At 40.8% G+C, this 55401-nt stretch overlaps 1 protein-coding gene across 1 annotated transcript; it reads left to right on the forward strand.

The window, feature by feature from the left end:
• Nucleotides 1-4997: 4997 nt before the first annotated feature.
• On the forward strand, nucleotides 4998-46205 carry LOC134854180 (ganglioside GM2 activator-like). Its single transcript, XM_063870329.1, has 6 exons — nucleotides 4998-5225; nucleotides 6099-6114; nucleotides 29354-29479; nucleotides 30059-30227; nucleotides 45312-45454; nucleotides 45844-46205. Exons 1-6 carry the CDS (start codon nucleotides 5158-5160, stop codon nucleotides 46045-46047), a joined length of 726 nt encoding a protein of 241 aa, XP_063726399.1. The 5' UTR covers nucleotides 4998-5157; the 3' UTR covers nucleotides 46048-46205.
• Nucleotides 46206-55401: the final 9196 nt, after the last annotated feature.

The raw sequence follows: 55401 nt of genomic DNA on the forward strand, positions 1-55401 counted from the left end.
GTGGGTTTTTTTCTTCAGACAATCTTTGACTTTTTAACTAGCCATTTTTGACGGAACTTTTTATCCCATTCAAAAGCTATTGTTGTCTTGAGCTTAAATCTGATGATTTTTTCCAATGTTTTGAGAGATTTGCATTCCAAGAACACCAAGGTGAATATATTTAGCTGCGGTGTAGTAACTTTTTTTTGGAAACAATCTTTGGAAACTACTGCACAGAATGTTGAAGAAAATATTTATGAATCAAGTTAACTTTCTCACTCTTTTCCGGCGAAAATATCAGTTTGGCTGCAGTTCATTGCTCTAAACTCAAATTCATTTTTCAAGCTAATTTTTAGTCAATTGATTCTTAACAATTTAAGCCAAAATGTCCTTTTTAATCCGACTTTCGATACGAAAGTAACGGAATATTTGTGCTCGGGGTGGGTTTTTTTTTTCTTCAGACAAATTTCGACTTTTCAACTAGCCATTTTTATATCATTCGATAGCTATTGTTGTCCTGAGCTTAAACTTGAAATTTATGGGGCTTTATGGATTGCCATTTTGGACAAGTTTGATCAATTAACGAGCGATATATTTTGCGCTATTAACGCGTAAGCGGAGATTTAATCTGCTTTAGAAATCGTTCTAAATTGATTTAAGTAAGCCGAAATGCCATAAGTGATTTGTTAATACAAAACATTATCAAACAGTGAGTAGAAACAAGCTGAGTCAAACTCAAGGAAAGCGCTGCACCTATTTTTAAGGAAAAAACAAGCCTCATTTTTTCGTAACAAAATAACGAAATCATAGAAAATTTTGATGCATTAAAATTTTTATTTTTTTTGTCATTCAAACTAAAAAAAATACAATAACTCCTATTTTATCTTTTCGAACAAAATTAAAAAATCACCTGCTTGATAATAAAAAAACTAACACTTTATAGTTGCACACTTTATCAGACAAACCTATTTCTCTTCGGCCGAGATGGTTAAAATTTATCGTTGTTTGTTCAAAAAACAGAAACATCGAATTTTGATTAGGTGGAGTTGATCGAAACAACTTTTTGTTGCGGCTCGGCTCATGCAGAATATAGTTTCCTTGAAACAACACCGATCTAGTTTAGTCACCTACAACTTCATTTGAGAATTGCCTAACACTATATTTCGACCAATGATTTCTATTTTGCCTGAATTAGTTCATGATCGAGGATTGAAACGAAATCTGGAAAAAAATCACACAAACATAATATTTTCGAAAACTACCGTTTTTTATAATGGCATATACCGCTGATATGAAGAAGTTTTTTTTTCGTTTCCAAATCGCTCACATAATAACTCCGAAATAAATAGAAGCTGCTTTAATTCAGTAAATTATATGCCATTGTCAAAAATGGCTGTTGTTAACTTTCAATGTTCTAAAAGCTAATACATTTTAAATCCTGGAATGCCGACTTTTGAAGCGGAATTTGGTAAAATAGCAGTGTTCAAATGGCAAAATTTCGTTCCCAAATTCTGATCATAAAAAATAAGCTGCCATAATTGTTTTTTTTCTCCTTCAGAATTCTTGATGAGGTATGAATATACAATGATATATGAGAGCGTTTGCAACTGGAACCTACGAGACGAAAAACAGTTATGGATCGACAGAAGAAAATAGGATTACGAGTAGTAAAACGATATCACACTTTTAAAGTCGGGCCGAAATCAGTGCAAGCGCACGATATTAACAATAAAACTATTCTTCGGAAAAAGGATGCGAATAAATAGATGAAAGCACAAGCATTTTGGCATAATTTCTACTATTTCAAATCGCAGTCTTGTTCAATAAAATTAAGAAAAAAACATAGTCTAATATATGAAAACTAGGGTTATTTGCATATATCAGATAAATCTTTGAAAAAACGAGTCGAAATAAAAATTAACCTCATCTCAAGTTTGATATCAAAACATAATCAAACACAGAGTAGGAAAAGACTAAACTAAGTCGAATTCAAGCAAAGGGCTTCACCTGATTTCAGGCAAAAAAAAACTAGAAGCCTCATTTTTTCTTAACAAAATAACGAAATCATAGAAAACTTTAATGCATTAAAACATTTTGATATTTTTTGAGACAATCGAACTAAAAAAAAACATTAACACCTGTGTTATTTCTTCAAAAAAATTAAAAACCCACCTGCGTGATGATAAAAAAACTAACAAAGTTAAATTTGCATAATTTGTCAAGTTCTGATTCAAATTTTTCATCAAAATGTCATTTTGTTGAGTTCAACGCCAATAAACCTATTTTTTTGCCGAGATAGCCGAAAAGTATTGTTTTTATGATCAGACAACAGAAACATCGGTTCTTTCATTAGGTGGAGTTGGTCGAAACTGCTTTTGTTTTGCGTCAATTTTTTCAAAGTATAGCTTCGTTGAGTCGAGCTCAACCATCGTGCTCACGCACCTACAACTTTATCTGAAATTTTTCAAAAGTTTCTTGGACTGTTCCGAGATTATCAGAACATAATCATTAACAGACAGTTTTGGCATCAAAATTAAAGTCATTAAATTTCACAGCCATTGCACAGTGCAAAAAGCAAAAAGCAAAAAATGCAATATAAATGGTAGAAGCAGAATATGAAAAAGTTGTGCGAACAATAAGGGAAGCCGGATGGTGTGCAAATAGCGTAGAACTTTCTGAATACGTTCGTAGTCGGAGTGTTGTTTGCCACTTGCCCACTATATGATTACCTTCATCAACTATTTCCATATTTTTATTCAGTTATTTACCCTAAGCTGATTTAGTCGAAATGAGAACATTTGGTGAAACTTCAATGTGCAGACATTGTCGCCAGAAATTTTTTTTGTTGATTTGCTCACTGTTTTTGCGCTGCTTTTTGTTTTAAAACAATTTTTTTTCAATCGCGATCAAATTTTAAACAAAAAAGTTTTCTCAGTCAAATTTGGAGTGCCTTCAATACATTTGAACACGTTTGAGGTTAGCTGTTCAAAAAGATTGATTTTTTATTCGGGACATCCCAAGTAGAGTTATCAAAATTTATATCCTGAATTAATATCCTGGTAATTCTAAGTAGAGTTGTCAAAACAAAAACAACAACGAGTTTCTATGAAGTCGAGCTTAGATTCCTAAACTTCGCAGCCAGTGCACAGAGAAAACAACAGAAGCAAAATATAAGAATAATTACACAAATGATAAAGGTAACCGATAAGATAAATGATGTGCAAAAAGCACAGATTTTTCTGAATACGATCATTGTATACTTTTTGTTCCGACTTTCGTAGCGAAATTAACGTGGTATTTGTGCTCCGGGTGGGTTTTTTCTTCAGACAAGTTTTGACTTTTTAACTAGCCTTTTTTGACGGAACTTTTTATCCCATTCAAAAGCTATTGTTGTCTTGAGTTTAAATCTGAAAAGCTATTTCACCTGTTATCTTTTTTTTGTAAATTTATGGGGCCTTATGGATTGCCATTTCGGCCAAGTTTTAACAATTAACGAGCGATATATTGATATACTTCGCGCTATTAACGCGTAAGCGGAGATTTAATCTGCCTTAGAAATCTTTCTAAATTGATTTAAGTAAGCCGATATGCCTAATTTGTTTGTTAATACGAGCAAAAGTAATCACTTTGTTCTTATTATGGCTTGTGGGGGGATGTTTTAGAAGAAAAAAAAAACATTTTTTAAAATTATTATTTATTTTCCTACATTGAATTTTTTCATGTTTTTACTGCTCCATCGACCCTAAAAGGCAGTCGGAACACTCAGGGCTTCACCCTGTACGAGCAATCTTGTTTCCCTTTTGCACACAACTGGCCATTTTCATCAGTCGTGTTTTTTTCCTACCTTAAGCGCAAAAAAAATTTTTGGTCGAACTGAGTCAAACTTTTTTTTTAACTCCCGAATAAAAAGACTGATCAGATCATTTGTTCTCGGGTTGGTATATCTCCCTGTTTTTCAATTTTTAGCTTTTAACTAGTTTTCGGGAAAGGTTTTTTCTACCAGTCGAAACGTATTGCTGCCTGGAGCTTCAATTTGAAAAGATATTTACTTCTGATCAATTTTTGTGAAATTATTGGGCCTTAAAGCTTGCCAATTTGGCAGTTTTGGCATAATTAACAAGCGAGTTACTTCATGCGTAAGCTGGGATTTAATCCATTTTAGTAATTGTTCAAAATGAATTGAGGCATGCTATTTGGTCCTGTTAATACTTTGCTTTAATGTATCACTTTGTAGTTTGAGAGGCACGTTGGATAAGGATATCCATTTTTTTGTTCTGAAAATTCCACAAATTTTCTCAGGGCAAACAATACTTCATAGGCTCTAAAAAGCAGTCGGAACGTTCAAGGCTTAAGCCTGATACAAGCAGTTTTGTTTGTTAATGATCTGAAATGGTCGAAAATAATGTCCCTAGTCGATTACGGTCGAATTTTTTTTTCGCTAAAACTTAGTCGAAACTTAGATTAGTTGGGTTGAGTCCGTAGCATAAATTGCAAACCTCGACCCGGGTAGTGAATTAATCCCGTGCAACTTAACAATTCCTAGTGGGCCGCAATTTTATGGTCTTTTTGAGGGGTTTTGGTAGGTTCGGACACCCAAAAGGGAGGATCCTATTTCTTTTGTGGAAACCTGCCTTCAAAAAATTCAAGCGTAGGAGGTCAAGTTTTACAAAAGAACGCGACGATTGAGTCCTCAAGTTCAATAAAAATCTACTGGTGGCGCACGTATTTAACACTAAAAAAAGTCAGAGTTTTCAGCATTGAGGTTGAAAACAGATTCATCCATTCATTGGCAACTACTATTTTTGACAAACTATGATTTATACCGTCCAATTCTGACTTTGATAACCGCATGTTATGAAACAAAATTGATCGTGTGAATATGGTACCAATAATTATAAAACAAATCTTTGATATTCATTATCTGGTACAAATCTCGAAGCACCCACCATAGAGTAATCTTTGCGACTGCGTCAGAAATTGTCAACAAAATGATTTATTATCAGTCACGATTTGCCCCATGTTGAATGTTATCGCTCATTACTTTTATAAATAATTCAAAACTCAGCAGTACTTTATAGTTTGATATAATTCATCATAAAACACTGGAGAAATATTGCCTGTAATTTAATATTAAATCAGCTTGATAATAAACTATTAAATCAGCTTGATAACTTAAAAATGGAGACTAAAAATTTGCTTATTTCGCTATGTCTTACCCTGATAATGCTTACTTTATTCGCACAAAGGTTGAAAGCTTTCGTCAAAATACCAATTCAGCAAAGCTCGCTTTGAGATGTTCAACTAAGTTTGCGACAATGTAGACACAAAATCGATCGTCATTTCATTGAGCGGATATCATCCAGTTTTTTGTCTATTTTTTGAAGTTTTGGGAGAATACGAACTTTAGCTAATTTCAGCACAAAGTTGCAACGAGACTGCTCGTATCAGGGCGAAGCCTTGAGTTTCCGACTGCCTTTTTAAATCTATTGTTCACTACATAGATATGATGATTTTTTCAATAGAAAAAGTTCAAAAGTTTTTTGTGCTTTTTAAAACTCATCCCCTATCTGCCATATAAACTACAAGGTGACAGTTTTTGATGAACCAATTTTATTTTTATTGATAGCGCAAAAAATATAATCTTGGAGCTTGAAAAATTAAACCTTTTTAAAAATTCTGTTGTGTATTTTGAAAGGAAAACCCTTGCATATGCCTTGCAAGATTTTGTAAAAGCATTGTTGAAGATGTCTAACATATTCTATTTGAGCAAATATTTTTAACTTTCATTCTCTAAACTGCAACAATGTTCATTGGTGATAAAAAAATGGACAGTCCAAAGGTTTTGGCTTCCAAAATATCTAACAACTGGAACTGGTTTGCAATTTTTGCAAGAACCTTTCAAGTTTATGAAGCCTGAACATTCAATCAGAAAAAAAACATGAAACTAGCACGATTCATGCAAATTTTGTAAGATTGCTGTAAGACTGCCTTCCTTAACCCTACAAAAGATACTTTCTTACACAAAAGGGCATTTTTCAAGTTGACTTGCGGCGAATCTTAATCCCAGAAAAACACTACAAAATTAGAAACCAAAGCTTTCAACCTTTTTTTTTCCACAGTGAACTGATTAGCAAAGTTAGTCAATTTCATTTCATTACTTGATGAAAGTTTTCAAATAAATGTTAATACATTAATATAAGCAAATTATCAAATTGCTTTTATCGATTGATCCCGACAAACAAATTCTCATGAACTATTTTGATGACGAAGGTCCAGACGTAGCTGGAAACTCAATTTTTGAATTAAAATTTGTAAAAAAAATGTAAAAAAGTATGTCGATATATGACATTCATGCTCTGCTGAGCTTAACAGATTTTAGTAAATATTTCAAAAGATTTACAAATACCAACGTTGGAAAGTTTAGTTCATAAGCAAGCTGAATAGACAAAAAAACTTTAAAATATTAGAAACTGAAGCGTCTCGTTTTAGAGTGGTATCACATTGAAACCGTTTCAGCCGTGATTCGAATACCGATAAAAAGAAAAAGTTGTTTAAAGGTCGAGAAAAAGTGGCCGGCTAAGTAATTAATCTTTTAAAAACAAGAGAGAGTATAGAAGAAAAATGAGTGAAATAGTTGGGTTGTTAACGTGGTTTTAGCAATTATCGACACCTTTTAGCAGATTTTTATCCGATTGAACCCCTTATGAACAATTACAAAAAAGTTTAAAAAAAGGAAAAACAATTTCAAATTAGTTATGGATAAAATATTTTAAAAAAAGTTAAAAAAAAAACATTTCAATTTACTTACGGATAAAATATCTGTGCCATTCTGCCAGTTTGGCACAGCGCAACCTTCCGGCGACACGAAAGAAAACGAATAAAGGCCTTAGTAAAGAAAAATTACTGCGAAGGAGGGTCTAGATATTCCGAAAATTTGAATTTTTAACATTTCGATTGACGGGCTAATATTTCTGAGAAATACAAAAAGACGGCCATTATGACTGAAAAGGACGAAAAAACAGAACAACAACAAATATAGTGAGAAACGGTCGTGCGGGAACACGAAGAAAACGGAGTCTCTTATCGTGGCAATCGAGGGTTAGGTGGGAAGTCATGAGCCCGCTTGTCCCAAGGTCCCGGGACCAAAAACAGTTAAAGAGAAAGCGTAAAACCAAAAAAAAATAGTGCATAACCAAGAAAAAGCCAAAAATAAATTTATTTGAAAACAAAAAAAAGTACAAAAAACAGCAAAAAATCCAAAAAAGACCAAAAACAGTACAAAACATAAAGTGACAGTTTATATGTTATTTCCGGACGAGATGTGATCTGACCTTCCTATTTTTTGTTGTTTCAGATTGATTTATATCATTTCTGACAGAAAGATTGTGTGTTTTGGTGAAGGGTTGGATACCCTCCCTTGAGTTGTTTAATTTGAGTATTTAAGCACGTTAATGGTGATTTTGCCGGTGGCCGGAGGGTAGAGTGGCAAGCTGACCGACGTGTTCCACACTCAACAAGGACATCAGGGACAACATCCACAACGACTGTTGGGTATCGTTGAAACAATTTTGGTATCGTTCGGGTACTATTTCATCAAAACTTAAGTGGTGGGGGGCACGATTGGCGCGGTCCGATTGTACTCTTCATCGATTACAAATTTCCGAGTTAAGGGTCTTAATTCGGGTATTTTGGTGCAAAGGAGGGTATAGTACTATTCATTAACGACTACTAATAGGTTATTATCCTTATTATATATTACTTATCTCCTAATTAGACCCAAGAAACAACCAAATTTAATCGAAAATTATCGATTTTCGACCAAACTGTAGACCCCCAAATTTTTGGATATCCGAGGTTTTCCGAACAGCAAAAACTTTTATATAGGGAGTAGCTACATAGTTCGATCCCCCTAACTAAAGAAATCGCGTGAGAAAAGACTCAGTAGAAGTTGGAAAAAACCAAAATCTTTCGATCAAAATTTCAATAATTTTCTGAATTTTGTCAATCTGTTTTTGGGATCGAGTTTTTGAGTTTTTAGAGTTAGAGCAATAAATTTTTTTGTATTAGGAGCGTGCTAGCATAACGTGCTCGGCTGCCAGAAAAATTCTTGAGTAACCCTCCGATTAGCTCCGTGGATAGATCTAACGACTTAAGGATTGGAAAAGGAAAGAATCGGAGGGTCCAAATTTGATAGTTATTGGCCAAATTTTTGTCTCCAAACCAATTTTGGTCCGGTTTGTTGCATTATTCCAGTGCCGTACAGGGCTACTACGCTCGTTTCAATTATTTTTAGGCACTTTCAATAGGAATTGCGGAAAAAGTTTCTCAGAACCTATATAGGTGGTGAAAAAAGCCCATTTGGACAAACACGTTTTTGGCAATTTCTCAAAGACTAGCCAATCAATCGGGATAATTTTGGTACCATAAGTCGACGTTTTGGACCACTTTTTCGGACCGCAACCGTTTTTGGGTTGATAATCTCGGAAAAGAAAAATTACAGGTAACCCTCCGAGCGGCAGAAAATTTTATCAAAACACCTTTTTATCCTACTGGGAAAGTTGAACGTGTCAGCCAACCTAGTTTTAAGTCAGGTGGACTGCTTTTGGAGACTTTATCGCGGTAACATAACCCTTTTTCTTGATTTTTGGGGAACCCTCCGAAGTAACCCTCCGGAGTCAGCTAAACCCCTTAGCAACCCTCCTTAGTGGAAAACTTCCACGAGATCATCCAAAGAAGTTAAAACAGCCCCCCATAGAGAATTTAGCTTGTTTTGACGCTTGCTGAAGTTAATTGAAGGCCCTTCTAAGTGAGGTTCAGAAATTAGAAAATTTTGGAAGAACCCTCCGAGGTAACTCTCCGGAGCATATTAAGCCTCTTGTTGACCCTACTTAGTGATTTAAGGGGGACCCTCCGAAGTCTCTTGGGTGACTAAGGTACCCTCCGAAGTAACCCTCCGGAGTAGGCTAAGTGTCCTAACAACCCTCCGAAGTAACCCTGCGGAGTGACTTAAATCTTCTAACAACCTTCCTTGTTAGAAACTTGAGGAAACCTGTGGCAATTTGGGAAACGGAAAATATCCATTTAATTAAGATCATATTAGGATATTAGGCGTGCTTATTAGGATCATAGGAGCCCATTTTGACCCGGAAATTTGTGATCAACTTTGGATTCTAGGTTGGGTGTATCAGAAGTACCCGAACAAAAATTTTTTTTTGGTTGTGATTTTGGTTGTGTGGTTGCCTTGAGCTACTTAATAGGAAAATTCGGGCAATCCGGGAACAAATAAAAGAAGACCTCGGTGAGTGTATTAGGCAAATACACACTCACTTGAGAAGAAAAGTTGTTCCCTGCTCTCGTGCACTTGGAGCGTTCCGGGTGTGGGGGAGCTTTTTCATAGACTTTAGAAGTTTTCGATCAGAGGTTGCCTTGAGCTACTTAATAGGACAGCTCGGGCAATCGCAGGACACCTAAAAGAAGACCTCGGTGGGTGTATTAGGCAAATACACACTCACTTGAGAAGACTGTGTAATGGGCTTCGTTCTTTCGGATCGTTCCGATTGAGGGAAGTCTTTTTCTTTAAGACTAAGTTTTATTGATCTGTTTCTGAATCATCACTGCTTTTACCAAGGATTGTTTGATTTTAACAAAGCAGTGACTTGATAAATTGTGTGGCAATAAATTGATACTGACGAAAGATCACTGTCACCTGTAGGATATTCTTATCTGATTATCGATTGTGTTTTGTGTGTTGATTATATCTTGTGAAAATTTTGTGAGACTGTTATACTATACAACAGGGTTGAGTTAGCATTATATCAGTACTGAGCAGGCCCTGTGTGTAAATTTAGCTGAATCGCTAAGATTGTCATTGAGAAATCTAATAGACATTCTTGATACCTATGAGATCGAAGAGGCAGCGTTAAGTAATTTAACTTGAACTTGTTGCGGCACGTGTGCATCGCCATTAAATAATAAGAATATTGTTATTTGTCACAAAGTATTCAACGCAGGGACTCGTTAGGATCGACTACCAAGATTCCCAGGCTGAGCAAGGGCATTCGAGGTCGAGCCGCGAGAGGAAGTGTTATTCAAGGGAATGTCCAAATCGGAGACCAAGAGTCATAGGTGGAGGAGAGAAAATTCACATTCAGCTAATACCCACTCATCCCTGGCCAAGCAGAGCAACAACGCGATGATGTCGAGTATAAGCCCGAGTGAAGAACAACAGGGTTCGAAGGCCAAGAAGAGCTGGAAGTCTTTGTATGATGAGCGCATGGCGTCACTACGAACTGAAGGTTTATCTTCCAGTTATGACTACCCGGAGATAACCCATCCGAATGTGAACTTCACACCGTGCCCAATGAACGACATGAGCAGGAAGGCGTCGACCGCCTCGCCGACCAGGCCCATGTCAGATGGTATAACAATGGGAGCGTCATCAACGTTCGACAGATTGATGACGTCGATGAGCAAGCAAAAAGGCGGTGCGTCATCAAGCACCAGGCTGCAGCCGCAGTTGACCTCATCTTCTTTGGGACTAACCCCGTCGTTTGGGGCCACTGGCGATATAAGCGACATGTTCGCTGGCGTAATGAATGGTCTGGATGAACTGAGACGGGACATGACTAAGAGAATAGATCAAGTTGATGAGAGAGCTCACCAAGGTCGAGAGAATCTGAGAGATAAACTAACGCACGTGAAGTCGCAGGCGAGGGTTGATCAGGCTCAATTGATTCGCAAAACCGATCAATGCCTGGCGGAGAGCCTGGCACAGGCAAACAAGGAGTCACACGAAAGAGAGGCTAGGATGACGAGGGAGATCGAGCGATTGTTGAACGATCATGACAGTACCTACGCCCACACGATGACTAGCCTGGAAAAAAAGGTTAGATGCCAAATCTGACTTAATGATGCGGAAGCTTGACGCGATCTTGAACAGGGGCAATTGGGAGGAGCGTTCCAACCCAAGGGAGCGCTCACGCCATGCGAATGATGGAGATGGTACGGGCAGCTATGCCAGAGCCCAGCAAAGCTCGAGAACGAACTACGAACCTAGGAATAGGGAGCGGCCAAGGGCAGCCCCGTCGAGGCCTGGCTGGACAAATCCAGTCCCGCCGGAGGCAGATGTTACTCCGGAGACAAGGTTGCCAACTGTGCCACAAGTCAGTTTAGTGCGAGATCTGACTACAGTCTCACAGGACACGACGATGTATGCTTCGATGTTTGAGCCTCTGAACAGATCTCTAGAAACATTCATCACCAAACTCTCGAAGTCAACCGAGAGAGGAGAGAAGTCAGGAAGGACACTGAAAAAGCTGAAGTCATACAAAGACGAGTCAGACGGCTGCATTGATACTTGGATAGAGGTGATGAAGTTACACTTTGAGGAAGAGAGTCTCTCCAAGAAACAAGAGTGCAGCGCGCTAACGAGCAACCTGGAGGGTACTGCACTAAACTGTGTAATGGCGAAAAGAACCAATGAGAGAGACAGCGCTCGCAAGATATTCGACATCCTGCTGAATCGTTTCGGCTCTGGTGTACAAGGGCACCAGGCTATGGTGAAGTTCGAAAAGAGGCGTCAAAGAGATGACGAATCCATAGACAAATTTTTGGACGACCTTGAATTGCTTAAGAGGAGAAGCAATCCCGATGAGAGAAAATCCGAGCGCAACTTGGCGATTGCTTCGAAGTTCATGGACGGAGTAAAGAGTGAGGAGTTGAAGACGATGTTGGCCACACACTTCACCCTGCTGTCACTTGACCAGGTACCCACGCTCGATGATTTGCGTATGAAGTCACGCGAGTATTTACTCATAAAACCGAGGGCGCAAAACCGTTACAGCAATTATGGTAACTATAGTGGGACAAACACTGGTGCGAACTCCAGTTGGTACAAACCTCGCGATGACATGGATAAGAGGAGGTCGTGTGCGAATTGTGGTTCGATGGACCATCACGTTTCTGCGTGTTCTGCATACAAACAGAACATGAAGGCAATAGGCTATTTTCTCGACGACGTAGACGCGACCGACGAGGATCATGAAGAAAACGTCAGAGGGCTCATCAGAGGGCTCATCGTCAGTGGTTAGTGTCATGCCAGTCAAAACTTGGACCGACATGGGTTTCGAGAGGTCGGATCTCATACCGACAAACATCAGGTTGGCAGATGCCAATCAGGGATCGATCTATGTGACTGGACGAACCCCGATCATTTCACTGCAGCTCGGAGGAAGACATCTTTGGATGAGCTTCCTAGTAGTGGAGAATTTGGACGAATCCGATCAGTTCATCTTAGGAAGGGACTTCGTACGCAACTTTGATGTCACGATCAATCTCAATGACGGGTTGATTAGGATCAAGGATCCTGAGAGAAAGTATGAAAAGAAACCCCTTAATAAGATCCTAATTAACCAGGCCAAGGTGCCGATTTTTCTGGATCGAAAAGTTAGATTAAAACCAAACCAAGCCGTAGTAGCGACGTTTAGGATGAGGAACTTGAATGAGCTCAGCAATGACAGACAGGTGTGTCTGGTACCAAATCCAAACTGTAAAAGCTCAGCTATTTTCGGAAGAAGCTTCTCACTGTGTGAGAGCGGACTGTGTGTGAGTGTGTTGTTGAACACAGAAGCAACAACAGTGACAATACAGAGGGGAAAGAAACTTGGCTAGGCTTTGCCTCTGAACACAGACTTTCAGAGTGTGGAGAACTTGAAAAGGTTTGATGTAACTAAATGTCTATTGCATGCGAACCAAGAATGTACAATGAAGAGAGTAAATGAATTGAAATCTTCTAGGAAATTGTTTTCAATGAAGTCGGAAACAGATGATGGGCTGTCTAGTAGTTCCAACTTTCCGGAGAGGCCGACAGAGACAGAGTTAGCAGCGAATAAACCGGTCCTACCTGAGATAGAACATTTGAAGGGTAAATATCAGACATGGAACTAGATTCGCTCAGAACGGTGCTAAGTCGGAACGCAGACGTTTTTTCGAAACATAAGGCCGACATAGGTTGCTGTAATTTTGTAGAACACGAGATTGAGATAGAAGAGGGCTCGGTACCTCATAGGGAAGGGGCGAGAAGGATGACCCCTCACAAGTCAAAAGCGTGTAGGAAGGAAATCGAGATGTTAATGGAGTATGACGTGATCGAGCCGTCGAAGTCCCCGTGGGCTTGTGGCGTGGTCATGGCGAAAAAGAAAGGGGGACAACTCAGATTTTGTTGTGATTTCCGTTATCTGAACGCAGTGACTATAAAGGAAGCATACCCGATTCCCCGCATCGATGAGAGCCTATCCAAGCTGGGAGACGCGAAGTTCTTCTCGACGTTGGATTTGGGCTCTGCGTTCTGGCAGGTGCCACTCCGAAAGCAAGATCGAGAAAAAACAGGCTTCGCGTGCGAGCTGGGATTGTTCCAGTGGAAGAGGATGCCGTTAGGATTGTGCAACGCGACGGCCTTATTCCAGCGACTGATGGCCCAGGCACTCACGAGCGTCACTAAGAAATACGGGAATCTCATCATGTGTTATGTCGATGATGTCGTGATTGCAACACCAACTTTAAAAGACCATATAGAGAGGTTGGAGGGGGTGTTTTCTTGCATGAAGCAGGCGGGTCTGAAATGTAAACCCTCTAAGTGTGAAATCCTCAGAGATTCCATAAAGTATCTGGGCCGCCTGATAGATAAACATGGAGTGAGACCAGATCCTGAAGCGGTTGAAGCGGTGCTGACCTGGAAGGCACCTAAAACAGATACACAGCTGATGAGTTTTTTGGGATTCGCTAATTATTATCGACAGTTCATCAAGGGGTATGCTGACAAAATATACCCCATGCAGCGGTTGATGAGAACGTGAACTTTGCGAGGCACAGGTCCTCGGCATGCCAACAGAGAAGGGGATGTTCGTGCTGGAGACGGATGCATCAGTGGTTGCGATATCGGGCATACTTCACCAGGAGCAGGAGTGGAACGGGAGAACGGTTCTTCGTCCGATAGCCTACGGGAGTAAAGTCCTGAGTGATACTGAGATGAAGTACGGCGCACCAAAAGCGGAGATGTTCGCGGTGATCACTTTCGTGGAAAAATACAGGGCCTACTTGGGGAGTGCTCCCTTCAAGTTGCGTGTGGACAATCGTGCCCTTGCCTGGCTGAAAACCTATTCGATGGATCAAAGGTATATTGGTCGTTGGATCGTGCGCCTGGATGGATAACACATGATCATAGAGCATCGTACCCGTGACAAGCACCAGAACGCAGACAGCCTCAGTAAAAAGACAGAATTCTATGAGCGCCTCGAGGAGAAGCAGGCTAATCAATCGGAGATCAAAGACGGGTTTTCATTTCTGGACAAGGAAACCTACGACAAACTGCCAATTACTAGGTGGTTAGATAAGTCAGGGCATCCTATACCCGGACACCCTGACCTTCCAGTGGAGACGGCCGCGGAGATAAAGGTTTTAGCCAGAGACGAGCCCGTTCCATTGGATCTGCTAGTACGATCCAATTTGGTACAGCAAGAACTTACCAGGCTGGGTATAAACAGCATGGCTCTATTGAACAGGACGGTGAACGTGGCGCCGGACGTCATGGGAAAGCTCCGTGACTTGTTGGACATGGAAGTGGATAGGCATGATCGTGAGTGGATGGAGACCATGCAGCGGTTGACTGTCAATGAGAGAACAGAGAAGAGGCCAGTGTCCATTCGCAGCCGAGGTGTTGAACGGGATTGCAGGTCGATAGTCAACCAGCTGGTGAGCTCGATGCCGAAGGAGGTCTTGTTGAGAACTTCGTTCACTGAATATGGGACACTGAATCAGACCCAAGCCACAGAGGAAGTCAGGATCAAGTCGAAATCCAGCTTCGCGAGAAGAGTGCATTTCACGGATGCAAGAGAAGAATACGAGACGAGCCCAGATTGTTCGTCCGGGGACGAGACAATGTCCGGGGAGTCTGATACCTTCGAGCCCGTCAAGGACGACTTGTCTGAGGAGTCAGACACTTTTGAGCTCGTGCAGGATGACTCGTCCGGGGAGATGTTGACGAGATCACCTAGGGGCAGAATTTTGTCCGGGGAGTCAGATTCAAAGCAACCAATGGACAGAGTTTTGTCCGGGGAGTCGAGAAACATCACAGACAACATGGAATATGATGTTGGGAAATCAGTCGGCTCAAGTGTTGACTCGAGGCCCCAGTCCTGGGACAACACATCTGAAACAACTTCCAATTCCGATATAACAGAGATCGCAATCCACTCCTTGTTAGTAGACTGGAAGCAGCGCGGGCTGGAACGAGAAACGCATCAGGATCCAGACAGGGACAGATACACCTCAGATGAAGAGGGCACTGTGGTAGATAATGCCGCAGACGAGCTCGAGCTAATAGCAGTTTCGAAACGCCCAACCAGATTGCTGCCACTTGGTACGGTCGTCTGTACCAATCTGGAACCATCTGTGCAGGAAGCAACGCCTTTGAAAAAGATATGGTGTGTCAAGTTGATGGACGATGCTCATGCTCCGGAAATAATGAGTGGGCAAATGAACGTGGTAAAGACTTATTTGAAAGCCAGGTACAGGCTGTCGGATCTCCTAAGGGCTCAACGAAATGATAGAATGACGAGCAGTCTGAAGAGATGGATCGAGAATGGAGCACCTGACAAGGGAGACTTGGAAGAAGACAGCTACAAGATCTTGAAGCAATTCTACTTGAAGAGAAACGACTTGTTGTACCTGAACAAGGACGGAATCGTAGCCTGTAAACGTAAAGAGGAGGACAAGGTCCTTTATAAGTACAATTCAATAGTGCTACCACAGTTGTACCAGACCGAATTGCTCTTTCGATCACATGATCAGATGGGCCATCAAGGCGTGGACAAAGTGTACAACAGGATACAGAAACGATTCGAATGGCCGGGATTGAAGAAGGCCTGTGAGAAGTGGATCGCCGCATGCCTGTCATGTCAGCAGGCGAAGGATCCCAGGAAACTAAGGCTCCCCCTACAGTCAATAGAGTCGTCGGGATTCAACGAAGTGGTGCAAATTGATCATCAGAAAATCTGCATGACAGCAACGGGCTATAACCAGGTGCGGGTAATGATCGAACATTTTACGAAGTATGCGGAGGCAGCACCCTGCATGACAGCATCGGCGAAAGAAACATGCGATCATTTGACATATGTGTGGATAGCGAGGCATGGCTGCCCCATCACATTCCAATCGGACAATAGCAAAGCATTCGTGGGTGATCTCACGAAGGAGTTAATGAAAAGGTCGCAGGTAGCGCAGGCCCACTCGACCACTTATCACCCGCAAACGAATGGCCTAGTCGAGAGGCAAAATCGCACACTGGTAACCATGCTGAGAGTCTATTGCTCACGCTACATGGATGACTGGGAAAGTACTTGCCGCAAGTGATGGGTGCTTACAACAGCACGGAGCATTCCACCACGGAAATAAGTCCGCACATGATGCTAACGGGTCACAAAAAAGCGCTTCCTTTCACGTTTTTCTACCCTGAATATGAGGGGAAGAGAACAGCACCGCAAACTTACGTGCGGGATGTTATTAGAAGACAGCAGGACCTCAATGACTTATGCAGGAGGAACACGCAACAGGCGCAAATTAGACAAAAAAGGAGGTTTGATAAAAGGACAGCCGATGAAAAAGCCTACTCAGTTGGCGACTACGTCTGGGTGTTCCAGGAAGTGGTTCCACCAAAAGGAACCAAGAAATTATTAAAGAAATGGCGCGGTCCATTTCAGATAACAGAGGTGCACCAAGGAGGTCGCTTTTATCGATTGAGCACTGGAAGAGCAGCTCATTACGAAAATATCAAACCACACAATGCCTCGTCAGAGGACTGGTGCATCCCAGCGGACATGCAAGAAGGAGACTATTTGATAGTAGATCCTGCTTGTGAGGTGAATGAAAGGATACTCGCGACAAAAACGATGGGATCGAGGTGGTGGACGACTGCGACCTACCACTGGATCTGGAGTTGACCGAGCGAGTAGAGGTGGACAATGAAACTCTACCTTATGCCGAGGAAGACCTGGGATTGCCCGGAACAAATCGAAATTGACAAAGGAATACAGCCTGATTTCCCTCTCACCATGGAAACACGCCAAAGCAAGAGAGGAAAAAACAAAAAGAAATACAATCCGTACGGCGAGGATTTCGTCGTAGACAGGATAGTTGTAAGTGATATGATGAACTCGCTGGTAGGACTGGACGAAGTGGCGGTGCTAGAAGAAATCGACTTGGTAAATGACATGGATAAGGATTGGATCGACGATCGATCAGAACCGGAAGTGGAGTTCAGCGGAACAGACTCATGAGCAAGAACTAACGAACTTGCGGGTGCTCGAATGGCTCCGTGATCTGCCGACAGATCCAAAAGAGAAAATCCTGACGATTCAGGACGTCGATAAAGACGTCATCAAATACGTCAGTCATGACAATACCGAGTCCAACTGGGTCGCCCCAGATGGTCCTCTATGTGTTCCACAATCCAACCTCGATCTCCTAGATTTTGGGCGATCGACGGGGACGTCGATGGATATTTTTGTCCGGGGAGTGGGGGTAGGACTCACCCACACCGAAAATCTGATAATAAAAAGAATGGAATCGGCAAGAGAAACCGGAGAACTAGAGACAGAGGGCGAGAATGCTAAAAAAACCACCTTTTGGACGAATTTTTGAGTCGTATTTCGACCTACCGAACCATTATTCAAACAATATCGTCATAACGGACAGCAATTTCATACTCACGGAACGCACGTGCGCTATAGCGATAACCGCGGACGTAAGCTTCAAAACAGCACTAGCGGCTGATTTCAAAAGAAAGTATAAGAACATCAAATTTTTATGGAAACAGAGGCCTGGTGTAGGAGGGATGATAGCGCTGCTCCCTGTTGCATCACAGATACCAGGGAAATGTTTGTGTTTCCTGGTTACCAAGGCCACTGATAGGCAACACGTAGATCCAGAGAGCTTGGTATTGGCCTTGACTCGACTCAGGAATTTTTTGGTTGAAAGGGGAGTGACCTCTCTCTCGTTACCAGTATATGATCCTAATAGGGGAAAGCTACATCCGAGAGAGTTGTACTGCCTTGTACACTTGATATTTTCAGAAACTGACATAAAGGTTTACTTACACAAGAAATACTATCTGAGCATATGCTAGGAATTGCGTTTGGCGATAAGTGGTTTTAATAAGTTCACTTGATAAGAGTTAGTGTCAAGTTTTAGATTGGGATTAGGTTTTAGGTACAATATTAGGGATTATGTTATTGTTATGATATGTTTTATGTTTTGTGTCATAAAAGACCTAGAATACTCCAGGTCATCAAGGTGACAGCGCTCATTTGTGCTACCCTGACACAGATACAGGTGGACGATCCACCTTGGTGCTAAATTTTTAAAAACAGAATTGAGAAGAGAATTTCAATGAAGAGTTTTAAAGAGTTGAATGATGTTTTATCCAAAAATAATGGTTTTAAGTCGCGACTTGTTTTTTAGATCTTGATTGATCAGAAATTGTTTATTGAATTCATTGAATCAAACAAACCAGGAAGAAACTACACGACAACAAGAATCAACACGATAAGAAATGGGTGACACAAACGAACTAATGGAATTCCTCTCAGCGAGTCTAGGAGCGACTCTAGACGAGATCTATCAGCGGCTGCCCGATTGTGACTTTACACGAGAAGACCCGGGGCTGGCGATGTTTGTGGTCGCGCTCCTCAATGCATTAGGACGAGAGGGTCGAGGGAATCGCCCTACAGAGGTCGTGTTGATGTTGGCCTTCGGTGAGTCCGGGACCGCCGAGAGAGGTCGAAACCGACTGATGAGATGGCGGCGTGGAGAAATGTCTGGCCAAGACCTGGCTCGTGAGCCAGGACTCGGTGAACAGTGGGACCACCGGCTAGGTGAGATGCCCTTGCCGGTCCAACCTGCGCAGCCACTTATCGGAGCGAAAAGACAACGTGATGGGCCAGGCCCGTCACATTCTGTCGACTCTCCAACAGCTGCTCCTCCTCCGAAGCTAGTGAGGGTGAGCGAAATAGAAATCCAGACGTCGGAGACGATTGAGACGTTGGAGAAGAAAGAGAGAGATCAGAGCGAGCTGTGTGCCAAACTCCAGGAGTATAGGGCGATAGCTCGAGAAAGAGACGAATGGAGAAAGAAATACGAAGATCTGCAGGTGGCCTACAAGGAGGATGAAATAAAGCACCTGAAGGAGCTGTATATGGCAAAGATGAGCCAAGTGTCACAGGAATTTCTGGCGACAATGAAATCCTCGGAGGGATCCAGCGACACACGCCCCAAGACAAGAGTCAGAAGGTTCCTCAGCAGGCACAACAGTCTGCTTCCAGTCAGAGGAACTAGATACCAGACCCTTCTGACACCTATCTCGCTCCTCAGTTCCAAGAATCATTCAACCAAGTGGCCAGAGCAACAATGGATGAGATCAACAGAACCACTGGGCGGACATTGGGTAGGATCGTTCCTTCCCAACGTCGTGATCATTCATCCAATAGCTCGGAGCGAGCACCCCGCACGGTAGCGTCCTCGGGGACTGCGCATGGCGGAACCTTTCAAGAGTCCCGCGTGGTAGACATTAGGAAGAATCTGATGGCACGTCACCAGTTCACGCAAGTGGCCGCGGAGCATCCTCGAGCCTGCCTGAATGACTTGAGCTGGAACCCCGCTACGAGCGACCAGGTAATTCCCCCAGGGTGTCGCCACTTGATCAAAAGGAGACAGTTTGGTGAGGGATCTGAATGAAATCTTCGTCTATGGTCAGACTACCACTCTGTCCTTTGGAGGAGCCTCAGTGGCTCAGGTCATCAAAATGATGGAATTCCGGAGCGAAGATCACCTGGATACGCTGGTAATAATGCTGGGAACCAACGACGTCTCGAGAGCCCCAGTGACTCCGGAGAGCAAGTGGGAGCCCCTATTGGTATGCCTCCTGAATGAACTAAAGGAGAAGTACAGGCCCAGGCTTGTGGTGCTGTGCACGGTACCACAAAACCCGCTGGTGAGCACCACAGTGGCAGATTTCATGAATGGCAACGTGACACGGTGGAACGAAATGATCCGCAGTCTGGTGAGAATCAACCCTGGCGAGCTGCGACTTCTGGATCTCGAAAACATGCTGCGCATGATTGATCACATCGCGCTTACCAGAGATGGAATACATTTCAACACCCAACGAGGGAGACACTGGGTCAATGAGGTATTTCAGACGCAGTTGAGGGAAGTGGAGCAGGATTCGAGGGCGACCAGTTCTCTGGCTTGGACCAGCTCGACCGGAGGAAATAGTATAAGGGCAAGCGTGCCCGAATCCCTCGTCAACCGCCTAGGGACCTTGGCAATGGAGACGGCTGCAGCCGCACCCGTCGCTCCGAGCTCAAACGTAAGAGAGAGGCTAGGAACTGCTCCTCCTCCCAGAACACAACCGCTTGAAAGCCGACTCGGGAGATCAGTTGATCAGAACAGTAACAACTCCCAGACCGTGTCTAGGAGGAACGACCCGCCTGCCACGGCAAACCCTGCTTCAGCAGCCGGACCTTCTACGAGGGCCGTGCCAGCGGAGGGAGTTGAACCAGGCAGCGTGCTGCTTTGGAACCAATCAGACCCGAGTCATTGGGGACAGTACAAGACGGACATGTCAACGAAGTTGAACATGAATACCTTGACGTGTCGGGAGGACGCAATGAGAATGATCGGCGGAGGAAGTCCCACAGTGTCGCGACTATATCGGATACCGGGCGTGGATTGGCTGCTAGCAGAGCAGGAGCAGTTCAGCTCCACGACTACGCTCCGTCACACAGACTTGAATGGATTGCCTCAGGACAATACCTTTGGACCTTTGAATACCCGGTCTCTTACGGACGTCAGCCAGAGAGCCCGGGAACTGACGCCACCTGCTCGTAAGGGCAAGTTTCAGGCAGATAGCAAGCCTAATAACAAGCATCACAAGATGTACAGGCAGTTTGCTAAACCACCCGGTCAGACGCCTGGCGAATATTCAAGGGACTACCCCCGAACGACCACGGTGGATGGAGATGACAGGAGATATGGGAAACTGAAGGCCCCGGTTGGTGACGGCCTGTTTGCCGCTTATGATCCCTTGGATATGAAAGCTGCCAAGTACCTGATTGTGGCCAGTTCGGATTATCTCTACACGCCCCGCTCTCTCTTTTGGCCCGACGTGATTTTCTTGACGGCGCCTAAATTGGACTAGGGACAGGCAATAGGCATGATGATAAGTGTACGAAGGGTGGTCAGCATGGAGCCGCAGGTGATAGTGGTTGCAGGCTCAAATGATCATCTGCAAAGCAGGGGCTTGTTGACACGTCTGACGGATGGGTCAATCCCGAGCAACGAGGTCATAGGGGAGGCGATAATGACATTGCTCTCGGCGATGGCTGAGGTAGAAACAGCAGCAAAACAACGTTTCACCCAAAATGTAGTGAAGGTGGTCTTTGTGTTGTCACCAGGGTACGCTGCATTGCCAGAACCCCTTCAGTTTGTGTACACGATGGTCACAACGATAGCAGAGGGACGGTTCAATGTGATAATTCCTGCCCCGAACAGAGTGGTAGACCCCGACAATTACTACCCATCCCGATCTGAGCTTCCTGCCGTTTGGGCTGACATTTCCAATGCCATACAGGGACTCAAAGATTGTAGCACAACTCGGTTGGTGCTAGATGAGGTTCTGGGGTTGAAGCTGTCCAACTTCGCGAGATTGCTGAAGTTAAGACCAGGGGTAGATGACGATAATCTGTTAGTACAACAGGTGGCTGATGATCTCTGGTTCAGACAGATGGATCACGCAGAGAATGAGCAGGGAAGGACAGTCAGGAAAAACATGACATCAGCGGAAGAAGATCTCATGGCAATGGCTTTGCGCACGAAGCCGCACAACAACTTATGGTTGTACTTGTCACCAAGACTGTGCACCTTGGGAGAAGACGCGTTCGAGCATGCGCCGGCAGTGACTAAAGAGATACACGTGTATCTGAAGAACTTGTTTGATGCCCGGGAGTTAGCCGGGGGTATGATGCTGAAATTGATGCAGGATGTAAACACGATGTCGTTAGACAAGTTCCAAGCTGACGTACTGGCCACGAGGGCACAATATGGACGATCGGATGCCATCTTGGGTGGAATGGGAGTGGGATGGACGCCATCCTTCCTGTCGACGTGCTACCAGAGGGCATCTCGGAACCTGATCGCGAGCTTTGTCAAGGATATCAGGAAGCTGTCGATTGGCCTGATATTAGCCCTGTACGTGACATTTGGTCATGAGAATTTCGTGAAGGGACCGGCGAACCTCTTCACCCAAGCGTTGGCAGATTTGAGATTGGATGGACTCCTGACTCTGATTGCCATGACCTACGGTCGACTGGGTGATTTGCTTGTGCTGTTGCGTTACCCTGAACAGCTCCAGGGAACAAGTCGTGAGTTCAACGCGCAGTTGGAAACCGCCTCGCTCAGGAAAATGAAAGACAGGAGGACTCTCCTGCTCCAATATCTCTTGCAACAGAACAGAAGTGTCACGGGAGAAGATAAGGTAGCGATGGATGCGGGTGAGTGTAAGCAGTATTGTGGCATGCCCTTGCTGTCATGATGCGGATCGATCCGTTGGCTCTGATTCACGGAATGGGGAATTCGTCACGGTGGTGCAGGAATTCTGTGTTGTATGTCAACCTGGTCTCAGTCGTGGATTGTTCCGTGCTGAATTGGGTAGAGCAGAGGGAACTGAGAAGGCTGGCCAGCGACGATAGGCTGTTCGGAAGAATAGCGGAGCCAGGGTGGATGTTGATGGATTTCAACAACCACTTCAAGTTAATGGGCCGTGAAGACCTTTCCCACATTCAGTTTAACCCGAAGCTTTGGAATCTGAGACCAGTAGTGAAAGATTCAGGAGCGGCAAGGAGAGTCCCACTCTTGCCAGAAGCCTACGCACACGCGAAAGAGAACCAGCAAGCGTGGCTTTCCGGGTCCAGGCCGCTGCCGGACCAATGCCCTCGATACCCACCGATAATGAGAATGTTGTTGGGAGTCACGTCTCCCGTCGTTGCCCCTCGCATCGGAGCAGCTCGTGAGGCAGAGAAGAAAATGCTGAAGTGGAGTGAAGGGATGGAGCCGCGCTTCATCAGCTGGAATGTTGCAGCCGCGCACACGTTCGACTTCTCATTTCCTGATGCTTGGAGTAGGAAAAAGATCAAGGCACTACCTTCCAGGAGACCAGAGATCTCGGCTGAAATGTGGAACGAGGTGTATACTCCCACAGATGACTTATCAAGACTGAAGTGATCAGGAGAAGTGAAAGTAGTGATGCTGGAAGTGGCAAAGGAGAGCAGAGGAGGCTCATACATAACGATAGAGGACCTGGCACCACATGGCGAGGAGTCCGTAGAATTCCTGGTGAACGATGAATTGTTTTATCACGCAGGAGACATGACCGTACCGGCGCGGCCGGACTCGGGCATAGACACACGACAAGGCCCGTCAGGACCCAAGCCAAAACCTGATGCAAATGACGATGAACTGATGGATCAGTACAATAACGACATCGAGGGAAAGACGGAAAAACCGGGTGAGACGGATCTAGGAGCGTTGGAGAGAGACTTGCTAGAATACCGGTTCAGTGAAGACGACGATAGGGAAGTCGATGGGAGTCTGTTGCTGATGACGCCATCATCTTTCATGTCCCCTACAAAGGAGGCGTTAGCCGACTTATCCCCGATGGACCCAATAAGTCAGGCGAGAGAGTGCAGAAGCAGGGATCCGCAAAGATTGCTCCATGAGTCACCAAGGAGGAGAAAAAATGAAGAGTCAATGAGGGTATCCTTCCTGAGTACGCTACCGGAAGAGGTATGGGAGAGATATCAAAGTGAACTAGAAGGCAAGACAGGGGCAACCTGGAGCCGAGTGAACTTCATGGAAAGGTCATGGGACGTGATACGACGATATGGGACGCAGTCCATAATGAAGGTGGGATTGAACCAACCCATCATGCGTGAGGTCCTGGAGAAAATAATGAACTCCATGGAGTCTGATGTTCTGACCGAGTCAGTTACAGAGGACAGTGCCGATGATCAGCAGGTCACAAAGCAATTACCCGTTAGACCAGCCAGAAAGGGGCTGAAGCGGCTGAAAGAGAAGACAGGAAGTCGAGCCGTGAACCAGAGAGTGGTGAAGTCAAAAGCCAGTGCAGTGGTGGCCTCTTTGACAAGCGCAGGTCGTTCAGGCGAGAGCGGGCAAGGAGATGGTGCGACGCTGACCGGGGGGAGAAAAAGAGAACCTGATACCCCCTATGCTCTTGGCAGGTCTGACCACGACAGCCATGTAATCAAAGAAGACAGCACGAACCCTGGCAGACACTAAGCTAGAGATGGAGATCATCAGTCAGTGTGGATCTGGAGGAATTGAAGATTACAGGCCCTCGTGAACCAACATGGCCAAGTTGAAACTGGAGGGACAACTCGACGTGGTCGAGTACAGTCGAGTCACTGAGCCGGAATCGGTCCACATGGGAGATCCAGCAGGGGGTTATGTGGAGATGTTGAAAGCGAGAAACTCCGCGAGAGGGCACCTGATGACTTGGAGCGAGAAGCGAGCCATGCAGGAATATCTGAAAGAGCTTACGGAGAATTCAAACTTAAATCGAAAAGAATACGGCACGGTAATGTCCTCTGAAGCGAACGAAATCGGATTAGAAAAGCTACTAGAAATTTCTTGGAGGGCGGCCCTCCAGAGATACTTCGACGAGACGATGCATGCACCTGCGACGGTGGCAGCGTACCTGGCTCATCCGTGCACGAGAACTGACCTGCAAGTACGGTTGGCTTGGTGCTTGATGGGCATCAAGAAGGCGGAATATGAGGCCAGTAATGATTCGAAATCACGGGAACAGGAGCTGGAGTTGATGGGAGCTCTGCGAGCGTTGATTTCAAAAGACGATTCTGCGATAGCATGGGCTAAGCGTAAGGATGCCCTTTGCTTTGTCAGGTTCGTGGTGGATCGTATCCCCACTCCTGTTTTGGGAGAATGCATAAAGATCATTCGGCAAAAGGGAGTAGATTGCGAAAGAAACCTCCTTAGGGCACTCCTGGAACTGTATCAGGATATGCCGTTGATTGTACCAAATAGGGAGTCGAATGACATGGAAAGCTATCGCAAGTTGGAAGAAGTGAGAAGATATTCCAACAAAGAATTGAAAGTGAGCCGGGAGTTGATTGAAGCAGTCAGGGGACAAAAAGACTTTGCAACACTAGGGAAACTGAAATCGTTCCAATACGTGTCTGGCATACCGGGGATGGCGTATAATCCCTTCGTGAATGAAGAAGCCAGGGAAGCGTACTTCGACTATGAGCAAGTCATAGTGCTCAATTTCTGGGTCGAACGGATTAAAGAAACTGGAATGCTGATGGTGGAACAACCCAAGCTGGGAATTATCTTAGAAGAGCGAGTGGTCGAACCCTCGGTTCCCGAGCTGAAGGGGCAAGTGAGTTTTGATTGTGGTTCTTGGGACGGTCCCTTGAAAACCAGCCTAGTAACCATGTGGGAACTCATGAAGCCTTCTTGGTGTCCTCATCCTAACGCCGGTTTAATCTGGGACATGACGGCGGATATCACGTTAGACCTGGACAATGACGCGAGTCTACATGATCTGGCCATGATACACCATCTGCTGGCCATGAGGTTGACGAAGCGGAAGAGCAACCCATCCACGGAGCTAGCCGAGGAAAGCCCATCGAGCAATTGGTTGAAGCAAGGCACATGTTTGGCTCAACATAGTGGGATGGAAGGACAAGTTTGCAACTTAGGACACTGCCTGATTACGCTGAGTGAGCAGCATCGACAACTGGCACGATTGTACGGAAGATTGAGCATGTCGGATAAGAGTGGCATGGAGTTGGTCGCGGACTGTCATGGGGTGACGGATGTAAACTTGACCACAGCCTTGGGATTTTGTAGCATGACGAGTTCGATAGAATCGCTTGAGTGCCTGGAGCGTGCCCATGAGCTAGTGACGTCCCTCAGCGTGGAAGTATTCCCTGGAGCATTGCAGACAGAGCAGAAGATCGGAGGCTGGCGAGAAGCTCTGGAAAACGAAATGAATCTGAAGGATAGTGAAGCCTATCATAAACCTACTGGTTCAAAATATCTGGTGGGTTCAAGCTCCGTGCCATATTGCAATAGTAGGTAACCTACGCCAATGGTGGTGATGGATCCGAGGACGCAGCAGGTGTTGATTGGCCAACTTTTCTCTGTGCCAAAGTGAGTGAGGTTGGCCCGAATGTCGGAGAGGTCATATGATTTGTTGGCGAAGATCTTCCGGGCAGTCCCGAAGAGATCTGAAGACGAGTTGCAAGACGTAGTGGGTGAAGAGTTCCTGAGATTGAACGAAGGTAATGTGAGCGAGTTCCAAAAGCAGAAAGCGAGTGGAGCGTCACCCACTGAATTCCCCACCATAGAAGAGAAAGACGATTTACACAGAATTATGATGGAGGTGGAACCGTTGCTGGGAGCTTCAGGGTATCGGACCCGAAGGAACATAGTGAGAACCCATGGGGAGTATCCTTGCCACTGCTTGGCGCAGACGTTGTGGTACCCCAAACGCGGGAATCTGATGCTAGTATGGGACGTGGAGGAGTTGTACTTTACGGGGTTGCCCGATCAGAATCAACAGGTGTCAATCGTGGTGGTTAGTGCCATGCTGGCAGTGAGATGGTTGGAGGCTAACGCGGACACGAGTGAACAGGAGACGGCCGTGCCGACTCCTGAGCAGCTGAGCAACGTGAAGATGAGCCGTTAATTGGATCTTTTCAGAACCACCTGCAAGTTTCTGAGAATACCCAAAGCCATTGAAAGAATATGGTCAAGGCAAAGGTTGATGCCTTGGTTCCGTGCAGTGATGACGTCATGGATGTATGAATGCGCGAAGCGTCACATGTCGAGGAACACGGAAGCATATCAATCTTTCCAGCTAGATATAGGACCGGGAGCCTATAAGAGAGCATTCCTAACGCACAGAAACGCGGTCACCACGGCGGTGAAGCGAGTAGCTGGAGCGCCTTGTGTAACTGAAGATGAGAAGAAAGAGGTCTTAAGAGCTGACCTAGAAAGAAAGGTGAGCCTATGTCTTCACAACATCTTTTGCAGGAACCGGGAGCAAAAGGTGAATGTGGACCTGCTACCTTGTTGCAAACCGAGGCTGTTGGAACAGGAGAGTTGGGGCACGGCCCGCAACTCCATGGACATACTGGTGAAAGTCCTAGAAGACAGCGAAGCTGAGGATCAGGATGGAGAAGCAATGGAATGAAGATGATGGAACGAAGAGGACAAGTGAAGACGTGAGCAAGAAAAGAAGAGAAGGAGAAAAAACTTGATTGTCTTTGTGTGTTAAAACTTGAACCAATCAACCAAGTTTGATTATTGAACTTGTTAAACTTTTTAATTTGATCTAGTTTGGTCAGACCAGACTTTGAAAATTGTTACAATTGTTAAAATTGTTGAAAGAAAATTTTAGTTATACTTTTTATGTATATATATAGCACATAGGTGAGTATATTTACCTATTTAAACACGACTGAAGTTTTTAACCTGTGTAAGACACCATTTCACTGTGTGGCGGCATGGTAAGTTTGGGTAAACTCGCTCGAGAAGGGTGAGTAACTCAATAACTTTCCTAGCCACATGGTTTCTTAGTTTTAATATTGAAAGGACTGCATAAATAACTGATTATACTTGGTGAGTGACGTTAAGTTAATTTTAACGGGTGCGTGGCCGTGCCACGTCCCAACTTTTTAATCACAAAGAGCGAAAAGAAGTTTTATGGCAAGTGAAGTAAGTAGTCAAAAAAGAAATTTTATCTAGGACACTCCTCATGGAAATGTTGAAAGGCAGTGAGATGTAGTACGATGCCATTTGTGAACACGTAGTGAGTTGAATTGGAGTAGATAAATTTCATTTTCTTATGCGATTTGTAAGATTGATTACAGAGAACTGGAACACTACTTGACGATAACCCGGTGTTATGCGATCAATAGGGACATTGATGGTGACTTGTTCGGGGAGTTTGTGCCATTCTGCCAAATTGGCACAGCGCAATCTTCCGGCGACACGAAAGAAAAAGAATAAAGGCCTTAGTAAAGAAAATTTACTGCGAAGGAGGGTCTAGATATTCCAAAAATTTGAATTTTTAAAATTTCGATTGACGGGCCAATATTTCTGAGAAATACAAAAAGACGGCCATTTTGACTGAAAAGGACGAAAAAACAGAACAACAACAAATATAGTGAGAAACAGTCGTGCGGGACACGAAGAAAACGGAGTCTCTTATCGTGGCAATAACACACGATAAGAACCTTAGCAGTGGATATTAGTGGAGAAGGAAGCTTCAGTGGGGAAGGAATATTCCACGGAACCCTCCCGTGCCACAAATTCGGAGAGATAACAGCGTTATCTCAGGAAGATTACGGGAGCGGAGGCTTGGTCCCCCAGAGACTGTTGTATGTGAAGGGACTATATAGAACTGACTTTGTAGCTACTTGGATGTCGTAGAACTTTGAATTAACACCGGTATAATTTGATATTTTAGAATATGAGTAGCTAGAAAGAGGAAAGGGTCAATCCATCTCCAATGGATTTAATATAGAACTGTCACACAAAAACATATTAGAACAGGTTGTTCGAGCCGTGTTTTTGATAGCAATCACGTAGTCTGAGGATCCCAGAATCAGCTATGTGGTTGTATTCGCATGTAAACGAAAGCTGATCAAAAGTCGTTTGACTGATGGCCTAAAAATAGTAACTTTTTACTTAGCCCTAAACAGACCAGAAAATCAACTGGCAAGGTCGAGACGGTGAAAAACGAGTAGGATTAAGGTAACTGACGCCTGCCAGTCGTTAATAGGTACTTTTTTTACGCTCCGTCGCTGTGTAGTATTTGGGCGAATGTTACAATCCGAATACTTGAATTGCGCTCTTAAATGTTTACTTTTTTCGAACAATTGTTTCTTTGAATTTATTTTATTTAATCTCAAATTTAATCCATAAAAATAGCAAGTGATTTTTTTCAACTCTTAAATGTTTACTTTTTTCGAACAATTGTTTCTTTGAAATTATTTTATTTAATCTCAAATTTAACCCATAAAAATTGCAAGTGATTTTTTTCTAACTATGTTTCACACAAAATTTTTCTAAAAAAAGGATTTTTCTAAATATTGATCTGTTTAAGAATTGACCTGCAATCCTTTCGGCACAAAGTTATGTCGGCTTGTTGTCTAGGCTCGAGAAGACTTTAGAAGCTAGAAAAATATAAATTTCTGATTGTTTTGATGTCTTTCAGCTGAAGTATAGTAATCATCTGGATGTACCAAAAATTGACCTCTCCAAATTCGCGAAGGGAGTGGACTCCATCAAAACCGACATGAAGCAGAAACTGGCGACGACGTTGAATAAAGCGTCCGACAAGGCACACTTTCTCCCTTTGCCCTCTCTAACCAACCCCCTCGGCGCCTCTCCCCTTTCACCCAATTTGAGTTCAGTTTTTTGACCGCATGAGGATTGTTCTGGACCAATTATGGGTACCCTCCACCCTCAAATTGATTAGAGGAGAGAAAATTTTCTGGGCTGTTTTAATATTCGTCTCCCTCTATTTGTTTGAACAAAAATATTTCCGTGGTTTAATTGGCTGAAAGTTTTGTGAAATAATAGAAATATAACGTGTTATTTTACCGATTTGTTATTTTTCGTAGGGATATTTTTGAAACCATTTTTTGCTGGTACTAAACTTCGAGGTTTTTCAATAGCTGACACAGATAATCACTGCAACCTAGCTGCTCAAACTAACTTTTAGACTGATAAACTTTCAAACTTTTGAACAACTATAAATTTTTCAACTGAAATGGAGCTTTGATAATGAAACGCTTCCGTGATATTTTGTAATATTTTTGCGAGAGGAGCATGGAGCTTATCAGTTTCAACGTATACTGAAGCATAAGGGGGATGAAGATGGAGGGGGCGGGGGTAAGAATAGTTTTATTGCGAGTAGATGTACAAAGTGGACTCGCTGATGCATTCGGCCAGTGACTGTGGACCTTCTTCGGAACTTGTTCACATCGACGAACTGTCTTTCTCTCCTGACAGCATCTCGGTGCCTGGAAATCTGACTGTGAATGCCAAGGTCACCTTGGACAAAGACCTACAGGCTCCAATTTCGGGTAAATTTTTGACGTCTTTTTTGACATTTTTTGACATATATATGTTTTTATCTGCCTGTCGAAAAACTAGGCTATAGGTGTGCTGCTAATGTTTTATTTGTCTCCAGACATGTTTTTTGACACAGAAATTACTTTAACTATGTCGACAATTTTTAAACCTGAGCTCAAAAATTACGAAAGAAGCACGTGGCTGTGCAAGTAGAACAACCACGAAAATTAATGAAAAAAAAAACGTTTTCCACCATTTTTGGCAGTAAACTTTCTGTAAACTCTGTGCCGTGTTTTGTTAGCCAAAAGAAGGTGAAGCTAATTGTTCAGACTTTCGTAACCAAAGTAACGGAATAATTGCGCTCGGGGTGGTAATTTTGAATTCTTAACTATTCATTTTAGTCGAAATATTTTTATCTAATTCAAAAGATATTGTTGTCCTAAGCTTAAATTTATAAAAAAATATTTCCCCGGTGATCAATTTGCGCAAAGTTATGGGGGTCTAAAGATTGCCATACTGGCTAATTTGGAACAATTAACGCGCGATATTCTGGCCTTTTTTATAACTTATAAAAACAGGAAACAGAATCGGTTTAATTCAAGAGAATCAATAAACGGCGAATTTTAGTAATTTTTTTATTGCACGGAATTAGCAACAACATTACACGTATCAAGTTAAAAAGTGGGCTTGTTCATGCCCTGATTTGTGTGATTTATGTGTTTTTTCACAATGAGTTCATACTTAATTCACGCAGTTTAATTAACAGAAACTCAATTGCAAACAAATTTTGAACCGATTAAAATATTAGCATTTTATGTTCTGTCAGGTTCGGCTCAAATAGGATTCTCAAATGAAACGACTTAGGTGAGAATCGAACCCACGCCGAACTCCCCGGAACGCACTATGTATACGCTGAGCTATATAGCTGATATTGATAAGCAACTATACTGGCTTTATACTATACTTTCATACTTTAATGCTATGTAGCATTAACATCCTTCACGCCCGAAGGAGCGAGAACCGGAACGAGCTTAACGAGCGGACGAGTGTAGTTTCCGGAAACGGTCCTTAGGTTTGCGGAACGGGCGGTGTTGTCTTTGCCGTAGTTTAACGACGTTATGCGTGCTAGTGGGTAGTGGCCCCTAGGGCTAGTGGATTCAACTAACCACACCATATCTCCCGCTTTCAAAGAGTATTCGGGAGGAGCATGCCACTTAACTCTTTTATTGAGTGTAGGGACGTACTCACTTAACCATCGCTGCCAAATTGCGTTTGCGTACGACTGCGCACGGGCATAGCGCTTAGAGTGAGAACAGTTTTCACTCGACCTTAGAGACGGAAACGTTAGATTGTGCTGACCTAAGAGGAAATGCTTCGGCGTCAAAGCCTCAAGACTATCGGGGTCGTCAGAAACGGGAGTGAGTGGACGGGCGTTTAGTGAACCTTCAACTAGGCACATGGTTGTGTTCAAAATCTCGTCAATCAACTTTCTTAACCCTAAGATTGCATAAAACACACGCTTAAAACTGCGCACCATTCGCTCCCATGCTCCACCTTGATTTGGTGCACTTGGCGGATTATACTTCCACTTAATGCCTTTGTGTACGAGCGACAGTGGAGCTTCTGCGTTCCAATTTTTGATGCACAGAAGAAGCTCTTTTTCGGCTCCTACAAAGTTTGTTCCGTTGTCCGACCAAATTATTGAGGGTGTTCCTCGCCTAGAAATAAAGCGCTCGATAGCCATCACACATGAACTTGTGTCCATGGATGGAACCAACTCAATGTGAATTGCGCGAGTCGTTAAGCAAGTAAATAGAAAACCCCAGCGTTTCTCGGAAGATCGACGAATGGTTACATGAAATGGTCCAAAATAATCGACGCCGCAGTTCGAGAACGGTGGCTGGCGGTAACCTAGACGCTCCGCGGGAAGGTCAGACATCATTGGAGTAACGGTTTTCGCTTTTCGCTTTCTACAGCACACGCAATGTGTTTCAATAGCTCTTAGTGCAGATCTTAAGCGTAGTACAACAAATTGCTGATGAATGACGGAACGAAGGTAGTCGACTGACTGATGTTCATGCTTAATGTGACAAAAACGGAGAAACAATCGGATTAGGCGATGGCGGCTATCCAAAATTATTGGATGGCGAGTTTCGAATGCGGTTGCAGAGAGACGTTGGATACGGCCGGTAGATCTAATTAAACCGTTCGGCCCGATAAAAGGCGAATACGATGATATACGGCTCGACGTTTTCACATATTTTCCAGCTGCTAATTGTTTACTTTCAGCTGGGAATGACTCTAACTGCGAAAGTTGCAAAAGTTTTTCCTCTGAAATAACAAGTTCTGCTGGATCAATTATGGCCTTATCTGGGGATCTGAAATGTCTATGCTTAGGTGAGAGTCTCAACATATATGCGACCAGTCGCTTTATCTTGGAGTACGAGCTATACTCTTCCCAAGGGAAGGCAAAGTCAGTCGAAACTGCAGTGCACGGAAAATTGGAAGAGACCTCTAAACCCTCGTTTAGATTGTAGACCGGACCATCCAGGCGAATTTTGTCAGTAACTTCCCTATTTGGATTGAAAGGCCAATCAGAAGTTTTCAAAAAGGAAGGGCCGTTTACCCAACTGCTTTGCTTGAGGGAGTCAGCAGTAATACCTCTAGTTCCGGTGTCAGCGGGGTTGTCTCCACTCAAAACATGGAACCATTGGTCAATTGATGTTGACTCCAGAATCTCGGCTACTCGATTGGCTACAAACACGGGCTGTTTGCTTGTCGAGTTCAACCACTAAAGGACTGTTGTGCTGTCAGTCCACATGAACACTTTGGAAATACTCAGTGTCAGAGCTTTCTCGATATCATCCTTCAGGCGACTGGCAAGAAGCGCAGCCTGAAGTTCCAACTTCGGAATTGAAAGCATCTTCATCGGGGCTACTCTTGCTTTACCGAAAACAAACGCTAGTTGACATTTGGAACAGGCGTTTTTCTGAGCTCGAAGGAATGCTAGAGAACAGAAAACGTCCAATGAGCTATCACCGAACATGTGCAGCTCAACCTCATCTACTGAGAAGTCAAAATAGCAACTAGGTATTTTGAGCTACCCTAAAACTGGCAAGCCAGAGTGCCATTCAGTGAATCTGCGGCACAACTCAATTGGCAGTGGGTCGTCCCACTGTTGGCCACTCAATCTCCAGATATCTTTCAGTAACAAACGTGCGCGTACGGTATACGGGGCAACAAGACCTATGGGGTCGAACATGGAGGAAACAAAACTAAGGACCGATCGCTGCCTAACAGAGTCTTTGAGTTCGCGGTTGACTCCTCTGCTCACAACCAACGTATCGGTGACGTGGTCCCATTTGAGACCGAGAACATGCGATGCGGTTTCCGGATTAATTGCAGCGGTAAAAATTTCCTTATTGTTGTTAGCGCTGGTCTTAGGGGGATTTAGTTTCGAAGATAAATTGGGAACGTTGCTAATAAATTTTGTAAGATTAAACCCACCCAACTTAAGCAGTTCAACTAAACTGCGACTTAACCTTAAAGCAGTTTCTGGGTTTTTCACAGACCCAAGGTAGTCATCCATGTAAAAGTTGTTAAGCACGGCGTAAGCGGCATCGGGGTAACGATCTTGGTTATCGACGGCTGTTCGGCGAAGAGCATAGTTAGCACATGTCGGAGAATCTTTCGCTCCAAATATATGCCTTGTATATTGAAATACACTCACATCTGATGTGGGGTCCTCCCGCCACAAAAAACGCAAGGAACGTTGATCACTTTCTAGTAAGCCGACCTGCATAAACATGCCTTCGATATCTGCGGAAATTGCGTATTTGTGCTCTCGGAAGCGCATTAAAACGAATAAAAGGTTCTGAAGCAGATCGGGGCCGACGAGAAGGGAGTTATTCAGTGAACTGCCGTGAAACCTAGAAGCACCGTTTAAAACGCGCCGAACTTTGCCGGGTTTGTTCGGATTTAAAACTGGGTGGTGCGGTACGTACCATTCTCGGTCTGAACGGTTTTTTGAGTCTTGAGGGCTAACCGGGACCACGTAACCCTTCTCGACATCACTTCGGATATCTGATGCGTATTGAGTTTTCAGGTTTAAATCTTTCTCTAGACGCTTTTCAAGAGACTTAAACTGGACCAACGAAGCGTAAAAGTTATCGGGAAGATGAATGTTGTCATCAGCCCAGAGCATTCCGACAATATAACGACTGCCATCATGAATCGTGGTTGAGTCAAGAATTTTTTGTGCACGTTTATCAGCTGAGGAACGGGGATCAGCTTGTTTAAACGTGCCATACGACTCTAGCTCGTACCATTTCTTCTTTTGGTCAGCAAGTGCTACGTCCTCAACATTGCACTTGAAAGTGGTGGCTCGAACACCAATTGGTGATGGAAGTGGGCCACTGAGAACCCAGCCAATGGGCATACGGACAGCGACAGGAGTGTTTTGATTTCGTCCTTGGAAGTATTCGAGAGGCTTGATTGCATGAAAGACACCCTGCCCTAATATCATCTCAACGTCGGAATAGTTGTAGACAATAGGTTTAATTGGCTGCAGATGTGGAAACCTGTCTTGAAGAATGGTAACTTTAATGATTTCGGAACCAACGCTCAAACTGTCTTTCACAAACGGCGTAACCCTAAACGGGTATTCATGGTAGTCGAATTTGGCAAAAATATTCACTTCGACTTGTTGCGTGGGAACGGATTCCGTCGAATTGAAGACATTTACCAGAATATCCAGCTGTTGGCCAGTTAAATTTAAACGCTGTGCTAGGCCCGCCGAGACCCATGAGTGGGTACAACAGGAATCGCACATTACAAGAGCAGTGGTCACATCTGTGTGTGAACTTATTTCCAATTGAAGCACATGAAGGAGTCCCGTAAGTTTCTTGTAAGACGACGAACCGGCTACGTTTGATGACGAAGTTTGCGGCTTATTCCGTTTCGGCGGGGCGGTACTGTTTGAATTCGAATGGCTTGCATTTTTGCTATTGTTTAACTCTTTGTTTGCAGACCTTACGCTGAAAACTTTCTCAGCACCATGTAACAAGGCATTATGGGTGCTTTCATAACCAGGCTTAGTGCATTTGCGGGCTTTATGGCATTTTCGGAACATGTGGTCAGGTTGAAAGCAAGCAAAACACAACCTATTTTGTGCGGAGAATTGAGCTCGTTGAGTTGGGGTCTTTTCCTTAAACACAGAACAACTCCAGAGTGGGTGTTTACCATTGCACTGGAGGCACGGAGCATAAATTGGTTTTTCAACTTTTAAAGCAGCGGCAAAAACTTTTGTAGGTGGTTTATGGAAACCAGTCTTTGGAGTCTCCTCAGGTCGTGACTTATTCTGACTCACACGCATAAGTTCATGTGCCTCAGCCTTGTCGCGGAGCCAATCATTAAAGTCTAAAACGGTTGGCTGTCTCCAACATTTCTTTACAGAGTGGAGAGACCATGATTCTTTCATATTTGGAGGCAATTTTGAAATAACTTGATTCAAAACGGATGTACTCTTCAAGTCATACTCATATCCTAACGATTTTAAAACTGCGACAAGACTGGATATACAGGAAGCGAAACTGATAATGCTTTCTGAATTGTGCATTTTGAGAGGTGGAAAATTCGAAAGTTTTTCAAGATGAGCTGCCACAATTGTCTGTGGTTGTCCAATTTTCCTCTCTAGAGTTTTCAAAGCGTCCTTGTAGAATACTCCACTGTAAGCGAATTCGGCAATTGCATTCTTCGCTTTGCCTGAAACGAGAGTTTTGAGATATGTCAGTTTGACATCATCACTTAAAACTTTTGCATCGATTGCACTTTTGAACTGACCAAACCATTCAGGCCACTGCAACGGATTCCCGTCGAAAGAAGACAATTTCCATTCAGGCAAGGGACTTTTCTGGCTCAGTGTCAAGATTTCAGCTAGATCTTGATTTGTGATTGGTTTACTGCCCGAGGACGTAAATGGGCCATATTGTTTGTTCTCATTTGTATAAGGCGTTATCAGCGGTTTTGAATAGATTGCGGCGTCTAAAGTTTTAGGATCACTGACATAAAAAGTTGTTCCTCCGCTAGAGAACGGTTGAACATTCGATGGCTGTGTGACATAATATGAGTTAGGGGAGAAGGTGACTGTTGGAGGATTGAGAGGACCAACGTTAGTTGGTGAAAGCGGTTGGTACACAAAATTTGCGGAATTACTTGGGAAAAAGGTTTGTTGAGCAATGGGCATTGAGCTCTTCGGGATATTAGAATGATGAAAACTACTCTGCATCAAAGGGTTGTAGTTGTATAGGTTGGTCAAAGGTAGCTGTTCCTGTGACTCATACGTACTGTTTAACTTTGGATTTGGCAAGCGGACACTTGTATTTGATGTATGAGGGACGTTAACACTCTGTGAGTTTATACACGTGGTTTCGACATACTCAGCAAATGGATGTGAGTTATTAATCATCGTCAGATTTTGACTGATTATTTCGAAACCACGTGTATAAACTCACAAAGGCACCAAAATATTCTGGCCTTTTTTATAACTTATAAAAACAGGAAACAGAATCGGTTTAATTCAAGAGAATCAATAAACGGCGAATTTTAGTAATTTTTATTGCACGGAATTAGCAACAACATTACACGTATCAAGTTAAAAAGTGGGCTTGTTCATGCCCTGATTTGTGTGATTTATGTGTTTTTTCACAATGAGTTCATACTTAATTCACGCAGTTTAATTAACAGAAACTCAATTGCAAACAAATTTTGAACCGATTAAAATATTAGCATTTTATGTTCTGTCAGGTTCGGCTCAAATAGGATTCTCAAATGAAACGACTTAGGTGAGAATCGAACCCACGCCGAACTCCCCGGAACGCACTATGTATACGCTGAGCTATATAGCTGATATTGATAAGCAACTATACTGGCTTTATACTATACTTTCATACTTTAATGCTATGTAGCATTAACACGCGATATACTTTGCGCTATTAACGCGTGAGTGGAGATTTAATACGTCTTAGGAATAGGGCTCTTTCCTTCCAGTTTCCCACCTCCTTCGTTAAATTTCAAAATAAAGTTGTTCAAAAATTGTTCACACAGCATTTTGCATGTAAGAAATGTTGTGAAAATTTGGGCTTTTTTTCGTTCAACCCCCCCCCCCCAGACCTCCCCCCCACCTCACTGAAATATGAATTTTATGGTCTAACGAGTGTTTTTACAAGGTTAATTATGATGACCAAATATGTTTGTCATGGCCTAACTAGTCTGCAAATCAATTTTCATGACAATCGGACAAAGTGAACATTTACTTCAAATATAAAAATTTGCAAGTGGGGGGGGGGGGGGAAGGAAAAAGAGCCAAAATTTGTTCACCTGGTCACGCCGACACGTTTTAATGCAGTTTATAACATGAAAAGCCATTTTAAATAAGTATTCGTATATTAAAGTTCCAGAAAAATCAAAGGGGGGGGGGAACTGGAAAAGAGCCAGAAATTGCTCAAATTGGTTAGATGAACCTTATATGACCGCACCGGAGTTTCATGGATAATAATCGATTAAAATGGAAAATTATTTTCTAAAATTTTGTCATTATAGCCCATTTTTGTGGCAAATTTAGACCACGAAATCGATTGTATTGTCATTATAGTCGATTGTTTTCGTAAAAACACAATCCATTAAAATCCATTATAATGGAATATAATCAATAAGAAATCCATTATGTTGGATTATAATCCATTTAAAATCCATTATAATTTGCTTACCAGTTTGCTTACCATTTTGAACGGGGACGGGGGAGGGATTCGACTCAGTTGTTCAGGTTACGCTACACCAACCCCCCCCCCCCCCCCCCCGACCCGACGTTCAGTAAACGGGGGGGGGGGTTAAATTAAAAATAGTGAGGGCAAATTGATGAGGGTTAATTTTTTTTGGAAGGGGGGTTTAAATCAGAAACTCCTCTCCCCAAATCTAGCAATAAATACTTCCCCATAAAGGGGACGAATAGAGGTTGTGGTGAATTGGCAGGGAGGTGGGAGGGGGGAGTAAACGGGGGGTGTATGCAGGGAGGATAATGGTAGTGGTAACAGGGGAGGGGGTAAACAGCGGAGGGGGTAAACAGGGGGAGGGGGAGGGGATAAACAGGAAGGGAGTAAACGGAGTATATAAGACAAAAACTATTATAAAAAAAATGAAAAGTGATATGTAACTTTTTATGAAACCTAATGCGTAGCAACTGCACTAAACAGGTAATTTTCATGACTAACCTTTTGAAAAAATCCATTATATTTGATTACAACCGACCATAAGGGATTATATTGGCATAAAATTATAAGAAAATGTTTTGTATAAATTTTAATGGATTATAATCGATTGTAATGAATTAAATTGATATAAAAATTAATGGATTATAATCCATTTTTTATGGATTATATCCAATTATTTTTGTAATTTCATAGACACTGACTATAAAACGACAATATAATCAATAACTATCAATGGAACTCAAGTGCGGGCGCCTTATTGTTCCGACTTTCGTAACGAAAGTAACGGAATATTTGTGCTCGGGGTGGGTTTTTTCAGCCAATTTTCGACTTTTTAATTAGCCATTTTTGAAGGAATTTTATAATATCATTCGAAAGCTATTCTTTTGTTGTCCTGAGCTTAAATTTGAAAAAAAAAATATTTCACTTGTGATCATTTTTCCTAAAATTATGGGGGTTTAAAGATTGCTATTTTGGCCAATTTGGGACAATTACCGCACGATATTATAACGCGTAAGCGAGACTTAATCCATCTGAGAAATGTTTCCAAATTGGTTCAAGGAAGCTTATATGCCATAATTGAATTGTTAATTGGAGCAAAATCTATCACTTTGTACTTAATATGACGTGTGGGGGGATGTTTTTACAAAAAATCTCATTTTTTTTCCAATTATATTTTATTAAATTTAAGTTTTTCATCTTATTACTGCTCCATAGACCTTAAAAGGCAGTCGGAACGTTCCGTGCTTCGCCCTGATACGAGCAGTCTTGTATGATTTGTTGCTAGGAGCGAAATCTATCTTTTTTCTACTTAATATGGCGTAAATAATTTTTTCTTGTTATTGCTGCTCCATATACCAAGAAAGGAAGTCGGAACATTCAAGGCTTCGCCCTGATAGGAGCTGTCTGGTTTAAATTTCATTAAAAATTAGCCTTATTATGGATTGAAAATTTTGTTAATAAATATTTTGGAGAGGAGCAATTGAATCCCTGCTGAATGTAAATATCAAAAAGTCTGATAACGGCAGTATTAAAACCAATTTTTCTCAGTGCAAAAATTGAGAGATAAGTTTCTTGAAACAGCTCTTAAGAGTTCAAATCACACCCGAAAAATTTTAATTGTAATTTATGGCTTGACCCTATTTAACGCTTTTAGTGGAACTTGAATTTGCGTTAAAAAGACACTGATCAAATTCCTACCCAAACTACCTATTCATGGGAGTCCACCCTTGAAGCCATCCCTGGGTCAAGGGCTAACCAGGAGAAAACTATGTCCAAAGTCTTGCAGGGATTGTCCTGGACTTCTTTGGGCAATCTAGGCGTTCAGGGTTGGTTTTCAATGAGTTTTGCTAAGAACCAGGATAATCGGCAGGTATCTCGCAGAAAAACTGGCTCAAAATTATGACAACAAACCCTAATTTTTTTTATGTGGCTAGCATAGCAAGCTTGTACTTCAAAAAACGGTTTGGAAAATTTGAAAGCCGATTGATATAAAAAAATACGACTTTTACTTATTTTATGTAGAAGTTTTAGTCAAGACTGCGTTATACACGAAAAAAAAACGTTGCATGTAATATATAATTTTGAAATTTATAAAACTGATTTGGCGGCGAATAAAGTTTTTTTTTAAAACAGTTTTGAAAAAACGGTTAATTTCCTGGACGGGTACCAATCAGGTGGCCAAGCCTGGTTTTCATGGACTTCCTTGGATGGCTCCTGCCAGAAAATTAGGTCCGTGGGCTCTTTAAGTTCCTGACTAGGTAACTTGAGTCCACCTTTTTGGTGTGGTCTAATGAAACAGTATGTATCTCAAATCAAATTCTTCTACTGTTGCTATTGTTAAAAATAACGAGTTTATAAATCGGTTTGTTTTAATTTTTTTTCAACGATACGCATGGTATCAAATAATCCGGCTGAGAAACTATTTTGATATGAATTGAGGGAAAATTATTGATTTTAACGAATGTCAATGGACGCAATCTTATTCAGAAATGCGAGAAAAATTCTGTTACCACAACATGTTTGTTTTGATTTTAGAACAAATGCCGAACAGCTACGCTTGGACGGTTTTTTTATTCAGTCAAATTATGTACCTTTTGAAGATATCGAATCCCTTAGTTCAGTTGTGAAAAGTGTTTTTTTAACATGTGTCGTTTTTTGTTAAATTTTGGGGTTTGAATCTTGGTAATTTGGAAAATTATGCGCGCCAGGGGCAGATCTAGGATTTTCTCAAGGAGGAAGCGGATTTTCTCAAGGAGGAAGCGGGTCGACCAAATTGATTTTCTAAGCTCTCCCAAAGCACTGCAAAGACCCGGTTTTGGCCGAAATTTCTAGGTTCCGTCACCAAAAATGGATATCTCAAAATAGTACAAAGGGGGGACCCTTTAGGGCGGCAGGGGGTCGAATCCCTGAGGGGAGCGTGCGCCAAAATTTAATTATGTTTTTGTGTATAATCAAGTTTGAGTTGTCTATGGACAGTCTGGGCTCTTTTTCCTTTTCCCCCCACCTCACATAAGAGTCAATTTTATGGTGTAACGAGGAGTTTTACAAGGTTAATTATGATGACCAAAAATGTTTGTCATGGCCTAATTTGTTCGCATGCCAATTTTTGTAACATTCGGATAAAGTGAACAAAACTTCACTAGTAAAATTTTGCAGGTGGGGGCGAAAAGGAAAAAGAGCCACAGTCTGAAATCAGTTGTTCTGAAATTAGTTTACACACACACATAAACACACACACACACTCACACGCAATCACACGCACACGCACACTTCATACACACAAATATAAGAATCTTCTCCGTTAAAATTTAAGAACAAAACTTAAGTTTTTTATGGTACATATTTTTTTTCAAACCTACTTTGAAAAATTAAATGCAAAAATTTGCACGATTCAGTTGTATTTTTAATTTATAAAATGCTTTTTTGCCAATTTTTGCTTGTGTCTTTGAAGCGATGATTCAACTCGTTGTTTAAATTTTGGTAAAATTTGAAAAAACTTATGCTTTCTATCGGCGTAACACGATGGCAGTTAAAAAAATTTTCAAAAAAAGGACAAACAATCAGAAACTAATAACTGCCACTGTGAATAAAATTGTAAAATAAAATCTAGCTTAAAGTGAAAAGAAGTTTGGATCTGTTTAGACCTTATAGTGGCCTGCTTGAACTTATCTAAACCTGAAAATAATCGGATCAATTCCTTTTTTTCTATGATTAAACGTCTAACTATTTTTCCGATCGGCTGCATTTTGATTCGGGTAATATACCAGAAGAAAACTGACTTTCTTCTTGTCTGGCATCCAGAAGATCAAAAACTTTACGGCTCTCAGATCTGGCAATGAAAAACTCCTGAAGGATTTAATGATTTGTCTCCTATTTTTGTGTTTAAAAGATCAGATTTTGTTCAGATTGTTTTATTAATCTCCAAATTTTGAGATATTGTGTTATGCATTTCCATTACTTTTTCATGTTTCCCTCGCTTGTAAAAAATGATTGCAATTAGCCTTGTGACATTAATTACATTTATAATATCGACTAAATTTCGGATGATTGGTTAAAAATAATGGAGGATTGATTGAACATAAACTTCATCAGCAAATTTTAATGGCTGTAGTAATGAATTTTGTTCAATTGAAATTTTTTTTCGAAATTGCATATTTTTATGATCAATGTGCTGATGAAAGTTTATTTTGCTATCAAGATGAAAACAAAGATATTGAAAACGTACTACTTTTTCTATTTCAATTTCATTGAGAGAAATTTGACGTTTCTTGAGGTTTGAGAGAAATTTGAAGTTTTCTTTTTCCTTTTTTGAGTCTTCAGGAGGCTCATCGTCTTAGGTTTTATGATATTATTTTTGAATTTGTTCTTGTTAACCAATTTTTTACTTCCAGTAAAAGCGATTGATGTCTGAGAGCAAATAAGTTTTTTGATTGTGGATTTTAGAACAGTGTCATCTGCAATAAAAAAAATCCCGAAGTCTAACGTGAAAGTCTTAGAAACATTTATGCATAGAGAGAAAGAAACTGGGCCATGAATAGATCCCTAAGATGCCCCAATAACAGTAATTTGAGTTTGATTTTGTAAAATTTGTCTCGGTGTACTGATAACGAGTGAGTGCCAGGGTAGGCTTGCCAAAAATTCAAGACAGGCCCTCAAAATTCCCACACTAGTTTTTTCAACCATATCAGGAACGTTTATGGTGTTTACTTAAGTCTTTTGATCATTTAGCGTTTTGTTCGATAACAGCGTTGGAACATCTTCTAACAGTGTAATGACGGCGTCTGCATTTCTTCTTTGGATCTGCAACCAAACTGAGTGTGCCCGATTATTTCAAACTTGTCTGCTTTTGATTAAGCTTGTCTAAATGTTTAAACAGACTGTTAAAATTGAAATGATTTATTGTTTGAGGTAGCATCAATTAAAATTTGAAAAGTTAGCACAATTATTACCATTTCCAAACCGTATGTGTAGGTTCCTGATTTATAATGACGATGTTATTGCAATATCCTTTAAATTTTTTTCTGGAATAGTGTTGCTAACGTGGCGGTGCTGTTTTTTTTTTCAATTTTTTGATGAGATCAACGATACAATTTATTTCGATTTCTGTCAAAATGGATGATTGCTGCTGACGGATTACAATCTTTTCTGTCCAAATTGTTTTGTTGTACAATTCAGCCCCGATAAATGCAAAGTAATCACTATAACTTTGAATTTCTCTCACAAAAAAAAAAGAAATTTTTCACTTTAATTCTCATTTTTAAAAAAAATTTCAGAGAAATTATTCTTGTTCGACAATAGGGCTCTTCTTACACTTTTTTTATGGCTATTTTCCTCAAAACTGTATCTGTTCTAGGCTTTCATTGCTTCAACATGTAAAAAAATGTTGTCAAAATGCAGATGTTTTCCGGTTTGTTACTTCTCAGTTTTAAAACAAATGTCAGAAAAATTATTCTTGTTCGACAATACGGCTCTTCTTACACTTTATTTTTTTTGAATGGCTATTTTATTCGGAACTGTATCTGCTCTAGGCTTTCATTGATTCAACATTTAAAAACTTTTGTCAAAACGCAGATGTTTTCCGGTTTGTTTTGGTATTGTTGAGAAAAAAATATATAATAACTGCCTTCAGATGGACCAGATTTTGATGTTCCAAAATTATGTCTGGTCAGGTATTGAAGTTTTTCAGTAGACGCAGGTATTTTTTATGATAATTTCAAAAAATAGGAAAGAGCCTCAATTCGCACTGGAGTTCTAAGGGTAAAACAGTATTAAAAACGAGTTTTGTTGTCAGTTCCTATAGAAGTGAAAATAATTGTTATTTTCAATCAAAAATGGATTTTATTGCTATCATTTTTTCTAGCAAATCGATTATAATAAATTGTTTTTGACTTTGCTAGATAAAGACAGGGAAACTCTATTTTAATTGACTTTTCCACTTTTTTGAGACGCTCATGAAGTGTTTTTTACGTTCAAAGCTAAAGTTTGCTGCCTTATGTTTAATTTTTTTCTGCACAACTTTCATTTTTGTTACTTTTTATATTACTCTATTTCTTAATTTTGTTCGTTTTAAATTTTAGGGCGGGAGGCTGGATAAAGTTGAAAATGGAATACTTTGCAAGGAAATGCGTGCCGAAAAATGCTGAGGCCAAAATTTTTGGGAAAATAGGGAAAAAATTGAAAACGGCCAAATAGCATTTCTGTCCGTCTGTTCTTTCAGAAAAAAGTTACTGAAAGAAATGGCAGGTGGACCACGTGGATGGAGGGGGGAGTTGCTGATTCAAGTCGGGGGTGGGGTGGGGTAGTATTTTAGGCGGGGAGAGGGTGGTTCAGATGGTTCAGCTTTTCAGATAAATGCAGAATTTTTTGCAAAATTATGCACGACTCGAAACCAAATTAAAATGTAAAAAATCCCTCTTAAGTGATTTTAAATGGATAGTATTTCAATTTAATTTTGATAGAAACAAAGAATTATAAACAATTTTATATTCCGTTTTGTTGTCGGAGTGCAACAAGGGAATTGATTATTTTGATAATATTTTAGAACACAAAATTCCATTATAACCAGGGGCGGATCTAGGATTTTCTCGAGGGGGGGACGGATTTTCAAAAAAAAAAAATCGAAAATTTTGACGTCTTTTTTTTAGGCCGACCAAATTGATTTTTCGAGCTTTCCCAAGCACTTTTTTGACCCTATTTTGGCTAAATTTTCTGCGCCGCAGGAAATTTTTTGAAAAAAACAGTCAAAAAAGCCGTTTTTGGGCACTTTTTGAAAAATTTTGACAAAAAATTGCGTTTTTTTGGCGCGCGCTCCCCCTCAAAGTTAGTATATATTGGCGCCAAAGGCGCCTTTAGAAAAATTTTAGGGTCGGTCGGCCAAAAATGGTTTTCTGAAAAAGTATCAAAGGGGGTCCCTTTGGGTCGGCAGGGGGGCGATTTGACTAAACCAAAAGTTTTTTTGAGAAAAACAGGCATGGTTGATTTGTTTTCAAATTTTTCTCAGTATTGAGTTTTATAAATTCGCGGTTCAATATAGGAAAACAAAATACGACTCCAAATATTAGTTTTTAACTAAATATATTCAAGTATTAAAAAAAATTGATTGAATTAATAAGATGTGTCACCTGAATTTCTTGGTTTTTATTCATATGCGTGAGTTTGCAATATCACAATTGGGTAAAATTATCTATTGAATTGAGCAAAATTAAGCAGGTTCATCTAATGCACTTCTGCACGCAATTTATATCACTTAGTACTAGCATTTACACATGTGGGGGATATATAAGCCAGTTGGAGTTTCGTCCTATTTTGAAGTGTCTTGTTTGTTTTCAGCGACAGTGGTGATGCAGAAGATGTTTTTCGGCCACTGGATCAACATCCCCTGCACTTCAGACAATATCGGCAGCTGCTTCTATGAAGACGTTTGTCAACTACTCCCTAATGCCGACCAGCCAGACAACACCCCCTGTCCGAAAGTAAACGTCATTTTCAAGCCCCCTTTTTATTCAAAGCAAGCCCCCTTTTTTATGCAAAGCAAACTAGCGCCCCACATTAACAACAACACTGTTTTTATTTATGTTATTTGGTACATTTATGTACATTTATATATTAAATTCAATAAAACTAAAGAATTTTACACACACACACAAAAAAAACATTTGAACCCAGATAAGACAATTTAGCTCATTTGAAGCTAGAAAAAAGGGGTGCAAAACAGCATCATTAGCGAACTATTACATTTTAAAGTTAAAACGGTATTCAGTTTTTTAGAAAAATTTGGTTTTCCTGAGAACAGAACATTTCAAGTTGACTATTTTCTAAATTTCATAACATCAAAAACAAACAATTTCAAGTTATGTTATAGGAGTTGAGTGACCTTGACTTACCCTGTAAATGTCCTTTGCAAAAAAGGATCTACGAAGTGAAACAACTGCAGATCCAGATCCCCAAACCAGATGTGAACTTACCCCTTCAGGGTCAGTACCAGGTCAACGCCCAGCTGACACTCAAAGAGGAGGTAATCGGGTGCGTGGACATCACCTTTACGGTGGTCCAAGCGAAGAAATAGAAAAAGGGGGAAAACAACGATGGAACAACTAATTGAGACGAGACAAGCACTAATGAGGCGAAGATGTGATTATATTCGCAACTTATTTGGAAATCATGTTACAAATTATAGGGGCTATTAAAATATATTTCAGAAATTTTTAATGATTATAGGAAACATCTTTTACTTTTGTATGAATTTCTGGACCTCTTTTACCGCATCCTCCTAGGGTAACTAGTAACGAATTTCTCTCCCCCTATACTGATATAAATCAACAGTTGTGAGCATGAGAATTTTGTACTTGTAACGAATCTCCCCCATTTGCAAAAGGGAAGTGGGAATAAATAAAGAGATCCGAATTTCTTTTTAATCAGAAAATGCAGAAATGTTGAATGAAAAAATTATCGAGATGAAAAAAAAATATATCAAATGGAACTTTATGATAAGCATTTTTTCCTTGTAACTTTTTTGTGTTTCGCTTTATATTTGTGTTTCGCCCTGAGCGCAAAAACCAAAAGTTTTCGTAAATGATAACACCAACAGGTTAAACAGCGTTGAATTGCAGATATAACTACGTACTGTTAGATGCCAAGTCAGATCAAATTGACTTTTACTTAAAATTATAACAAGAAAATGTAACTTTTCATTTATAGCTACGAGGCCTCTGTTTCGAAAAGTTCAACTTTTAAAACTGTTTTTCGATTAGATTTAGGTTATATCTTATCATCTAAAACTGAAAAGTACAAATTATTCTATCACAGAAAATCTTCAGTCTGATCTTTGATTTTTATAATGTATAAAGACTGTTCGTGGACTACGTAATAAGCAAAAATTTGAAAATTTTGCACGCATAAAAATTTTTTTTTGCGTTAAATTGATTAAGCGACTAAAATGAGAAATAAAAAATTTTTCCCAGATTTGAAATGTTTGTATGGACAAAATGCTTATCATAGAATTTTTCAAAAACGGAAATCGTATGATAATTTTTTTTCCATAGAACCTATGCATGGAATTGTTTTGCATTTTTTGTATGAAATTGTTTGATAAACATTTTTCTTTTGTGGGAATCAATCCGAGCTTTTTCAGACTTTTTGTACAACTATTTCGAAGTGATCCAAAAATATTTCAGACGTATGTGTTCAGACGTAAATATTTGAGACCCTTGTAACAAATCAATAAAAGGTCGATATAAATCAAATTTTGAACAATACTATAGAATATCATCATCCTAAATCAGATTTTGGGCAACAACTTAAGTGGCCCAAAATCAAGCAGATATTGTATGATAATTTTTTTCCATAGAACCTATGCATGGAATTGTTTTGCATTTTTTGTATCAAATTGTTTGATGAACATTTTTCTTTTGTGGGAATCAATCCGAGCGTTTTCAGACTTTTTGTACAACTATTTCGAAGTGATCCAAAAATATTTCAGACGTATGTGTTCAGACGTAAATATTTCATGTAACAAATCAATAAAAAGGTCGATAGAAATCAAATTTTGAACAATATTATAGAATATCATCATCCTAAATCAGATTTTGGGCAACAACTTAAGTGGCCCAAAATCAAGCAGATATCTTATGATAATTTTTTTCCATAGAACCTATGCATGGAATTGTTTTGCATTTTTTGTATCAAATTGTTTGATAAACATTTTTCTTTTGTGGGAATCAATCCGAGCGTTTTCAGACTTTTTGTACAACTATTTCGAAGTGATCCAAAAATATGTCAGACGTATGTGTTCAGACGTAAATATTTCAGACCCTTGTAACAAATCAATAAAAAGGTCAATATAAATCAAATTTTGAGCAATATTATAGAATATCATCATCCTAAATCAGATTTTGGGCAACAGCTTAAGTGGCAAATCAAGATAAAAGTTCCTAAAAATAAAGTCTGAGCATGAATATTTCGAAGTGATCCAAAAATATTTCAGACGTATGTGTTCAGACGTAAATATTTCAGACCCTTGTAACAAATCAATAAAAAGGTCGATATAAATCAAATTTTGAACAATATTATAGAATATCATCATCCTAAATCAGATTTTGGGCAACAACTTAAGTGGCAAATCAAAATAAAATTTCCAAAAAGTAAAGTCTTGAGCATGAATATTTCGATAATTATTATTGTAAATCAGATATTGGGCAAAAACGTAAGAAACAATTTGAGAAAATTGTCGACTTAAATCAAATTTTGAGCTTAAAAATATGCAACTGAAAATATAGAGACTCATCAATGTAGATCAAGTTTTTGGCAAAAAGCTAAGTAAAAAATAAAGAAAAAGGTCACAATACACAGAATTTTGAGCTCAAAAGTATAAATTAACAATGAAATAGTCGACAACTGTGATTGAAATCAGATATTGGGCAAAAAACTATGAAACAAATTAAGAAAATGGTCGTCTTAAATCAAATTTTGAGCTCACATTCTAGCAACTAAAATTACAGACAATCATCAATGTAGATCAAATTTTTGGCAAAAACCTAAGCAACAAATCAAGAAAAAAGTCACAATACACAAAAATTTGAGCTCCAAACATAACAATGAAATTGTCGAAAATTATTATTGAAATCAGATATTGTGCAAAAAGTATGGAACAAATCAACAAAATGGTTGATTTGAATCTTTGAGCTAAATAAAAAATATGCAACAAAAACTAAAATAATTCAACAATGTAAATCAAAGTTTGGGCAAAACCTTAGTAACAAATCAAGAATAAGGTCACAATAAATCAAATATTGCTGTCAAAAGTATGCAATAAAACGATTTTTAAAAAAATCATCGAAAACCAGGTTTTGAATAAAAACCTATGCAACCAATCAAAAATTTATTCAACACAGATCGCATTTTGAGCAAAAGTATTCAATGAAACATGAAAAATTATCAACATTAAAAAAATAATTCAGTCTTTTTACTATTCTATAATACGCTATGGATGCATAATGAAATTTGATAGGCACTGAACAAACGCAATACAAACTCAAAACTGATGAAATTCGAATAGAAAAAATGACTTAAATCAACTTAAAATGTTTTAATCTCCCTAAAAGCCGAATCAATTTAAAGATGAAAAAATCAATTGTTTTAGCTGGGTTTTTATTTTAACATGATTCGATTTAAACTTGGTCCAAATCAATCTTAAACTTTCTAGTATTCTTCGTACTCTTTTCATGCTAAAATTGATCTTAATTAAGTATACAAACATACATATATATGATAGATCTACTCAAATGTGATACTGTGAATGGGTAGCAATATCAGTACTACTCTTTCATAATAAGCTCACACTGGTTGAAGCGTTTTATCAGAGATCAATTCCGGTGTCGCAATGCAACAAAATATGCCTTATAATCTTGAATTTGCTTTCTAATTCCCCTTCTTCCAAAACGTAGAAGCAGCAAATTACCTTTTGGAAAAACCAATTAAAAAAACGCAAGTGTGAAAACCCAATTAACTTTTTTTCTGGTTTTTTAGTAAGAGTTTAGATGTTAAAGCGAGTAAAAAAGTTGAAACAAACCTATTTTGAGCAAATTTGAGAAACCGTTACAACGTTTTATGAAAGGTCACAAGCAAAAATGTTAATTAAACCAATTTGGTAAAGGAAAACAAAATTTTAGACTTCTGGAAATATTTCTGATTGGTCGCAGTTGTTTGATGACCGATCCAACAATGTTTAAGACAAAAAAATTTAGCCCAGGTATTATGGGTTTTAAAGGTCTAGCCCAGGTTTAATTGAAAACTCGAATTTCGAGTAAGGGCAATCAATCTATGATGAAAAGAAGCTTCAGCGAGCAGAAGAGTTCATTCAGTCGAAGAAAGACAACCGTAACACATATGATTGTGTCCTGACACGTTGTGTTTGTCGTTGCTGTTGTTGGTCTTATCGTTGAATACGGAGGGGCGTCAGTTAACGCGCGTATTGCAGCGTCTTCACTGCCAACGCCATCGTCAAGGTTAGTTACTCTGCATAATGTCGAGATTTGTGACCGTCTATCCGAAGAGTTCAAAATATGCTGCCGCCGTGCCGTGGAAGACATGCCAGTGTTCTACAGTATCTCTTTCTTCATCACTACTTCCAAACATAGAGACAATCGACGGGTCCATCAGGTTCCTGCATGCTCCAAACGCTGCATGGTGACAGGACCTCAACCAATCGCGTCTCTTTGCATTTTACTGGCTTCCTTATCCTTCTTCCGTGAAAAATTGCTATAAACAGCGGCCACTTTGGGTGTGAGGGTGCACTGTCCGTGATAGTTTTCTTGATTTAGGCTCTTGCCGCTGCTAGAGACACGGGTTGTGGCGGATATTCACTTGTAGTTGCTTCGTTCGCAAGGGTGTCGGCCGTCTCGTTAACGGGTATATTCACCTGGCTCGTTATCCATTGTATAATCGTCTTCGCCGCCGAGGCAATATAAGGTTCTTTCTGGGCTCATCTGTACCAGAAGATTTGCTATTTAGGAACTGCAACAGAGATTGACTATCCAGGCAAATCAATGTTGTCGGGACATCAGGCTCCGCGTTTCTGATCCAATCCGTCGTGCTCAGCATCGCTTGTACTTTTTCTTCGCAGGGCGACGTCAGCTATCTGCTTTTGGTCTTCATCTCAGTCACCACTGTCGGGTTCTCTGGATCGCCTCTAATGAAGACAACTCCTGCCCTTCGGTTGCTGGTGCTTGCCGGAGCTGATCCGTCGGTGTAAATTACGACGTCCGCCCCTTAGTCTGTGATGAGCGTCAGTGCCTTCTCAGCTCCTTGCTCTGTTCTATTCTCGCGTTCAACCTTAGTGTGCACCTCCCAGTGGTTGTTGCGTTCTGTGCAGGGTGGTTGCACTTGCCTGGGTACCTCTCTGTTCGCCATCTCGACAGGAAGCTGCTGGCTGACGCGTCTGGTCTGCTCTCTTGACTTATGTTGCTTCGTCTAGTTGCTTCTCGTGAGTCTGTGAGGGAGGCCAGGTCTTCTGGCTACTTCTCTCGGGTGGTTGATCTGCACTCGCTTCGCCTTCTCCCAGGACACTGCACTGAGCCTTCTGGTGGTGGTGAGATAGCTGGGGACGTTCGCTTCCCATCTGACTGCTTCCACAATGGTGGAGCAGGCATGCCCACTCACTTTTCTCAGCGCCTTGTTCTGGGCCCTGTCAATCTGTCCAGCTGAGTCCTCGAAAGCCAGGGTTGGCAACCCAGCGCAGCGTAGTCCAGGACGCTCCTCTGCGTGGCCAGGAAAGTTTTCCTGACATGCCCACTTTTCCATCCAGAAGCCCCTAGGACCGCCAGCGCTCTGTTTTCTTTTTCAGCTCAACCGTGGCTGTTGTTGTGGTCGTTTTGTTTTTGTTGTTTTGTTGTTGTTGTTAATGTTGTTGCTGTTGTTCGGGCACAAAAAAGGTACGTCGAATGCTAATGCTAGTGCTATTTGGTTTCGTGGGCTTCGCGAATATGTTCCCTCGCTGAATAAGCGTGTCAAGTGGCACAGTCAGTCTGACATCACGCTTAAGATGGGCAATCTTGTATGGGTGATTGAGCCCATTAATCAGCGCGGGTACTACCCTCTCGCCTGAATCATTAAGCTAAATTAGGGACAAAACGGTTGCGCACAATCCGCCGTTGTTAAGACCGCAACGCAAGAACTCACTCGGCCGCCGTTATGCTCGCTCCAGTTCTTCCTGCTTCAGGGGCGGAGGATGTTGCTACGCAAATTTAACTAGAGTATAAATGCATATGAAACAGGACATGATTGCCGAGCGGACTATTTTAAATGTACCAAAACTAAGTACACCTTTCCAGCTAGGTTCGAGTCTCACACGGGCTCATGTATCATTATACAAAAAATGGTTATCTACCTATTTGACCATTTTCACTGTTTTTTTTGTTCAATTCGGTTCAGCCTTGAGTAAGGCTGGCCTTCAGAAAGAGTATTTTGTCTCAAGGAAAATCACCGGATGTTTTGGCTAGCTTAGGCCAAAGTATCATACAAAAATTTGCACCGATACAAAATGATATTGTGACTTAGATTTTGAAAACCGTTTAAGATGCTTATCTGTTCGTGTTGTGTGTGTTTACCGAAAAATACCCATAAGTGAATTTGTTTGATACAGTTTATTCAGATTGAGCGCACACGTTTCTTGCTTAGACTTGTACTGAAAATCAATATATTGCAAATATCCTGCAGCAAATGTTCAAATAAAAATGTTCAAATAAAACTTTACTGCTGTTTCGAAGTTTTTAAAAAATAAAATTGAGCTTAAAGGTTCATCTTTGACTTTGTTCTAGGTGTAAATCATAGAGTAATTTCGGCTAGGGTACACCGTCTGCTCGTCACTCTATCTTATTTTCGACCGGATAGATTCGTGCAACTTCTTAGTCTAATACCGATCCTAATCTTACTCTTATTTCTACTAGTCTCAGGGTCTTTAACTAGTCTCTGCTAGGCTCAATAGATCTAGTGTATACTGGCTTATTGCGATTGCTAAAGTTCTCTTGGAGAGGTAACTAATTTCTAAGTTAAATTCAAATCTCTCTGGTGCTGAAATGACAAGTAATTTCAGCACTTACAAATAAGTGGGTTGTTAGTTAGATGGATCGTGAATGGTTAATATTAAATATTTTAAGAGATAAAATATCCAATTTATAACCAATAATAAATATAGTTTATATCTGGTTCCACCCATCCGGGGTTTACTGAGTTTTTTAATCTTGTATCTTCTATCTGTAATGAAGGATGGATGTTGGTCGTTGTTATTTGGCGAGCATCATTTCTTGTTTTGTTCTTGGAGAAGAGAGCTCCAGGAAGCTGGAGTCGTCGATATGAAGTTGTTAGATCTTAGAAATTGTATGTGTTTTGTTTTATTTTACCCATCGCGGTAATTTGCAGATCTTTTTTTGAACTAAAATTTGTGGATATAAGCCATCATCAAAGTTTTTTGAGGCCTAAAAATGATCTCTTGCAGACACTCTTGCAGTTTTTAGACACTCAAATGATTTTTAAACGGGAGGTAAGAATATATATATTTACAGATAACATGGATAGTTTATGCAGCTTTATTCTAGTCAATAGCGTCACCACAATTAACGCAGGTATATTCATAACCAACAAATTGTTAATATCAGTTGTTAAATTGTAAAATATCCATCATAAACATGTTATTTCCTTTTATGTCAGTACGTTGACAGTTGAAGTCCCAAAATTCAATTCAATAACAAAAATCAAACTCTGAATGGGGCGTTTGTGCCAGAAGTCAAAATGAGCAAATTCCAGTTTGACCACCAGAAAAGATAATGCGCAACCAAACCCATCAATGCAAGATTTATATAAAACATGATTTATCATGCATCGCCCATTAAATTTTTTCTGGCAATAGCAAAAAAATGTTACCTTTATAAAGCAGTTTGTAGACTTCAAAAAATGTTCACTTCGCAAAAAACGCATCGCGCCATATATAGCGCTATGTATGGAAGCTAATATTCCATACATTTTTTCTTCAAAATAACAGTCGAACTTTTAGTCGTCGAGCGAAAAGTTGAGTCATTGAATTCATACGGCGCACCATATATGTTGCTATGTCTGGAAATACTTTTTGCATAAAACTCAGTAATTGAATATTACAAAAAAATACACAAATTTGGTTTGGTTAACCACCAGTTTTTGTAAAATATAGAAAATTAGCTCCGTGAAAAAACACGGCATACCATATGTTTTGGAAAATTGGCTTACAATTTTTTTACCATTATTTATTTTTGATGCTCAAAAAATTCATTCCAGTCTTTTTTTCTGCACCTCGATGTGAATCTGACCCTGCTTCGATAGAGAATGTGAATTGATGACTTTAAAAGGGAAATCCAATCTTTTGCAAGCATTTCAATACCTTTAAATAATTTTAAAGACTTGTAACGATTTTAGCTTGCTGATTTCAACATTGGTTTATTTTCAAACAAATGGTTTTTTATCAAAAACTCGGCCAAATTTCACAAAAACTTAGCCAATATTACTTATTTTACAAGCACTCGGCCACATGAAGCAAAGGTTGTGAAAATTAATAGATCAGAACAGCTTACATATGTTAAGAAAATTTTTAAGCTTTTTTAAATCCCTACTTCCGCGTTGTGTAAACGAAATACATAGCGCGTAACAGCACAAACTCGCCAATTCTGAAATTTTTACACCGCCATAGTGTTGCGAAAGACATCATAGTTTAAAAGTATCAGATGGTAAGGAAATATTGACCTGGTTAGCTGTTTGCTGCAAAAAAAATACTGAATTAGACGACGAATTTAATCATAAAAGCTTCAAAACTTTGGTAAAACAAAGAAAAAAGAGGCGAACCAACGAATTCTTTTTTGTATTTTTTGCACCCGTGGGGAGGGGCTAAAATGGATAATTTTCTACTGCAAATAACTAATTTTGATTAGAATCATTTTAAATTCCGGAAGGGTCACATAAGAAGCTCGCTGCTTGTTTCAATTATTCGTGCAAAAAATTCGAAATTTTTCTGGCACTGAGACATCATTTTGGGTGATTCCAATTACTGCCAGCAGGTTTTAAACAAAATACAACACTTGACGCCCGTCGACTTTCCCTAGGATACCGACAACAAATAAATTCTCTCTAAGCCACAGTTGCTTCCGACTTTGCAGAGGTGTCATGAAAAAGTCAAGTTCTCTAGGAAAAAGAAAAATTTTAAGGCTTTCTGGTTAACTCATAGCATTTGTAACTTCATCAAACTGAAATTTGTTGGCTTTTCGAAAAGGTAAAATCAGAGTACCCAAGAGGATGAGGTCTAAACTCAACGACAACTGGGCGAGGGTTGTACAAAATTAAATGCAAAAAATGCAACGAATTTCCAAAAAGTGTAATGCGTGGCTCCTTCGTGAGAAACGTAACAAGCGAATAGTCAGCTTGATCTACAAAAATGTATTAGGTTGGGTTGAATTGATTAAAGTTATCCTGACAAAAAAAACAAAGTCAATCAAAATTCACTCCATAGAAATCACTTCAATTACAAGCAAACCTCATCAGAGGAATTCTTTTATATAGCCCATTGAAATTTGAAAAACCTTCTGCAATTTTTTTTTGAAAATCACTTTTTTGTTCGATCTGTAAAATTGTATTGTTTACTAATCATTTTTGAAACAACCTGCTAACTGTTTTGAATAAACAATTTTCAAAAATTGGTCAAAAATATTTGACCAAATAGTTTTAGCGTAAACCTCGATTGACTTCAAAAAGACTAAATTTGATGTGAAAATGGGGGGCTATTCTCATGCGCGAAGGACCGAATGGGCCAACAACTGAAGACAAAGTTAGCCGAAAATCAATTTTTGAAAACAAACAATTGCCATTCAGTTAAAATGAATTAAATGAAGCAACATTTTGCTTCTTT

This window comes from Symsagittifera roscoffensis, chromosome 9, assembly GCF_963678635.1.
Source record: "Symsagittifera roscoffensis chromosome 9, txSymRosc1.1, whole genome shotgun sequence".
Lineage (NCBI taxonomy): Eukaryota > Metazoa > Xenacoelomorpha > Acoela > Convolutidae > Symsagittifera > Symsagittifera roscoffensis.

Coding starts and splice junctions, on each gene's coding strand:
- LOC134854180 (XM_063870329.1), top strand. CDS start 5,158: ATGGAGACTAAAAATTTGCTTATTTCGCTATGTCTTACCCTGATAATG. Junction 29,480..30,058: donor TGAATAAAGCGTCCGACAAG/GCACACTTTCTC, acceptor TATTGCGAGTAG/ATGTACAAAGTGGACTCGCT. Junction 45,455..45,843: donor ACAACACCCCCTGTCCGAAA/GTAAACGTCATT, acceptor GTTATGTTATAG/GAGTTGAGTGACCTTGACTT.